Genomic DNA, 72,089 nt, shown 5'->3' on the forward strand with positions numbered 1-72,089 from the left:
CCTGTGAAGTTAGAATATTTTGTCCTATATTAATCACTTCAAACTCATATTGAATATTATCTGGCATTCTGTTGCCCCATCACTCTGTTTGAGGAGATGCTTTTGGATCTCTTCACTATTCTGAAATTTATCATCTGCAAATTTTGCGTGCTCTCTCTCTCTCTGTAGCTCAACTCCAGATTATTTATGAATGTGTTCAACAGTGCAACACACATCCTTGGGCGGACCCTATCACTTTCTTCCCTCCACTGTCAAAAAATAAAAAAATCATGTCCATTTATTCTTACCCCTTCCTTCCCCCCCCCACCCAATTACCCAGAGGAGGACCTGTCCACTTATTCTACAACCCTAAATTTCCTTAGTTTTTATCAAATTATTTATAAGGGTGAAGTTGGAATGTCTTCCAAATTAACTAGCTTTAGCATATCCCACTGGGGAATCCCTTCCTCAACCAACCCAGAAGGGAAGAGCCAATGCTCTGTTCTCCAGGTTGGTGAGAGTAAGGCATCCCACAGCTACTAATTTCGGTGGGAAGATCTTTCAAATTAACTGAAGCTATTGTGAAGCTATCTGCTGCAGTACCCTCCTACCAAAGGAGACATCTAGTGGTGCTTAAAGCAGCAAAGGTGGGTGCTGATGGAGCTGAGTGCTTTATAACACAGAGAGGTTTTGGGAAGCATGATGCCTCATATGCCAGAAATATGGATGCTTTCAACCATCTATCTAATGTGGATCTGGACATCTTTTTGCCCACAGCTATTAGGTGAAAGGATATGAATCAAGAATTGGGATGTCTAAAGGACTGGGTATGTTTAAGGTAGATTTTTTTACTGCCCTGCATACGTTCAATTTGTGCCAGTCCCTCTCCTGTGGGGAAGAGGATTAGGACAGATTGTAAGCCTATGTGGCAGGGCCTTGCTATGTACTGTTTTACTCTGTACAGCACCATGTACATTGATGGTGCTATATAAATAAATTAATAATAATAATAATAATAATAATAATAATAATAATAATAATAATAAGAGAAGGAGGGTAGGATCCACTCCTGAGACATGTGACAAAAGATGTTGACTTTTGGGATGAACATCAGATCCGTCCTGAGGATCAATGTGACTTTTTGAAAGTTGATGAGCCTTTTACTTACTGAAAGGGATATTTCTGATATTCTGCATGCAGCAGTAATGGCTACCAGGAATAACACTTTTTGAGACAATATGCTAAGCGGTAGAGATTTGGGTGGTTCAAAAAGAGCTTTTGTTAATGCTGAAAGGACATGTAGACTCCATGCTGGGAATCTGAAACATGAGACGGCTTATCAGAAACGTTACCCAGAGAAAGGTGAAAGTGTATAATTCATGAAGGGCATCTTGGCTTTGATTGAAGGGATTTGCCTGTACAAGGTGCTGGGTTTTAGGCCCAAGTCAAGGCCTACTTGGAAGAAGGTAAGTTCTCTGTTTGGGCACTGACTCCCCCCCCCCCTTCCTGCACCATCTAGAGAAACCCTTCCAAGTGGTCTTGTATATGTATGATGTGGATGGATTCTTTGCAGGATGCCAGCAGGCTATTTATGACTGTATCCAGAAAGCCTAGTTTAATAGATGAATCTTTTAATAGCCGTGGGGATAATCAAAGCCATCCTGGATCTGCTCTGGAATACAAGATCTGGTTTCTGAGGGAGGAATCATGGCCTTTGATGTGTATTCAGAATGGGGCTATCAAGAGGACTGTTGCCTGTTCCTGTCTGATCTCTGGTAGCATCCTTGCAAGGATCAGGATTGGTAGAAAGGCAGAGTGTCTCCTTGTGCCAACTGAAGTTCAGTGTGTCTATTCCTTCTGTTTTGTAAGACTGGAATCTTGAAAGAAACCATGGGGGTTTATGGTTGTGTTGTGAGGTGAATATGTCCACTGCGAGTAGGCTGAAGCTGTGTTAAATTTCCTAAAATACTGAAGGATGCAGGCACCATTCCCCTGGGTCCATCCGTCATCAACTTAGGTAGTCCACCATGTTGTTCCGTGTCCCTTTGATGTGCTGAGCTGAGATTTAGGCTAGATTCTATTCTGCCCACAGGGACTCTCCCACCCTGGAGGCCTTCAAGAGGCAGCTGGACAACCATCTGTCAGGGATGCTTTAGGGTGGATTCCTGCATTGAGCAGGGGGTTGGACTCGATGGCCTTGTAGGCCCCTTCCAACTCTGCTATTCTATGATTCTATGATTCTATGACTGGGCTTCTTTGTAAAATGAGTAAGAGTTGGATCCTTGGCGATCAATGTGGGCCTTTGTCATAGTATTGTCTGTCCTAATGAGAGCATGAGCATTGGATGTAGTGCAAGAGGTGTTTTGGGCTCAAGTGCATTGTTCTGAGTTGTAGCCAACTGATGCTGTGCTTCTTTTCCAGTGGCTGCCATTTCCCTTAGGTTATGTGATTGTTACAGTGAGGCCGGCATTTGTGTGGTCTTGCATGGTTCCTGGAGTGGTATGCCTATCTGAAAGTTTGGGAGCATTGCCACCAAAGAAGAGGAGCTCTGAGTTGGTGAGTAAGATGGATTACACACTGTTTCTCCTGGGTGACCTGGAGCTAGAAGGATAGTAGAAACCATTGTAAAGGACAATAATGCAATCTGGCCTGTGGTATGATGCCAAGGTAGGAAATCATGAGGCCCAGTAGGTTTGCCAGATCCATTAACTGTGCAATGTGCTGGTGTTGACATTTCCTTGAATTTGTGATTTGAAAGAGGATCAGGTACCCCTTTGGGGTGTCAAGTATGGCTCCAAGGTAGAATAGAGATGTGTTGGTGCAAGTTGGCTCTTCTTCCTGTTTATGATGAAACTGTGCTGAAGCAGGCAGACAAATGTTGGGGAAAGATCCATTGAAGCTTTGTAACTGGGAGGACTGGATGAGCAGATAGTCCAGGTATAGATATGCCACCTGTTTCTTCACAACAGTGAAGAAATTCTCTGTTGTGAAGGGATTCTCTGATAATCTGAAGAGTTTCCATGGAACAACTTCTGAATTTGACAAAATTGTTGCGGTATGGCCCACCCTACTCCGGAGAAGTTAGGGCTGGCAACTCTGCGATTTGCTGGAGCCTTAAAAAAATGCCTTCTGGAAAGCATGGTGATTCTTTATTATTAAGTACCAGGGCTATTGCAATTAAGACTCTTGTACAAGGGCGAAGTCTTTCCTGCATGAAAAGGCGCATGAGCTCTGACAAACCGGATGTAAATTTACAATAAAGCAGGCCAAGAAAGAAACCCAACAGCCCTTTGCTGAAGATGTAATGATAAAGATACACTGGAAGCTGGAAACCAGTGCAGAAAGACAATAGTGTACCAGGATCATATTTCAGATTCCTTTAAATACCTCCCTCGTTGTTCCCTTTTTGAAATTAAATATGACTGGGCAGTTTTCTACCTTGTGTGAAATCAATTTTGGCAAGCAGTACTCATGCAGCAGGTATCTGACACACTCCCAGTAAACCTGACTCTTTGCAGTTCTAAGCCTGATAACCCTGTCTTTCTCCTTGTCGGGAACATGGTGAGGAAAACACACACCCTGTTGTCAATTAAAACAGGAGATTTTATTAATTAACTTAACAAGCCATAACACAAGTATCTTGCACTAAAGCTGTGGGTTGCCAAAGGACTGACAGCCAGCCCATATTCAAGGGCTCAAAGTACCCAAACCAGAGCACCTTCAATGGTATAGACACACATACACACAGACACACAAACAAACATACACACATTTACACAAAGCAATCGTGCAATAGCAGACATTACCATTGGAAGGCCACCTAATAGGCCTGACTAATTCTCCTTTCCCGGTCAGTCAAAAGAACTCAAATGAGGGCCACAAGGACAATGCTGGGAAGAGTTTGTTAAGCCAATAACTAATCTGAGGACAAGCTGGAAATTGAAATCCCTAGAGCAACAAACCCCAACCTGTTGCCCTCTAGATGTTTTTGATTACAGCTCCAATCATCCCCAGCACATCCAGGTTAGAGAAGGCTGCTCTAGAGGGATTGAAAGGGTCCTGAGCAGGGATTTTTCTGCCCATTGGATAAAGTAGATGGAGTTCCCTTGACAGTTACTCCATTTATGAAGCATAAACTTAGGATTTCGAATAGGTTCACATATTCCATGATTAATATATGGGTTAGGAGGTCTGCAGTTCTTCACGCAGGGGCCTCACCATTGTTGACCCTTTGCTTTTATCCAGTCTTTCTGAAAGATGCAGACAAAGGTGGTTTTAAAGGATGGAGGGATAAACTGTTTTTTTCCGAAATATCACTCTTTCCTCACTCGAAATCAAACAAGTAGCTAACTCTGGTATTACATGGTTCCTGGGATATCGACTGCAGTCTTTCGATAGTCCTAAATGCTGGTGGGAGGCGAATGAAGGCACCTCTATTGGCGACAGTTTGGACTAACATGTGGGTGGGACCACCATTTAAATCTGTATCTGCTAACACAAGAGAAACGTCTCTGAAATTATTACAGGATTAGTATCGTATGTGCTGGCGGGGATACCAAGTGGTTGACATGTACCAGCATGTGGTGGGAATGTGCCGAGACTCAAAAATTCAGGACTGCAGTTTTCTGAGATTACCCAGATCATAAAAATTGAAGTACATATGGATTTGGAACTATGCGTATTGAACTTATTTGTCGAAGTAAATATGAATTTGCAGCTTAAGGAGCTAATCTCACATCTTTTGTTTGATGCCAGGACAGTAGTAGAATTGTGTTGGAAGGATTTCAAATTTAGACTTGAATGAGTGGTATACATTGACATGGAAGACCGCAATAATGGAAAAATGGTCATATAAATTACAGGTCATGAGAAGTCAATGAAAGTATGTGGCTGTTTGGTTACTGTTTACTGAATATACTAATATGGCAGAACATGGCCGGACGGTACCTGTACATTATAAATCATTATGGTGGTTGTAAACAATTTGATATTGTTTGTTTTCAAAATATGAATATGTTTCCTGAGGGATTCTGTATTTATGTACCTTCTAACTCGATCTAAAGGTGGAAGGAGAGGGTGGTATGATATTGTGTTTTGTAAAGCACAATAAAAAAACCCAAACGAACTGTAGGGCAGATCTTTGTACCCGAACTGGCATTTTAATTAAAGGAGTCTGGTAAACCAAGGCAAAAAAAAAAAAGATCAAATTACATACACAACACATGGGGGTTGTTCGCACAACCCAGTGGGTGCCATCCTGAATATTCAATCCCTGATCCTGGGTTGTCATGTCCTTTGAACCTGGCCTTATGCAAGGCTAAACAAGTTCCAGGGCTATATACCCCCCACCTGCTGGGTTCACACAACTCAACCCACGGTTGGGGCTTGAATATTGCTTGTGGGAACTGCTGTTCGGCATGGCTTAAATAAGCCACAACATGTAGTCTCAACCCAGTTACGCACACACCCCTTCAGTTACCGTTTTTGGGCCATACACTCACAGCTGCTTCTTTTATTGATCTGGGGCCTCAGCTCCATTTTCCCCTTCAAAAAACCAAAACACAAAACAAAACACAAATGCGTTTCCTCCGAAGGATCACGTGGATAGTGGGATGATGTCGTAACATTATGTTGCCAATCCCATTTGCCCACACTCCAAATGGGCAAACGTATTTCGCCCATTTTGCTGTCTCTCCCTAAACCAGCCTTCCTCAACCTGGGGCGCTCCAGATGTGTTGGACTACAACTCCCAGAATGCCCCAGCCAGCTGGCTGGGGCATTCTGGGAGATGCAGTCCAACACATCTGGAGCGCCCCAGGTTGAGGAAGGCTGCCCTAAACAATTGTGAAAGGGGGAGTGTGTCTTTGAGGGGCTTTTTTTGGGGGGGGGGAGGGATTTTTACAGGAAAAGCATCTTATCACCTACATTTGGGCTCCTCTCCACTTGCCAACACCCTACAGAGCTGAGCTTCTGAATAAAGAGGTCAGGAAAAGGGCTTTGCCTTGATGGAAGGGAACTACTGGAAGACATTCAAACTCCACTCAAGGCCAACGCATTTGACTTCCCTGCATGGCTCCCCACCCCTTTTTATGAAATGTCACGAGGCATTTGTCTCACTGCGCCCCCCCACCCCCCGGGGCAAAGAGGTCACAATACAAACTGTTCAACTGACAATCACAGGCTACTGTGATGTAGGTCTGGGTTCGGGTGACTTCACACACGCAGGCAATGATCATGGGCAAAAGCGAAAAATAGCAGCCTGCCCGTAATGACCCGGGAGGTAGTGTGCATCGGCCCTTAAGAGACAATCATGGATGCTTTCAGGCCTCCCCGCCAGATTGTCTCAGGGCACAATCAGACCACTCTTCCCGTTTCAGAGTTTTCTCATCTTGGTAGCCCAGCCAGACCTGCCAGTTGGTATCGCAACCTCCAGTCAGTGACGAGGGCTTCTCAGCTCACAGAAGCAGCCTCCCCTGGATGAGCAGTGGGGGTTGCCTCGGAGGAGAAAATCTGTGCCTGGCCTCCTTTAATTGCTCTTGCTCATGCACTACAACACTCGACTACGCTGGCACGAGGTTGTAGTCTGCGTATCACCTAGCAGGCAGCAAAAACAAGTTGTAGGGAAGAGGACAGAGGGTTTTTCATGATTTGTGCATGCAAGAATGAAGGATCCACTCTAACCTCTTCACACAGAGGCCGCTACTGCCCACAGAGCATGTTCAACAGCGCACAGAGCTGACCCCCCTCACACACGCTTCTGACCGGCTCTGCCCCACAGCTCACGCAAACGCTCATGCTTTTGGCCAAACAACCAATCTAGGTTGAACTGCCGTCGCCTCAGCTCGACCCCCCCAGTCCCGCCCCACATCAGAGGTTTGGGATTGCAGAAGGAAACGTCTTCGCCCTTCCTCACAAGCCTGGCCCGCTCCTTCTGCGCTGCCACGAGGACTTCTCCTTTCCTGCCCAAGGGTGACACGCCTTGAATAAAAACATGAAGCCTGCCAACGGAACACTTCTGTGTTCGGCCTTGGTGTCAGCTGAAAGCCTCTGCCCTCTTCCTCCTGGGGACGTGTTGGTTTCCTGGCTGGGGACGATGGTGTGCTTGGACCCCAGGTTACTGTTCCCAGCTTCTTCCCCCTCCCCTGCCTTGAGAAGCTAGGATATTAAAACTCCCCCTACGCATTTGAGGGCTAATCCTAGTGGGGGGGGGGGGACTTGGTCGTTCTGTCACTCCCAGTCCGTGGGAGGCCGGAGGATAAGGGGGGCAGCATTCTTGCGGCCAGCACGGATCCCTGGGTAGAAAAAAGGCCAAAGCTTCTCAGTGAAAGTGTCGGTAAAAGTGTAGATGTGGGAGCGGTCCGTCACATTGTAGAAGGAAAGCTTGCCGGCCTCGTAGTCCAGGAAGACGCCCACTCGCTTGGGCTTGGTGGCCACGGTGAGCGGGGTGAAGGGGGTGGTGGTGGCCGCGTACTTGTCCCCGTTAAACAGCCTCACCCGCCAATAGCCAGTCTCGGGCAGGGAGGTCGTCTCTCCCTTACGGCTGACGGAGTCATTGCAAACCCCCAGGGCCCAGTGGGTCTTCTCGCCCACTTCCACCTCCCAGTAGTGGCGGCCCGAAGTGAAGCCTTCCGTGGCCAAAACACAAGGGTAGATGGTGAAACGCCTCGGGCTGTCGGACAGGTCTCGCAAGCGCTGCTCCACAAACTTGACACTCTTGCGGTCCTCGGAGAGCACGAGGTTGGGGTGCGCCGTCTCGGGGTCAAGGGTCAAATCCCCTGCAAGGAAAGAGAGAGAGAGAGAGAGAGATTGGCCTGTGCTTTATTTCCATCATGGCTTGGCCACCGCCTCCGCTTCCCCACCTTCACATGGCTTAGTTTTGGCCAGGAGAGTCAGACTGTAACCACTGAACACAGCTCTCCCTTTCCCCCACCTCCGACCACCCCTCATACGTCCATAGCTGCATTGACTCACTGCATCTCTTTAACACAGTTACAGCAGTGTCTTCTAAAGCTCTGGAATTCTATTATCTACCGTGGCTGCCAGCGTCTTAGCTGTGGCTGTATGCATACGCAAAGAAGAAGCCATTACGCATGTACTCTTGTCCATCACACAGCCAAGACGTTAATGGACAAGGGTTTTCCTGCATCCTTGGTCACTCTCAGGGGGGAGACTAATTCAAATGGAAGGAGTGAAGCGAGGCGGTGGGGAAGCATAGAGTCCTCCAGCCAGTTTCAACTCAAGTCCTTCCTACCGCCTCAACCATTGTCCTGTTCTTCGCCACCACCTTCCTCCAACTAGGCCTTTACAACCCTTTAATCCAACACTCTGCCACATGGCTCCAATTACTCCATACCTCTGACACAGGGTCAGAGGTATGGACACAAGAAGGTAACACTAAGTCAGTTTAGCACGGCTGAATACAGTCCCTTTTTTTTTGTTTTAGGATGTTGAGAATCCTGTTTTCACTTGAAGCTCTACCAAACTTTCTAACCCTCTGAGTTATTGGCAATGCCAGAACTTGCTTAAGGGAGGCTAAACACCAGTCTGCTCCTGAATGGCTACAACTCCAAGGCTCCTTTCCCGCAGTATGTAGGAAGGAAGCTATATGTTCTTCTTCGTGGTCTTTGTGCATCACACATATGGGCTCTGCGCCTGCGCAGGGCCAGCTTCGGAAACTTCTCTAGCTGAAAGTCTTTTAGGCGGGAACCCCTCCCCCACCGTCCACTGAGCATGCTCAGGGGTTCCCGCCTAATCCCCTCAGTTCTCTTCAACCGCCTGTGGGTCAACAGCTTGTGGAGACTTCTTGTGTGTGGTATACTTTACCTCAGCTGAAAATATTCTATTTTCCTTCTTGTCTTTTCTCTCCAGTTTTCTAACCTTTTCTATTAGTTATTAAAAAAAAAAAAAGGATTCACTGTTGTTAGTTAGCCTTGTGGCTTATGGCACATCAAGGCCTCTTCAAGAAGTGCCCCGTTGCGGGCTGAAGATCACGCAAACCAACGGACACTCACTTTGTTTGCTCTGCTTGGGGGAAACACACATTGTGGAATCTTGTGTGTTTGTTTAAGTTCTCGAGACAAACGAGAAAGAACCGCTCAGACTGCCTTCGGGCGATACTCTGGGATAAGGCGTTGGAGGCAGTGGAGAAACCAAGACCATCTCAATGCTCCAAATCTCCTATCGTAATGGAGTCTATGCCCCAACTTCCTCCAGCACGGAGTGAGCCTTACCGGTTCCCCCCTCCCCCTCCTCCTCCTCTCAGTCCGCATCCGCAAGGGCGGCAAAAGATTTCTAAGAGAGAGAGAGAGAGTGTTCTGAGGCACACGACCCTCAGAGGAATAAGAGCAAAACTCAAGAATATAAATGTGAGGAAAAAGTCGTCAATACCGATTCGTCGATACCGAGGAGCCCGGTACTAAACACATCGGTACCGAGGCATGCGGCAGGGCATAGGAGCCCTATGTCGAGCCTTTCACTGCAAAGGTCTCCGCCGCTACCGATAAGCCCAATACCGAGGCTATCGCTTTCGCTACCAATAAGCCGATACCAAGGCTATCGCTTTCCCTACCTAAGCCTGGTACCGAGGCTATTGCTTCCGAGACCATAGTCGATACTGAGACGGGCGACTCCATCCTCGCACCGGTACTGAACCCTCTGCAGCAAACAGAGTGTATTGCTGACTCGCCAGCACCATCTCCATTACAGATCATCACGGTACCGGCTGACGACCCTACCATAAGGGCATTGGTCTCGGAAGGCGAAATTAGAGGTTCGGCCATGGTTAATACCTCGGCTGATCGGGGCCCTCTTTCCCCTCAATACCGAGAAGAGCCACAACCCAACGATACCAACGGATGTTGGTACTGATAAATGCCACAGCAACCGTCAGTCGATACCGAAGGTTATCGATACCGACACGCGTCGCCTTATGGTTAAGCCCGGGACCATTCACCGGCTTTAACTCATTCAGGTTGCCAGTATGCCACCCATGGCGAACGACCTATGTCCCCTCCAAGAATGCGGGACTATTATGCTGATTGGCAACCTCCCCAGTATCCTCCGTATTATTACGAGGATTGGAGACACAGAAGGCACTTAGATTACTATTATCAGTACCCACAACCACCCTCCGATGATCTCCCGCCCACCTCTCCCAGAGGATGTCATGGCCATGCCACCGCCGCCTCTACCATCGGTACCGAGGTGCGCTCCGCAACCGACACAAACCACAGTACCAACCGCTCGGTACCGTCGCAAGCATTGCAGACGTTGCCTACATCAGACATGGGACTGGATGTTCCATCGGAGGAGGATTACCAATCAGACTCCTCACTAGATACATCACCACCAGATGACCTCGTGGTCACTGCAGACGTGGTGTCCCCTTCAGAGGACTTAGCACACTTTACTGATCAGGTACAAAGAATGGCAACGTCTCTAGGGACTCAAATATCCCAACCTATAGAGAAATTTAATGACCCAGTTTACGATGATGTATACTGTGAATCATCAACCCCAGTGGCTATCCCATATTTGCCTGTGCTGCTGCGCACAGCGCAACAATCATGGAAGCTGCCCTCCTCTATGCCACAACGTCGAGGAGGCTAGACAACATATATTTATAAGATGCAGGACTAAATTGTCCCGTTCCTATTTACACATCCAAAACCTAACTCAATAATACTCAAATAATGCACCAGTGGACAAAGAAGGCCGTAGGTTGCACGGCCTGGGGAGAAGAGTATACTCTTCTACAGCTTTATCCCTTCGTGTGCATAATTACCAAGCCACAATGGCAAAATGTAAGCTCTTTTTATGGGGGAAGATTACATCTCTCTCTGGATTCTTGCCAGATGACCAAAGGGAACTGGCAGATGTTTTTGTACTGAGGCTATGAGACTTTCTCGACAATAGCTTAATACAGCACGCCATGCTACAGACTGCGCCTCAAAGCCATGGTAGTTTCAATTGCGCTACGAAGGCATGCGTAGCTGAGGTCCGCAGGGCTGTCCCAGCAGGCACGCACCCACATAGAGGACCTGCCGTTCGATGGAAGCCAGATCTAACCACTACTGTTAGAGTCCCCATGGCTGGCCTCCTTGGCAGCAATAATAACTAGGTTCTTTAGTACACTGAAACCCTCAATACCGAGACTTGCAACAATATTAACTAGCTTCTTCAGTGCTGAGCCTGAAACCTCTCGGTACCAAGACTGGCAACAATATAACTAGCTTCTTCGGTACCGAGAATGAATCCCTCAATGCCGAGACTGGCAACAATATAGCTTCTTCGGTACAGACTGGAACCCTCGATACCAAGAGTGGCAATTACATAACTAGCATCTTCAATACAGACGCTGGAATTCTTAATGCTGAGACTGGCAATAACATAACTGGCTTTTTTGGTACCAAGGTTGAAATTTTTGGTACTGAAAATGACAATAACATAACTGGTTTCTTCGGTACCAAGGCTGGAACCCTTGATACCGAGATTGGCAATAACATTAATAGCTCTTTGGTACAAACGCTGAGAGTCTTGATACCAAGAGGGCATTTCGCATGCAGCTTCAATGTCAGAGGGTGAGATGTAATATCTCTCCCCTCCAAAGCCAATGGACATCTGTCCACCACATCAGGCAGTGTATACCTTGCAAGCTAACCACCAATTTCAAGGTCCCCATTCCAGAGTCTCTAAGCTCTGAGTGCTTTGCTTTCAATGGAGAGCGTTTTATTACCATGATGTCTGATGTCATCATTCTTGGGGCTCCCCCCCTCCCTTGGAAGAGGAGGGCACACAATGTTAAATGGGCCATGTCTCCTGAGAATACCATACAAGCATGGATACTGGCTTTAGTACCGTGATGGGGATACGTACAACCGTGATCACTGTCATTGCGACCGATACACAGGGCTCAGCTGCTACAGCCACAATGCGTCAGCACAATTACTTAGCTCTTCCCCATTCCACCCCCATTCCATGGGACATCAGGAGATCAACTTGGGGAAGATGAGTTAGAGCATAAGAATAGACCTGATTCCCTTCAATCCTTTGAGGACTATCAGTGGGTCTCAACATTGCTCTCTTCTGCATCACCTACACAGGGCAGAACCTCCTTTGGAGGACTTATACCACTTCCCGGTCATTGAGGATGACCAGGCTTGGTATTGAGACACATAACTAGGAAAATAAAGTGCAGGATTTTGTATCTCATGCTGTATGTACTGAGAAGCCAACTCCAGTGTCGATATTTTTCCTCCCAGCACTGCTTCTGACAGTTAAAAATTCCTGGAAGGGTCCTTCTTTGATGGCTCTGACATTGGAAAGTGCAGAATCTTTACATAAGGTCCAGTAATGGACATGGGTTTTTTTCTTTATGCACCCGTGTTCCAATTCTATATTAGTTCAGTTAGCCCCAAAGGGAGTTTTCAGAACATATTCATCTGCTTTGGGCCCCAGAGTCATACACTATCTAGTTATGATGTCCAGATACAACTTTTCCTCTTGTCAGCAACTTAACATGACCCGTCACTTCACTGTGAGTTGAGAGCGATAGTGTGCGCTCTGGCGCTTCGCATGAATACCTATGATTAGCAGGTCTCACTCTGTGAACTAGATTGAGGACCTACCATCCGATAGTGAAGGATTGTTCAATCTCATTGCTCATCTCTTTTCCTGCATCAGAACCAGCAAATTACAGATGACACACTGTCCTTCATAATGCTGCTCCTCAAGAAGGGAGTAGGTTTTGCCCCAAACACATAAGTATGCATACTTCCATATAGCCATTCAGAACACTCGCCAGAGGTACCTTGGGTTTATCATAGGTACCGATATGTCCCAGTTTGAGTGCGTCTATTGGACCTAAGCATAGCCCACCGAACGTTTGCAAAATATATGGCAGTTCATTTGCCTACACAGGGTGAAAGTCTACCTATATTTAGACAACTGGCTTCTAGTAGCATCTTAGAAGAGGATGCTATCAAAGGCAGTGGGACTAATCCTCAATTTATTGAGCTCTCTGGACCTCATAGTAGAAACCACAATGTTAGACTGTCAATCCTTACCCCTGATATATGGGACAGAATTCTAGCAGCTAAGAAACTAGCGACTAGAAAGTCATATGCTACCAAATGGGAAGCTCACTCCTCCTTTGCACTAAGCAGGAATAAGAAACCCCTTTCAGAGCCTATTTCCACCATCCTCACTTTCCCTTTTTCCTTGTTAAAGGAGGCCTTAAGTTTCCTCACTTAGAGTTTATCTGGCAGCGATTCTGCCTCACATTTATGGATTCAGGGCTGTTCGGTCTTCACTCATCCACTGGTTAAGCGCTTTATGAAAGGGATGAAAGATACAGTTCCACCCCTTCGTTCCTTTGTTCCGCAATGGAGCCTTTCCGTGGTGCTCAAAGCACTGCCGGCCAAGCCTTTCGAACCGTTGGCAAAGACAGATTTGCGTTTACCGACTTTTAAGGTGGTATTCCTTGTTGCCATAACGTCTGCTAGACGTGCGTCAGAGTTAGCGGCATTCCGTATGGACTCACCTTATACGGGTTTTCATGCCGACAAAGTGGTCCTTAGACCGGACCCAGCTTTTTTCCAAAGGTTGTTTCTCCTTTCACCTTGGGCAGGATTTTACTCTGTCAAGCTTTTTCCTTGCGCCGACAACTCTTCTTGAGTCGACACTACATACGCTGGACAGAACAGTGACTCTCCGGAGATCCCTAAGATTTTTGTTTGTTATGGATCAAACAAAAGGGACTCCAAGCATCTCCGCAGAGAATATCTGCTTGGGTTTTTCAGTCTATTAAATTAGCCTATGAACTTGCTGGCCCCCCGCCGAAGGGGAAAGTGCGCTCTCACTCCACCAGAGGAAGGGCCACTGCTACAGCTTTTGAAAGAGGTATTGCCATACCGGACCTCTGCAAAGCGGATACCTGGTCGACACCTCTGACTTTTGCCAGTCACTACCGTCTGGACATCAGCGCGCGTAGAGACTGTGCCTTTGGGCGTGCCGTCTTATCGGCAATCCGTTGAATTTTCATCCATCACCTGACACCACCCACCTCCGGGTAGTCAGCTTGTTATTCGCCCATATGTGTGATGCACAGAGACCACGAAGAAGAAAGACAGGTTGCTTACCTGTAACTGTAGTTCTTCGAGTGGTCATCTGTGCAGTCACACAACCCTCACACCATCCCCACTATGGTGTCATTTTTTGATTACCTGGTGGTTCACCTCAGTGAGACTGTTTAGGCGGTTTCAAGAACTGAGGGGATTAGGCGGGAACCCCTGAGCATGCTCAGTGGACGGTGGGGGAGGGGTTCCCGCCTAAAAGACTTTCAGCTAGAGAAGTTTCCGAAGCTGGCCCTGCGCAGGCGCAGAGCCCATATGTGTGACTGCACAGATGACCACTCGAAGAACTACAGTTACAGGTAAGCAACCTGTCTTCACCACCTGGATCAATAGCTGGTCCCGGGCCCTACACTAGCAGTGGCAGCTTGCTGATTTCCAAGAGCGGATGCACAAGCACACCGGCTCTCTGGTAGAGTCCTTCAGAAGAGCATTTAGGCTAAACCCACTGGCCTGAATGTGCAACCACCAATCAGGACAATTGGAGGCTGCAGTGTCTCATGCAAACCCACCCATCGTGGGCTATTCGATTGTTAAACAACTACGACTAATCAACGGTTAGGTGAGAGCTATTTAACCCTCAAATAACCCACGATGGCCGGGTTCGCATGAGACACCGCAACCCCCAATTGGGGGCTGCATAGTTTTATTATTATTATTATTTCATTTAAGGATGAGGTTAGGATATATATTTCTTCCGTCCTCTTCATGCCTGAAATGCCCCTTATATTCTTAATTACCCTTCCACCTAAGTTACAACCTTGAATTCACAGAATTTGTTTTCCTTTCCCCCTTCTTAACCTAAAAACCATAAACGAATAAATCATTTTTCCTGTCTCTTTCAAATAATCTATCAATGGTTTCCATTCCAACATATACGTGGCTGTTGGCCTTTCTCTCATTATCGCTGTAAGTTTTGCCATTTCTGCCAGTTCTAACACCTTTAGCATTCACTCCTCCGCTGTCGGTATTACTGGGTCTTTCCAGTTCTGTGCAAAAAGTAGTCTTGCTGCCGTCACCACATATAAAAACAAAGTTCCCCCCTTCTCTTGTATTTGTTTATCCATTAATTCAAGTAAGAATGCTTCCGGTTTCATTTCTATATTTGTCTTCAATATTTTTTGGATTAACGAATGTATCTGAATCCAAAAAGCCTAGGCTTTTTTACAAGTCCACCAAAGATGATAAAAAGTTCCTTCATGGAGTCCAATCCCCTGCTCAGTGCAGGAATCCACCTTAAAGCACCCCTGACAGATGGCTGTCCAGCTGTCTCTTGAATGCCTCTAGTGTGGGAAAGCCCACAATCTCCCTGGGTCATTGGTTCCATTGTCGTACTGCTCTAACAGTCAGGAAGTTTTTCCTGATGTCCTGCAACTTGAGCCCATTAGTCCGTGTCTTGCACTCTGGGAGGATTGAGAAGAGATCCTGGCCCTCCTCTGTGTGACAACCTTTCAAGTATTTGAGAAGTGCTATCATGTCTCCCCTCAATCTTTTCTTGAACGTTCTTACTGCCAGTAACTAGGCCTCAGGAGAGGCATTTCAAGCTTTTAGAACAGGAAAAATCTGCACAAAAGCTGGGAAGTCACACATCGATGATGGGCAGGGGAAAGAGGGCCAAGACTGGGATCCAGGTAGACCAGATATGGCCCCTGGGCCTGAGGTGCTGCATCCCTACTTTAGGCAGTGCGGGACCCTGGGGAAGAGCCTTTAAAAATAACTGCAGTCCCAAGCAGGATGGTGCAGGAGTATGCAGCCCTTCGGGGGCCTGGGCCCCAAGCCATGAAGGGATTTAAAATGCAAGCAGTAAGTATCATGGAATCATAGAATAGCAGAGTTGGAAGGGGCCTACAAGGCCATTGAGTCCAACCCCCTGCTCAATGCAGGAATCCACCCTAAAGTATCCCTGACAGATGCTTGTCCAGCTGCCGCTTGAAGGCCTCTAGTGTGGGAGAGCCCACAACCTTCCTAGGTAACTGATTCCATTGTCGCACTGCTCTTACAGTCAGGAAGTTTTTCCTGATGTCCAGCTGGAATCTGGCTTCCTTTAACTTGAGTCCATTATTCCTTGTTCTGCACTCTGGGAGGATCGAGAAGAGATCCTGGCCCTCCTCTGTGTGACAGCCTTTTAAGTATTTGAAGAGTGCTATCCTGTCTCCCCTCAATCTTCTCTTCTCCAGGCTAAACATGCCCAGTTCTTTCAGTCTCTCTTCATAGGGCTTTGTTTCCAGACCCCTGATCATCCTGGTTGCCCTCCTCTGAACACGCTCCAGCTTGTCTGCATCCTTCTTGAATTGTGGAGCCCAGAACTGGACGCAATACTCTAGATGAGGCCTAAACAGGACCGAATAGAGAGGAACCAGTACCTCACATGATTTGGAAGCTATACTTCTATTAGTGCAGCCCAAAATAGTACTGCGACGTTGACTCAGAAACTAAATGGAAAGCAATGCATCTGTTTAAGCACCAGTGGAATATTTACCAAAAGACTGGTTCTATTGGTTGTGCTGAGCACTGACTGCAGTGTCTGAGCAGTCTTCAAAGGCAGCCCAAAGTAAAATGCAATGCAGTAGTCTAATCTAGAGGTTACCGAAGTGTGGATAAATGTAGCCAGGCTGTCTTTGCTCATGAGGGGCCACAATTAAGCTCTGCATAGTGAGAAAGGGTGCTTGGGAAAATCTGTGCCTACAGCTCAAGTCATCTCCACATCTCATTGAGTGAGTAAGCCTTCCCCAATGTGGTACCCTCCAGATGTCTGAAACTTCCACTCCTATCAGCCCCAGCCAGCATAGCCAATAGTCAGGAATCCTGGAAGTTGTAGTCCAAAACATCTGGAGGGCAACCAGGTTGGAGACGGCTGCTATAAGATCACCAGTTTCCCACTGCTGCAACACCGCCTGCGTACACTGGCAGTCGTACTCCTTTATCTCATATCCTAATATCTTACATCATATCATTTCTATCTAAGTCAGCTAAAGGCCCGGTACAAAGAACAAAACTATAAACTGGTGAAAAAAAGTTATGTTGCGATTGTGGAAACCACCTGGGAAGGTATAACTGAATCCACCAAGGGCCTGAGTTGCACATTTAAGTTACCCATGTAAACAGGTTCCAAACATCAGAATGGGGTACCCTGTGCAGAGCACAGTTTATGTATTAACTGACCCAGACAGAGTCAGGAGGAACAACTAAACAACTATCCCTAATATTATTCTTTATTACCATGCTTCTCTCTTATTGACATTAGTTACTATTAATAAGGCAGAGGACTCCTCTCGGCTTGAACTGGACCAGGACTGAATAAACTTGGCTTTGGAATCCTTACCCTGGTTTGACACACCTACACAGATAAAAGAGAAATCAGTGCTTTACTACGCTTTAGGGATGCAAGTTAATAACAACAGAAATCTAAGTGCAACTGTCTTGGCACAGAAAGCCACAATTTCAACAAAACAGCTTAAACAGAGCGGCAAATGCGGAAAGCTTTCCATTTTGGGAACATAGTTTTTCCATACATTTCAGGGTTTTTTTAACTTTAATTCTTTACAGGTTCATACAGGAAATTTGTGAAAACGTAGTTTTAACTTATTGATCACATTTATATTGACTCTTTCTTCAATTGAACTCAGCGGGGCGTACATAAGGGGTTCCCAAGACACCAGGAACTGACAGGACCCAGACCTGCTTCGCTTGAGCAAGATTGCTGCACTGTGTGCCTCCAGACCACAGCCCTGGCTCATGTGCTTAATGTGATACCAATTAATCATTCCCCTTCTTATCAATACCTCCACACTGACGCCTTTTTCCCCTTCAAATCGAGACACATCAAATTTTGAACTACCTATTTCAGAATAAAGTGTGTTTTCATTTGTGTGTGAGAAAGAGAAATGTATGAGATAGTGTGTGTGTGTGTGTGTGTCTGAGAGAGCGAGAGAGCGCATACAAGCACATTCTGAACACAGAGTTTTCTTAGCATTTTGGATGAACACCCTGACCTGTGAGCAAGAGTCTTTTTTTTCTCAAAATCCTCCCCACAAGGAAAAAATGCCCGGATGGAACATCATGTTTACTCACCCGTTAGCCTCTTAATGATTTTACGCAGGACATAGTACTGCCTGGGAAAGTTGCAGAAATTCTTTTCCAGCTCAATAGAGACCAAACTCGGTTCCTGGGCCTGTAGCTTTTCACATCTGTGAGGAAGGAATAAGCACAGGTTGAGTCAAGCCAAGTCATGTATTTATGAGTCCGCCATCAGCTTTCATTTCAACGTCAATATAAGCCCAGACCTCAATTACTTGAAAGTAGATAGGCAATGGTTTGTATCTAAAGGTCCTAAAAGATTTCTTCCATGAACTGAAGGATTTCCTATCCGGTCAAGGCTCCCACTGAGAGAATGTGGGAAGTGGGATTTTCGCTGATCCCACTCTGCCGTGTCCTACATCCTGTTCTGATGGGTCCCCTAAACCTCTGAAGCAGGTTTTCAGGGTGCCCAGGAGGCTCCAGAGGGAAGGGGAAATCAGCAAAAATCACCTTTCCCCTCCAGTTGGTGGGTGCCAGGACTGCTCTTTCTGTGAGCAGATCTACACTCATGGGATCATATGATCCAACTCTACGTCTGCTGAAAATGAGCCTGTTCAGAAGACACCTTAAACCACGGCTTTAGCCATGGTGGTTAAGCCAGAAAGCCAGGCCGTGTTCAGAAGACACCTTAAACTGTGGCTTTAACCACGGTGAATAAGGCTTTTTGCTTTATTCACTGTGGTTAAAGCTGTGGTTTAAGGTGTCTTCTGAATACAGCCTGACTTTCTGGCTTAACCACCATGGTTAAAGCCATGGTTTAAGGTGTCTTCTGAATGGGACCAATGACAGGTATCTGGTGAAGAAGGACAGGATTTTCCAAGTGTTGCAGCATAGCTCTCTGCCCCTAGATTTTTTTATTATCTAATTTTATGGTGAATAGGTGTAGGAGGACCTAATCAAACTAAATGGAACCTACATCTTCAGAATCAGTATGCCTCTGAGTAGCAAGTGCTGAGGACAAGCTGACCGCGGTCTTCCCAGAGGCTTCTAAAGAACCATCTGCTCCCATATATACCTGCTCAGTCCCTTGGGTCATCTTCAGAGGACCTCCTCTGGTGCCCTCACTGAAGAAAGTTAAGTGGCTACAAGAGAGAGGGCCTTCTCAGTTGTGGCACCCCATTTACGGAATGCTCTCTCCAAGAAGATTCACCCAAGAAGGTCCACATTGTTACCTTTTAGGTGCCAGGCCGACCCCTTCTTTTCTCCGTTATTTTAGTATGTGTGTTTTTTAAAAAAAGTTCTTATGGCTGTTTTAATATATCTTATTCCTGTGTCGTTTGTCGTTTTGACCTGTATTTTGTTCTTTTAAACTTTTGTGTTGTGTTTTACTCTTTTGCTTTTGTAATCTGCCCATATTTGTCATGTTACTACACTGTGTAACAAGTTCTAATGCCCTGTAATATGTCTGTAATCACCCGATACTCTGGCAGATGACTCTTGTCCAAGTTTGAATATATTGTTATCAGAATTCATACTGACTCATTAAAGGATTATTATCCTTTTAGTCTGCCTTATACAATTGTTTTCACGCAAGGAGCGTGCACATTTCGTATTGGGCAATTTTTGATACAGTCTTGTTAGCACTGATTTGATAGCACAGGCCCAGTGTCATCCGGCAGATCCACTCCTGTGTTTGTTCCTTTCGTGAGGGCTCCTCTCCTTACTCGTAGTATTTTCCACATTTGTTATTGGGCAGATTAAAAATCTAACACACAAACAGAATACTGGACTAGATAAACCTTGGTCTGATCCAGCAGAAATCTTCTTAGGCCTACATACGTGATCATTTCCTTAGGTCTCATAATTCATACTTAGCTTTTCTGCATGGTGATCTTGGTGAATCCTCATTTCCTTTTCCATCTTTAAGCTCAGTTACTTAGTTAATAGGAATCATAGAATAGCAGAGTTGGAAGGGGCCTACAAGGCTATCGAGTCCAACCCTCTGCTCAATGCAGGAATCCACCCTAAAGCATCCCCAACAGATGCTTGTCCAGCTGCCTCTTGAAGGCCTCTAGTGTGGGAGAGCCCACAACCTCCCTGGGTAACTGGTTCCATTATCGCACTGCTCTAACAGTCAGGAAGTTTTTCCTGATGTCCAGCTGGAATCTGGCTTCCTTTAACTTGAGCCCGTTATTCCGTGTCCTGCATTCTGGGAGGATTGAGAAGAGATCCTGGCCCTCCTCTGTGTGACAATCTTTCAAGTATTTGAAGAGTGCTATCCTGTCTCCCCTCAATCTTCTCTTCTCCAGGCTAAACATGCCCAGTTCTTTCAGTGTCTCTTCATAGGGCTTTGTTTCCAGACCCCTGATCATCCTGGTTGCCCTCCTCTGAATACGCTCCAGCTTGTCTGTGTCCTTCTTGAATTGTGGAGCCCAGAACTGGACAAAATACTCTAGAGGAGGCCTAACCAGGGCCGAATAGAGAGGAACCAGTACCTCACGTGATTTGGAAGCTATACTTCTATTAATGCAGCCCAAAATAGCATTTGCCTTTCTTGCAGCCATATCACACTGTTGGCTCATATTCAGCTTGTGATCTACAACAATTCCAAGATCCAAGCTCCAAGCTCCAAGAAGGAAGCTGTCTTATAACAGATTAGACGATCTGTCCTGGCATTACCGACTCTAGCTGGCAGTGGCTCTTTGCCGGCCACCTGATGCTTTTAAGTGGAAATGCGAAGGAAGGATCCTGGGGCCTTCTGTAATCAAAGCAGGTGTTCTACCTCTCTAGGTGGATCTACAAGCTTAACTGTTTCACAAATCCAATGGGCAGAATCCTGGGTTTATATCCCAGGTCAGGCCTGGACCCAACAGATTTGTCCATTCTCACTCCTCCTGTGAAGTCTAAACCTCAGCAGGATAATAATGCCAGAGGCCTTTAGGCATATCGCATACCATGGTGCCAAACCGTGTGCAAGTTACGCAAATTGCACCTGCAATTTAGGTAAATCTCACTTTAAGGGGGGAAAAACACATCTGAAAATCCATGAGCTGGCTTGACTCCATCTGCATCGAGCCAGGCCAGTTTGCGGGTAAGTGTGTTGAATTACAGGGGGTGGGGGAGTGGCTAAAAACTCAGCAAACTTTACTTTTCGGATGGATTCCTCTGACATCTCTAGTGTGAAAACACACATAGTCTGCAGGAGACCCAAAGTTGCCAAACCTTTTATGGTTAAAGCCAGTAATATACAAAGACAGGGGATGACAAGGCCTGCCCCACAGATAAGCATCCCCAGAATCCTGGGATGACCAAAGAGGGATTTGGTCCTTACCTTTCAAGAGTGTTCTTCACATCCTGCAAAAGGACAAGAAGAAAATTAGTTAAGAATCACCTGGTCATGGAGGAACCCACCCACCCAGTAAAAAACTGCCCATCCAGAAGGAGAAATGGGGAAGAACCCCTTACGCTATCTTTAACCAAAGCCTGTTCTTTTAGCTCATAAGCACAGGCAACAGTTCAAAATTCCACAAATTTGCCACAAGAGAAATGCTGGGCATTTTGTGCAAAGCAAATCTTCTACCAGCATGCCATTGTAACATCCAGAAATATTAGCTCTATGCAGCTGTGCAAGTCCTACACATGTGCAGGGACGGAGGATGTACTCAGGATCACACCAGCCTGTTCTTGTCGCTCTGTGGGATGCCCATCCTGATGTCTGCACATTGGACTTCATGCTTACATACAGGCTTGCCAGAAGTTGAGGCCAACGCATCTATTTCCTATCCATGAGGGGGATACAGACCACATCCATGGTGCCTATGCAAATAAGCTCTGGGGAGCTTGAAGTTACTGGGTCAATGAAACAGGCTGGTCTCAGCTAGAGTGCAAATGGCGCAAGTCTCAAAGCGAAGGTGGCTGAGCATGCTCTCTAGGGCACATAATCGTTGCCTATTGCTAAAACTTGTTAGTTCCAGCAGGCCTTTGGAGAGTAATTTGGTCCTCCATCTACGTTAATAACTTATAATTTTGTTGTGTATTTTAAACGGTTTTTTAAAAAAACATTTCTTTTCCTAGGTTTTACAATGTATGTTTTAAACTTTGTAAGACCTCCTTGAGGCCCAGTATTGGGGGAAAAGGTGGGATACAACAACAACAACAACAACAACAACAACAATAATATTGCATGGCGGTGTTAGCAGCAAAGCAGGCTTACTCTGCTGCCTCCATCGTGTCCTCAAATAGCCATCCAGCAGAGTTCTTTCGAGTGGTCCGATAGAAGTCAACACTCTCCCCAGCGAATGGGGCCCTGGTTCACTCAAGGTCCTGCTGTGACCTTTTTGCATCTCACTTTTGAGGACAAAATTGCTTGTCCCCACAGCAAAGCTGGTGCTGTGGTTAACACAGTTCCAGTTGAGGCGTCTGATTTTGTGGGATCAGTTTCACTTGCTGTGGCCTGATGATGTGGACAAGGTACTTGTAGAAATGCGACCGATTAGTGCTCTCTTGATCCTCGTCCTTCCTGGCTAATAAAAGCTAGCCAAGGAGGTTTGACTGGGTGGGTCCAGGGGGTGATGAATGCTTCTCTACAGGAAGGAGTGGACCCTGCTGTCCTTAAGGAGGCAGTAGCATGAGCACTCCTGAACAAACCCACTCTGGATTCAACGGTATTAGACAACTACCACCCAGTTCCGAATACCACTTTCTTAGGGAAGGTATTGGAGAGGGTTGTGGAGGAACAACTGCAGGCACTCTTGGGAGACACTGATTATCTAGACCCATTTTAATCTGGTTTTTGACCTGGTTACAGGACTGAATCAGCCTTGGTCACCCTGATGGATGACCTTTATCGAGAGAGGGACAGGGACAGTGCAACCCTCTTTATTATGTTCGGTCTCTCATTGGATTTTGATACCACTGACCTGGTATCACTCCTGGATCGACTCCATGGGATGGGCACTGGAGGCATTGTGTCCCAGTTGTCCCAGTCCTACCTGACCATTCCTTGGCCCCTTGGCAACTGGGCACCTTCTTAAACCCCAATGTTGTTTAACATCTCCATGAAGCCGTTGTGAGCGGTCATTAGGGGATTTGGAACAAAATGCCAGCAGTACAGCTCTATCTCCCTGCGACATCTGAAGCAGCAGAGACTGTGCAAGTCCTGGATCAGTGCACCTAAACGCACTAATGGGCTGGATGAGGGCCAATAAACTGAAACTGAATTCTGGCAAGAGGGAAGCCCTATGGGTGAGTGATTCCTGAGTTCGGGAGATAGCATCATTGCCTGTTCTGGATGAGATGGCTACTCCCTCTGAAAGATCAGGTTCGTAGTTTGGGGGTAATGCTTGATCCATCATTGTCGCTGGAGGCCCAAGTGGCCGGGGCAGCTCGGAAAGCCTTTTAACAGCTTTGGCTGGCTCCGCTAGCTGTGGCGTCTCCTGGACAGGGATAGCCTGGCCACGGTGGTGCAGGCATTAGTAACCTCAAGACTGGGTTACTGCAATGCGCTCTATGTGGGGCTGCCCTTAAGGCTGCTCCGGATGCAGCAGCTTGGCTGTCGTCAGGAGCTCCCCCTTTTCAGCATGTAACGCCTTTGCTGAGGGAACTGCATTGGCTGCCTATTGGCTACCAGGCCAGGTTTAAGGTTTTGGTACCAGTACAAGGCCCTAACAACGTAGGACCAGCATTCCTGAGAGACCACCTTCTCCCTTACTAACCTGCCCAGTCACTGAGGTCATTGGATGGGTGGTTCCACATAGACCTACGGCCTGACTGGAGTCCATCAGGAAGAGAGCCTTTAGTGTGGTGGCCGCTTCTCTTTGGAACTCCCTGCCCCTGGAGGTCAGACAGGCACCAACACTATGCTGCTCCTGGCGCCCCCTGAAAACTCTTTTCCAGGAAGCATTCCTCAACTGACTAGCTACCGGTCTTTATCGGCACTTCGTTTTAAATTGATCAATTTTAATTTGCCATTTTAAACTTTAAAAACACAAAACTTTTTTACTCTATTATTCCTATGCTCGCCACTCTGGAATCTATTGAGCGGTATATAAATATTGCAAATAAATAATAAGCAAGTTATTACTGCCAGTAACGAAGACTTGGGAAAAACATCTCAATCTTTTGGAAAGAGAGAAGACCTGCAAAAGCTGGAAAATCACCAAACCATCGGTGGTTGGGGAAAAGAGGTGGGCGCCATGGGGTGTGACCATCGGGAGAACCCCAGAGGGTGGGATCGGGCTCCCCAGGAGAGCTGGATTTGGCTTGCGAACCCAAGGCCCTGCAACCATAGTGTGCTGTAAATACTTCTCCTGCTCTCAGCAGCAGTCACTAGTAAGTGTCCCAGAGGGCTTTTCCCCTTAAAGTGCTGGAAATTCCACTGTTCTCTCATCACTTGGCTTCACAGAAATCCGATACACTGCACCCCCACCCCAGGAATTAAAAATTGGTACTTCTGCCCTGAGCCCTCCATGATCAACGATGGAACCAAAAAAGCATGACACCCTGAGTGTCCCCCTCTCATTCCCCTAATGACACCAGACCAAAGGTATCTTATCTGCAAGCACCTCGGTGAAGTAAATGACCTCTGGAAGTTCTTTTGATTCATCCAGTTCCGACAAGACTATCTAAGGAAATGGATGTGCCTCTTTAGAGGAAGCCCTCGAGAACAGGGGGGATGTTCCAAGCAGCCTTGGTTCACAGGAGGGGCGAGAGGTACGGGAGCTGGTTGTACACGCACCTTGAGCATCTCCATGCCTGACTGCAGGCACTTCTCTTCAATCTCAATGGTGAGGCTGTTGAGGGCGACCCGTTGCTCGGACAGCTCGGCCACGTTATCCTTTAGCTTCTGCAGGATCTCCTTCTCCTCATTCTCCAGGCGCCGCATAAGCACTTCCTGCTCCTCCGCCAGGAAGAGATGCAGCTCCTCAAACTCACTGATGATGAGCTGGCGGCGGTCCTCCACTTTCCGCTGTAGAGAGATGAGAAAAAGGCTTTGGACAAGGCTGTAACTCAAAGTCACCCAAAGAAATTGATCAGTAGCAGGTTCAGGGTTGACCAAGGGAGGAAAGCCTTCAAACACTAAACATAAGAAGAGCCCTGCTGGATCAGACCAAGGGTCCATCTAGTCCAGCACTCTGTTCACATAGTGGCCAACCAGCAGTCGGCCAGGGACCAACAAAGCAGGACATGGTGCAACAGCACCCTCCCACCCATGTTCCCCAGCAACTGGTGCACACAGGCTTACTGACTCGAATACTGGAGATAGCACACAACCATCAGGGCTAGTGGCCATTGATAGCCTTCGCCTCCAGGGATTTATCCAACCTTTAAAGCCATCCAAATTGGTGGCCATCACTACATCTTGTGGCAGTGAATTCCATAATTTAACTATGCACTGTGTGAAGAAGTACTTCCTTTTATTTGTCCTGAATTGCTTAATCGTGTTCTGGTGGTTAGAGAGAGTGCTGGGACATGAACTAGGGAGATCACAGTTCAAGTTTGTACCTCACTGGGTGATCTTGGGCCAGTCACTCCCATGCTCTCTCAGACTAATCTGTCCTCACTCTGCAGACAGAGTAGAACAACCTTCTGCAGCTTCCTCAATGCCATGTCCCTAAACATTTTATGCTCTGGTCTCAGGTACCCTGTATTCTAGGGATCAGGCTCTTATTTGCTGTCATCCTACTGAGATCTTGGTGATCTACTTTATATTTATTTTTACTGACCTGGTGGATCTATGTCCAGACCTAATCTGGCAAGAGTCTTTTCTTCTCTGCCATCATGAGCACCTCCCTCTGCTAAAGAAGCGGCAGGTCTCATCTCACACCTTAATCCAGGAAAACCCTCTGGGATTGATTACATCCCTGCTGAGCTAATTAAATTCAATCAACAGTGATGGATAACCCTCCTAGTGTCACACTTTACAGTAATTTAACAACCCTGGACTGATACTTTTTAGGACAACTGTTGCTGCTATCATAAAGAAAGCCCCAACAGATGATCCAGAAAACTATAGTCTTGCCTTCCCCAATCTGGTGCCCTCCAGATGTGCTGGACTACAACTCCTATCATTCCCAGACAGCATGTATAGATGAATTAGTCTGTTATGGGCTGGTAACAGTCACTACCAGCAGCCATTCCAGCAGGCTGTAACAAAGGGAGATGAGAGGGGGAAGCACAGCCATTCCATCAGCTCTGCTGAAAGGTTACAGCCCTATTCACATGATCATGGGGGGAGGAAAGGTAAAGTATCCACAGACCAGGGAGGAGTAGGAAAATCGTGATGTACGTAGCCATCACATGGCCGTTACCTCCACAGAGCACCATGGTTTACTTACCCCTCCCTGCTCGTGGATAATTTTGTATCCCAGTGGGTGCGATGGTGTAAATTAGGCTGCAGCAGCTGCCCTGGCCATCTGATGGCCGTCATGACTAGAGAAGAAGTCTGCACCTTCAAGAGCGGCACTGGAAGTGGTGGTCACTCTTACCAATGGACTCTATGGTCACCCCATGGAGTTCCCATCAGACGACATGGCAACCCCCATGGATGCCTGCTAACCATGCTGCAGCAGGAGGGTAGTGAATGTGGGTATTTCATCCACTATGGGGTGTGTGTGTGCATGTGTGTAAACACCCACCACATGACATGCTAACCCACTGTGGATGGCGTTTTTGAGCGTCCCACAGTGGGTCAGTGTGTCGTCTGAACAGGCCCTCCATCATTCCCCCCCACCCATCCCCTTTTCCTTGCATGTTGTATCTTTTTAGATGGCACACCTGTGGGCAGGGACCGTCTTGTTTAAACTGATAGTTTGCAAGCCGCTCCAGGAGTTTTTTTTGGCAGAAGTGTGGGATGAAAATGCTCTAAATAAATAAATAAATATAATCTAAGACTGAGTTTTGACAAGATCTCCCAGAGCCAAAGCCAAGCCTGTGTCTATTGCATCACTTGCTTTGGAAGGGGATTCCAGCTCCGGATGACAAGAGATGGAATGCAGAGCATTTCAACACCTGCCTTGAGCTCCCCAGGCTTCTTCTCCTCCTGGGATTTGCAGTGGGCGATCTCCTGCAGCTTCCGTTCCAGGGGCTCCAGGCACTTCTGCATCTTTTCCTGCATGAAAGAGGAGCCAGCATAAAGAAAGAGAGAGAGAGAGAGAGAGAGACAGACAGGGGCAGAGCGGTTAAGAGAATGAATTACAAATGTAAGAACCACCCTATGGGGAGAGACTGAAAGAGTTGGGCATGTTCAGCCTTAGAAGAGAAGACTGAGGGGAGACTTGATAGCACTCTTCAAGTACTTGAAAGTTTGTCACAGGGAGGAGGGCCAGGATCTCTTCTCGATCCTCCCAAAGTGCAGGATACGGAATAATGGACTCAAGTTACGGGAAGCCAGATTCCAGCTGGACATCAGGAAAAACTCCCTGACAATGGAACCAATTACCTAGGGAAGTTATGGGCTCTCCCATACTAGAGGCTTTCAAGAGGTAGCTGAACAGCCATCTGTCAGGTAGGCTTTGATGTGAATTCCTGCATTGAGTAGGGGGTTGGCCTTATAGGCCCCTTCCAACTCTACTATTCTATGATTCTAACCACCCTGCTGATCCAGTGACTGGATTCGCTTGATAATGGAGGGAAAATAACTCACTGTAGCTTATTTTCCCTCTCCCTGCATGTCCGTTATGAGTCACCTAATTAGCATAATTCCCTTCACTGGACGCAGGTTATGACATCTAAACTTGCCAAGGGTGGGTCATCAGGATGGTTTACAAATCACCCGGAAACCCATGTGGTTGGGCAGGGAGAAAAAAATAAGTTACCATGGTTTATTTTCTCTCTGTGATCATGTGAACTCACCCAACATCATCTCGCCTTTCACAGTTGCCCACAAAATGCCTCTGGAAAGCCCACAAAAACTTGCCATTCTCAGCCCTCTCCTGTGATTTCCCCCAGCAACTCCTCTGTACATGGAGATTCCATGAAGCCGTCGAGATTGATAGCCATTATCCTATCATTATGACTAATAGACCCATATCCTACAAACAGCTCTTAAGCAGTATACAAACACTGTAAAACAGTGGTGGGGAATGTGTGGTCCTCCAGATGACTGAGAGCCTGCAATTGAGTTTTTAGGAGGTATTCCCCACACAACATGTTCTAACTCCACTGTGGGCTACCGTGGAGTTGAGTAAAATCCATCGCAATTTTGATTGACAGTCACTCCACCCTCTCCCCTCCCACGGTCCTCTCAATGGCATCCCATCAGCCATTGCTGCAAAAAAACCCAATCCCGCTGGCTCTCCTAGAGCAGTAATCCCTTCTTTTCGCCAATCTCGCCAGGGAACTCTGTAGCCAGTGGTAAAAGTCAACAACACGATGGAAAACTCCATGTTGTGCCATTTTAATCTGCATATCTGCCTTGTATCTTCTGTCAAGAATTTGGTGTCCAATTTAAATTGGATGGTCTCTCTCCTGAACGATTCCCCTATGAGAGAATTTATCTGAGGAATATAGCAGTAGAACTCTTTGATTCAAGATAAATAAACCAGTAAGAATTACAGGGATAGTAATATCAACTTGAACACAGAGAAGACACATATTGATTTCATAATATTCCTTTTCAATTTTCACTTAAAGGAAAGTTATTAATGAACTGCTACTCTATTCATCTGCCAACTCTGTTAATGAAGAATTCATTACTGAACTCTGCCATTAAGTAACTAAAAAGTATTAACTGCACGTATTCATGTAAGCATTAATTAATTGCAACTTGTTAATTACCTAGCTGGTTTTGAAACAATTTTATCAAATCATTAATTGCATTTTAATATAGGGATTAATTTAAAGTCTTTGGGAGCTGCAGAAAGCCCACTAATTAAGTTCACTGAATAATTGTTTGATAATGTGGCCACAATGGTGAATTATCTGGTTAGTAAAAATAATATGATGTTGACTGACCTGATAAATTGAATAAGCTCCCACTGACCTGGTTTGTACGTAACAACAAATATTGGGTTAATTTACCCAGGGTTTGCTGTGCATGAGTAGGCATGCTGCTGCAGCATATGAGCCACTTCCACTTTTAATCAAGAGTCTACAGTTGGTTGGGTCATAGAATCATAGAATAGTAGAGTTGGAAGGGGCCTATAAGGCCATCGAGTCCAACCCCCTGCTCAATGCAGGAATCCACCCTAAAGCATCCCTGATTTGTTGACGGTGACATGCAAGTTCACAGTGCTGGTTCTTTGTTGGGTTAACAGCTGCGTTGTTTAGCCCCTAAACAATCCAGTGCTCCAGATACAAACATCACACTCACAACCTACAAGCCATCTGATCGTAGGTTATTGATTAAAAGCAGAAGTGAGGAGAATGGAGGAGAGCGTGGGAGGCAGTACGCACACTCCGACTCATGCGTGGCAAACCGTGGATTGATTTTCCCATGATTTGCCGTGACATGTAAATTGGCCCATTGCCTAGTTCACTGTTTTAATATTAGATAGACTGCAAAATCAATTCTGTTTATATTGTGTTAATCTGGTGCTAAAAGGGTTAAATTATGCTGCATGAAGAAGGCTACTTCAAGTGAAATATGGATGATTTGATCTGGAATGGTGGAATGGCTTGAGTGAGTGTTTGGGGGAGATTTCCAAGAAGACCCCCTAAAAGACCCCAGACTCATATCTGAAAGGCCCCCAAAAGTATATTCCAGATCCCTGAGCCATGGACATGAAGACTTTGAAATTTTATTCTATGCTAATTGATTTTATACCATTAACTAAGACTCTGGGTAAGACTTGCAGGACTGTCTTTGAAGAAAAGGGGGGGGGGAATCACAGTAGACTTTACAAGCGGTTTCTCAGAGCACGTTCAAGGCCACAGTGTGCCGGGAGAGTGTGTGAGCAAGCTGAACGAGAGAACTGAGCATGCTCGGACATCCACTAGGAGGGGAAAAACCTGTTTTGACATCTCGTGGTGTGCACCTGCTGATAAGAGAATGTCCTCACTTGAAGTTGGGCGGGGAAAGTTATATTACTAAGCAAATGTGACACTTGGGAGGTGGTGTTTGGGCGGATATGACCCAATATGTCTGAAGAGGAACGGGAGCTCAAAGAAGATGTGCTAGACATTAATACGCCAATCAAGATAAGACGCCCATATGACAGCCATGTTTTGTGGACCCCATGAGTATAACACGTGACGGGGATGGGGAGACACCTAACTTCTAATTGGTGGATGGGTGGTCTAATCACTTATTCATGCCATTAGTAATTGGGAGATGGTGGTCTCATCACTCATTGACCCCTACCTTTGGCCAGAACAAGTGTATAAAAGCACAGGTAGCAGATGTTGCAGGGCAGATTTTTTTTTTATTTTTCTCTTCAACTTCACCTCGGACTTGGGGATTGACGGACCCATGGAGTTGGGTAACTATGAATCTCTTTATGCTTTTAGTCTTTGGGACTTAAGAGTATTTCCCTGAAAGTTGGGACTTAGAATATTTCTAGACTTTAGGACTTGGGAGTTATTTTCTGAAGCTGGAACTTGAAATTATTTCCAAGTCTTAGATGTTCTCTAACTTCTGCTTTTATTCTTCACATGCCCAGAGGAACTTAGTAATGCTTCAGCATAGCTTTTAGATTCAAATATATTGCAGGAAGAAGAATTGGGAGGGTTAACTTCTATGTTTGAGTATAGTCGAAAGTGTTTTAGTTTAGCTTTAAACCACAAGTAGTAAACAGAAGCGGATAAGGAGGAAGCTCAAGCCGTTATCTTATTAGCAAAGAACTGCAATTCTTTTACTTAATCTTGTATTTGCATTTCTTTCTCTTTTCTTGTAACCACAGAGAGAGAGAGATTGTGTACTTATATAGCCACCGTGCCACTTGTTTAATTGTGCAATTTTTACAATAAATAGATCCTTATTTACAATCATGTCTGTGGTGATGCTTGTCAGCTGGGATTAAATGTTTGTCTGTTTGGATTAGCACTGGGGTGTTTCGGACCCATTTGGTGTAGGTTCTGAGGTTACAAAGGACCCAATTTACATATTGTTATTCACTATTCTCGCCTTCCTGCAAAAGCCATTGTGTTGCCCTTCTCTGCAGGTCTCGGCACTGGATTGCAGTTACCGTCCACATCAACTTTCAAGCTCCTGCTGCTTATTTTTAAGTCTTTCCATTCCATCAACTCTGACTGTCCCTCTAAGTAAACTCCATGCCTCTGTGCCAACAGAAACGGAGGCCAAATGGGCCACTGAGAAACAAAAGAAAGGTGTCAAGAGAACCTCAAAGGTTGCAGAAATACCACAAAAACAAACAAACAGAAAACTCAAAACGGCAGCCTCCCCATACCCTATTAAGAAAAGCCAGTGTGGTGTAGTTGCTAAAGTGTTGGACTGGGAGTGGGGAGAGCAGCCATGGAAGCTCACTGGGTGACTTTGGGCCAGTCACAGACTCTCAGCCCAACCTACCTCACAGGGTTGTTGTTGTGAGGATAAAATGGAGAGGAGGAAGATTTTGTGAGGATAAAATGGAGAGGAGGAAGATTATGTATGCAGCCTTGGGTTCCTTGGAGAAAAAAGGCGGGATATAAATGCAATAAATCGCCTAGAGAGCTTTGGCTATGGGGCGGTATATAAATGTAATAATATAATAATAATAAATAAATACAGCCCAATGAGGACCAAGCAATGCTTAGTGGCTTCCAGCACTCCTCGCCCTCGAAAATCAAGACAGGAGAGGACACTTACACTATTCTAGAGGAAGGCATGGTTGGCTGGAACTCCGAACAGGAGCGATCCTATTAGGGGATGTGGATTTGGCTTAAGGGCTATATTTTTTGCAGAAAGAGGGGACAGAGGCTTAATTTTTTAAAAAAACTGCTTATCTTTCGGGGCGCACGTGGCCCCTTTAAGACGCTGCAGGGCTTCCCTCGTCCCTACGCGTCGCCCCGCCTCCCTGTCGGCTTATCCCGGCAGGTCTAGCTCAGAGTCACCGGAAGAAGGAGGTTTACTTCAGAGCCGGTATGAGCATAATGAAGAACATTCTAAAGAAGAGTGTGCTGGGGTAAAACGATAGAAGAAAAGGTATTTCGATTGACTGGGCTCAAGTTGCATTTTGTAACGTAGCAAGGGAGGACGCAACAATGCACTTAAACAACGGTGTAATGAATAGTGTAGATCTTTTGATGGACTTCCTTATTCCCACTCAGGCTGTACACCCCTCTATGCAAGCTCATCTGGAAGTGTGCTGATAAGTGCCCCGCTGGACAGGTATACATCAAACATGTACAGCATCTTGCCGGTCATGTTGCTCTTTATGCCTCCCCGTTAAAAGCTTCAACCCAACCGTGCCCCACTGCGACTCTACCTTGTATTCCTGGGAGGCGTCATCCAGGGACACAACCGTGTGGGAGCGGTGTTCGTGGGAGATCTCGCACACTAAGCAAACAGCCTCCTGGTCCTCCTTGCAGAAGAGGCGGAGCACCTCGTTGTGCTTCTCACACAAGTTCTCGTCCCGCACCTTGCGCTTGTTTGTGACCTGCAGCTGTTTGGCTATCTCTACCATGTTGCCCAGCTGCCGGTTCGGCTTCAGAGTGCGGTGGCGGAAAGTCTTGCGGCAAACGGGGCAGGGGAAGTCCCGGTTCAAGTCCTCCCACCAACGGGTGATGCATACCCGGCAGAAGTTGTGACCACAGTCAATGATCACAGGGTCCTTCAGGTACTCCAGGCAGACGGAGCAGCTGGCTTCCACCTGGAGGTTCTCCAGAGGGTTTGTGGTGGCCATGGCTCCTGAAAAGCAGGGGAGGGAGGGGAAGACACTGCAGTCAGAACCATGCAAGCCTCAAGGTTGTTAAACATTTATGACATACATCTCACGACACAAAGTTAAAGGAGGCGGTACCTGATAAGATAATAGCAACCAATGAGTGCCGAGGGCACACAACTGCAATAATGTACACTATACTAAACAATATTAACAACGGGGGTGATAGAAATCTCAATAACGTTTTTTTGTTTTTTAATTTGCCATAAAATTCTTTCCACAGAATAACAAAATATCACAATGTTTTTTGAACTAACACAAATTTCTTTCAATAAGCTTTTTGAACATGTTCTTTCAATAGCCAGGAAAAATTTGATTAAACCTAGATCCTTGGAGGTGTCAATCACCCATTTTTCAATTTCAAATAACTGTTCAATTATTTGTTGTCCACCTTATTCAGTTATATAGTAACCATCATTAATTTTCAGATTACTCACTTCGTGGCTGGGAGGATTCTCCTTTTGTGCTAATAATGGGGAGCAGCTTGCTAGTTCTACCTGCTTTTCCATTAGGTCATCTAGGGAGATTTGCTGTTCTTGTGCACTTATTTGGGAGGTATTATCAACAAGGGGTAACTCACATGCCAAGTTCCTGCCATTATCATTTGAAATGTATCCCAAGATAGCACACCTGGGGTCTATAGACCAGCCTAATACAGAATTAGTTGTAGCCTCATTTCCAACTACTACTGCTGTTACTTCTTTTTTAGGAGAGAAGAATTGTGTAAATGCAGCCTGGGATTTAGGTTTCTGTTTTCTGCTGTCAATAGGGACTTCCACTGGAAGCCCTAGGGTTTTGTATCCTTGTCTGGTGAACACCATTTCATCAGTTAGGGATTACACACTCTAATTAACAATTATTCACCATAAAACTAGTTGCTAATAATTAAAATCAATGTTGACAAATTAAAATAAGTTTGAAAATTGAAATAGTAATATACGATCACAGATTACATAAACTACTGAAACAAGTAATATAAAAATATTAGGAGTGGTAAAAACAGTTAAAATCTAATTAAGAACATTAAAATAAAGTAAGACAACACCACATCAACCAAGATAGGTTATTGCGCTTAAAACACAACTATCTCCTACCAAAGGGTTCTGTAGCCCTTGAATAAAAGTATTCCTGCCAGGGTATATTTGCTGTTTGCAAGTACGGGTGCCTTATGTCCACCCACTCAACGCGTATACAGACTATATCAATAACTTTTTCAGTTTAGACTCTCATCCAGTTCTTTATTTCCAGGTGGCAGATCTTCTTAGTGGCTTCATGTCCATGGCCGAGAGCCCTTTGTCTCTCGCTGCAGGCTTGCCCCTCTAACACCCAGGAGCCTTTAGTACCTGCAAGGAGGGCGGGGCAGACAAACACTCAGCTTCTGCAGATCCCAACAGCAGCTAATCTGTGCATGCATGCAAAGGACCTGAAAAAAAGAATACTAAAAGAACATAATGCAAATCCATTTGCACAATTCAAAAGCACCCAAAAAGAAAAAGAATTGCATAAGAACATAAGAAGAGCCACGCTGGATAAGACCAAGGGTCCATCTAGTCCAGCACTCTGTTCACAAAGTGGCCAACCACAATTGCAAACGAACGAATTGCTCCAAGAAGATCACCAAAGGGAAGAGGGCAATAACTCCCAGTTGACAATGTCATCCTCTTGCTATTATGCCCTGAACTGACTCTTGTCAGTTTCTTCCCCTTCCGATGCAGCAGCTGAACTGAATAGAGCGAATGGAGCAAGTGGGTGTAATTACTACTGGCATGGGCACCCCACATCTCTGAACTTTTAGGTGTGTGCTCTTAACCCAGTTCCATGTGAAAAATGAGGAATCAAGGAATGCAACAATGATCTATTCTCTGAAACAAGGAGATTTAGATATACTCACTCTGTAGTCCGGATATTTTACAGGGATTCACATTAAAAAATCCGCTCCAAACATCCACACAGCTGGGGAGAAGATCCTACCAATAAGTTTAGCAGGGCATGTACATTCGTGCATGATTTGGGCGGCAAGCAGCTGAGAAAAGAACAGCAGGATAGTGCAGCCATTAATGTCAGTAAATATGAAGAAACAAGGATCATCTCAAGAATGATGCATAGGTCAACTCAGAGAACCTCCCCAGAACTAGACTTGAAAAGTTCAACTGAACAAAAATTTCATTTCCTCCCCTAGGGCAGGTTAATATATAACTGTTCAGAAATGGTGATTTGCCCAAGACAACTGAATGACCACTAGACTAAGAATCCATCCCCCATGTTCAAATCTAACAACCTATTCCCTAAATTACAGGTGGGAAGATTTCAGCCATGTTAGATCTACTTTATTTTTTACTACGACCCCAAGATTCATCAACCACAGCCAGGTGCAAAAGACATACCCTTAGCATTAAAGTGCATCCTAAGCTGAAGAATTTGTTTTCAGTACCAGGACTGAATTGAGCTCAAAACCCTTTTGCACAGAAGTCCACTCCTGTCACCCCAAGCTTTCTTCATTTCAGCAACCTAACTTTGGTGGGGAAAGTGATTTTGTTGCTGCTATTGTTAAACAACTGGGAGTCAGAAATCCTTGCTGATCTATTGCAAATCACCCAGCGATCTACTGGGAAATCCTGATCTACCTTCTGCCCACACTGCACAACATCATGGTAGCTCTCAACCAACCAATTAAAAAAAAAAGACCATTCTTAGCATTATAACAGTTTCAGTGTCCCAAAATATTTGTCAAGACATTGTCTAGAGATCTGAAAGGATCCATAGGTTGTACTGCTGGAAGGATGAAAGAGACCATCCAGTCCCACCTCCTGCCCTAGAACAGGATATCCCAACATTCCTAGCTAATGCCTTTTCAAAAATGCCTAAGAAAGATTTCCCAGCCTTATTTTGGTAGCTTGGGTGAACTAAATAATCTCCAACCAGCACAACAAAGCTGTATATCAGTTTCACCCCACCAACTGGGCTTCCAGCTTTGGCAGTAAAATCTGGGTGAAGTCTCAAGGCAGAGGAGTTTCCCCAGGATGTGCCTTGATTACTCTGTTTCAGCCCTGAAGTGAACACAGGCTGAGCATATCTTCTCACAGAATGCTGTGTGCATCATCTGTCCTTTTAAAAAAGGGGGTGGGGGGGGGCAGGCAGCAGCAAGGCCATTACACAGCAAGGCTATTACTACGCCTCAATCCATTAGAGGTGGGCAGAAGATACTGCCAGCTCCAAATCCAAAACCAACTACATTGATATAATCTGGATAAATGCTGCAGAGCCCTTTGGAGCAGGTAGTGCCAATCTACGTACCCATTGCTTGAGTCATCAGGAGCTGAGGAATCATAATGCACATCTTCTTCTCTGATCAGGGCTTTGGATAGCAAAAATTTATCCACAGGGATCTGGTAGGTAATCCAATGACACAAGAAAGAAGTTGAAAGATAGATGTTGGTCTCTTCTAGCTCTGTAATCCCAGGTATCTTGAAACATGCTCGCTTCCCCTTACACTTTGACATTCGGATTTTCCCTTGCCATGCTAAAAGGAAAAAAAAAACAAATTAGATTACAACAGTACATTTATATAATGTTCAAAACACCCAGTAACCTGTAAAATACCCTGTATAGTAAATTAGTATTATTACCCCAAGATTGCAGGTGAGGTGCTAAAACAGATAAAATACAGGTTGAATAAAGGAATTTATGTCTCAGGGACTTTCTGGCTCATGGCTCAACCTCTTCAATACTGTTACACCATCTCTGTAGAAATCCCGGACCAACTATTATGGTCTTTCTAGCCAATCACTTTACAATGTCACAAGTGCACAATCGTTGCTCAACTGTTGCACAAGATCACAATGCCTTCACCCAAGAAGTGCATTAGTTTAGGCGATATTACTCTGAAAATGCAATTCTTCCACCATTATAGCCATCTGGAACCAGTGATGTGGGATGGAAAATTTCCCAGTGCTTTTTCATTTTATAGGTTTATTAGAAAAAAATAAATATATGCAAATTGCAAATACAATATTAGGTAAACTTGGCAATTTCAACATTTGTTATTAATGTTTTAGGTGATTATCCATAGCAAGGATATGAGAGAATACATGCCTGTCACTGAAATACTTCTGTCTCAGAGTGAAATGGAACTAATAAATAGCGACAGAGAATCTGAAGGTGCCCCAACAACCTTATTTGAAAAGAACTGCTGAAATCGATGAGTGATTATCAATACATCACACACAGTTCTTCGTGTTGCTAAAATTAGTGTCAGCATTTTCAGTACCTTTGCTTCCCCTCCCTTCCTTAAATTTAAACAATGCAAGGGAAGTATATGTTACTGTCTTTACATTTTTGCTATTCCAATAAAAACACACCTTCATAATATAACATTTATATCACATTAAGTTTGGCTTAATTTTTTTCTCACCAACTTTTATTAGCTTTTTTTTTTACAAATACAAGTAACATAAACATGTTAAATTTGATCTTTCTACAGCATCAGAAAATTCTCAGATGCAAAATGAAAGTTTTCCTACGCAAATAACCCTAATTTGCATTGGGGGGAAAATCCAGAAAACCCACATCACTTCTTAGTGAATGCAGCTGTATGTGTGTCCTGGCCACCTTTGGAATAATGGCCATGATGTTCCCGATGATGACAAATGATAAACTACCGTTTCCCCATGTTGCAACCACAACATCAGTGGTCAGCCTAAAAAGTTCACCTGGGACTAGCCTCAGGGCACAATGTGAAGGCACTGCTCATCAGTTTCAATCTTTGCCTCAAGGTTACTTCAATTCTGTTTCTCATTTTTTAAAGGTTTCTGCTCCCCCATCCCCAGGTTGCATGGAAGTAACAACAAGGATGAGGTGGGGGCTGCACTGCCAACTGCTGGGAGAGGGGGCACAGTGAAGAAAGCAAGGAAGGCTCTGGAAGAACTTCTCCATCTCTGGAATTTCCTTGTTTTTTCCCTTAATAGACAGCAGTGGTTGCTATGCTAAACTGTGCCTTTAAGCGGGAAGGAAGACCCCACCTGCCCAGAGATCCCCACTCCCTAGAATTTCTACCCTAACCCCCATACACACGCCTTTTGGGGGGTTCCTTTGCCCCCTTTTTCTGCATGGCCACTTGTCTGTTTTAGGGGCCTGTCAATTTTAGGCCAGCAAGAGTTGCCTTCCAACCCCTTTTGCAGGCTTTATCCTTACATGCTTTGGCTTAGTCTTGTATGCCAAAGCACAAAACACCTAGCCTTTTGTTTATTTGATAAGTATAACCACAGCAAGCCTATTCTGCCTCAGCAAAGGGACCTCAAATCCATTGCGTGCAGCCTGACGATTGTGCTAGCGCCTCTGAACCAGTACCATGAAGGCTAAAACACTTTAAAACTGGCTGTGTAGATGAAGAGAAAAGAGGAGCCTCTTCCTGGCGAATGGTTAATGCCATCATTATTAACAACACATTTTACACAGGGCTTTTTCATAACATTCAAAGCACTTCGCAGTGTGCTCGACTCAATCCTCTTTACAACAGCCCTACACTGTAGGCTGATATTATCCTCATATTGCAGCCAGAAGCAGGGGCGGAGAGAGCAGCTAGCCTGAGATCACCCAGGGGCTTCCCAGCACAGCCTTGTAAGAGGCAATCACAGCAGCTCTACGAAAGGAGGAAGTGAAGTGGGTGGTGGTTGTGGGGACTAAGGCAGGCTTGGAACGAACCTGCGATCTAAAGCGTATTTGGAGAAGATGCTGAGGGGGCGCAGAGGGAAACTAGCAGCCACAACCAGGTCTACGCAGGGTCTCTAACTGGCTGCCTGGGATTAAGTCCCAGAGGGGTGGAGGGGAAGGGGAGGGGGGAGCTCCTTGAGACGTGGGGTGGGGGGACAAAGCCAGGTCTGCAGTACACTGGGGAGGAGGAGGAGTGTTTTGAAGGGCTTAGAGGGGCAATTACGGTAGGCCCTGCAAAGCCCGCAACTCTTTCAGGAAGCAGCACCAGCACCAGCAGTAGATCGGCAAAATGGCAAATATGTCAGGCTCTCTTCCTCTCGCACACCACTCACCTTCCTCCCCTCCCACCCTTTGCCCCGATCCGTAGCCCCGGAGACGGTGTGCGGGTGCCCACGCGCGGCCTGCTCCGGCTCCAGCCCCCCGAATCCCACTCCGCCCTCAACCAACGCCTCCACCGGCCTTCCGGTGACGCCTCCACTGGCGTCACCGGAAGTGGCCCTCCTTGCATCGCAGAGACCATCGAGTTCTGCAAACGCTCGCTTTTCGCCCCGCCCCTCTCTCTCCTTCGTGCAAGATCTAAGATAAGATAGAGAGATGTCGCTGATAGCCTTAGACTTGCAATAGGTAGACTCACAAGAAGCGCCAACTTCCGGGCTCATTTCGGGCGTCTTTGTTGCTGTTTTGTTCCGAAAATCCATATCCGCATAATACCTTTTGGTGTCCCCGGGGCGGAAGTGAGAAGTGACCCCAAGAAAACAATGGCGCAATTCGGCATCGCTGTGATTGGGCGGCGGCGGCTCCACTCAGAAACAGAAGAGAGCAGCAAACAGCGCAATTGCGGACGTGTCAACTCAGAAGGAAGCCCCGTGGAGTTCAGTGGGAAAGGGTGGATAGGGATTTGCTGCCAAAGACTGGAATTCCTCGGGCGCGCATGTCCATTTGTGTATGTGTGTGTGGTGCATATATCTGCATATGTATGTGTGTACATGTGTGTGTGGATATATCCATGTGTCAGGGGGCATGTACATATGTGTGTGTGCGCATGCACAGCTCCTAAGCCTTGGAGCCAGCATCACACATAACCTTCAGGCATAAAAGGTTGTGCACCCTGTTTTTTAGACAAATTCAATTAGGGAAAAGGCTATTGATGGCTACTATTCAGGACTGGCTATATGCTACCTCCAGAATCAAAGGCAGCATGCCTTTGAATGAAAGCAAGGAAGTTAAGGAAACAGGTTAAAAAAATGCAATTTTATAAACTAAAATATAATGTTAAGAGTAACATACACAGAGCATTTCACATGTACAATAATACAACAAAACAATCAAACTGCTAGACAGAAAATGCTCAGTAGACTTAATCAATTTGGCCAGACGCGTTTCGACTCATGGTCTTCCTCAATGGCCAGTGTGCTATGGAACAAATACAAACACTTATAAGAGCCAGGGTAAAGGCAAACACTTATTGCTGTATTTTTTTTTTTTTTTAAATAAAGTTAATTAGACCTACCCAAGCTGATTAGTACCATGGGCTAATTTTTCTCAGGACTGACTTAAAAGTTCCAAACAATATAGATAATCAGATGTCACTTCCCACAATATGCAGTATAATTCCTGCATAGTATTAGAAAAATAAAGAACTCTCTGAGATTGTTTCTTTATAGTTTTTTATATATAAAAAAGAAAATATCTTGGAATATTTACCAAATATTCAAAGGAAGCCCATAGAAGGTATTGTAAACAGCCACAGCTTGCAAGCACTTCACAGCTGTGCTTTTATTTTGCTGCTGAAGAATCAGCATACACCTGTGATTTAAAGTTAAAGGGCAAGGTCCTTTTTAAGGGTTGTTGTTGCCTTTACCCAAGAAAAGCCTTTAACAAGGAATATCAAATCTGATGAACAAGAAGAGATGGAGATGGTAAGCATGTCAAAGAACATATATACATTATACTGGTTGTTCCCCGCCTCGATCCAAGTGGAGAGGCGGGTAAGAAATAAATTATTATTATTATTATTATTATTATTATTATTATTATTATTATTATTATTATTATTATTATTATTATTATAAAATTGAAACCCAATTACAGTCCCCTAGGGATCATGCTTTGTAATGAGAATATCCAAAAGAGTCCCTCCTTTTTAACCTATTTTCTAAATCTTGGCCAGAGCCAATTTGCCTTTCTATGACCCAAAATTTGATGTCCTCAGAGTGGCCCAATTCAATAAAGTGCTTTGTAAGGGGTGCCTGTGTTCTATGCTTCCTGATACAGCTCTTGTGTTCCCAAATTCTAGCTTTTATCGTCCTTGTGGTCATGCCCACGTATAAGAGTTTACAAGGGCATTGAATGACATATATCAGACCTCTGAATTCACAGTTAAACATATCTCTGTGTATCGTCTATTATTTTGTGGGTTGATGAAATTTTTCAATTGTACGCTATTTACACAAACATTGCACCTATGGCACGGGAAATTACCCCTAGTTTTCTCATATGAGATGCAAGCTTGACTTTCTTCATTGCTTTTTCTCAGGGTGCTGTGTACCAAAAGGTATTTTAAATTCTTGGCACATTTATATACAAATACAGGTTTCTGCTCACAACCAGTTATACCTGCCAACAAATCCCAATGCTTAAAGATTGCAGTTTGAATGGAACTCCTATGGCTATTGTAGGTGATAGGTATAAACATCCTTGTGTCCTTTTGTTCCTCCCTCTTATTTTGGAATAGGTCATTCCGTTCCATTCTTCTGACTTTAAAAACTGCTTGTTTGAGCAGTCTTCTGGGGTACCCCCAGATTTGAAATTGTTTTGTCAGGATTTTGGCATTTTAGAGCAATTTCTTCTTATTCTAATCAGCTGTGGATAGGGTAAGTTTCTCCTAATGTGGGTAGGGTGGCAACTATCATATTTGAGGAAGGAATTTGCATTTGTTTTCTTTCTATATGTATCCCTGTAGATGGAGGTGCCTTCTTTAATAACCAGGACATCTAAGAAATTGATTGTAGAAGTGTCAAAATTAAGTTCGAATTTTATTGTCTGGTGCACACTATTGAGGTATGTTTTAAATCCCAGACGTTCTGCAGCAGTACCCTCCCAGATGAGAAAAATATCATCCAGGTATCTCCTATAGCTTTTAATTCGGGGGGGGGGGAAATGTTGGTCTGGTTCATAATATAGGTGCGTTTGAAATGATCCATAAAAAGATTAGCAAGCTGTGGCACAAATTTACAGCCCATGGCAGTGCCTGATATTTCCCAGTAAAACCGGTCCTGAAATAGGAAGAAGGGTTTTTTTAGTACTATCTCTGCTACTTCACAGATGAAGTTGGTAGGAGGGTGTTGCCAATCGGCTCTTCTATATAAGGTTGACTCTATAATCTCCATCGCTTCCTCATGGATTAAATTTGGCCACTGTGGTCTGGTTGGCCACTGTGGGAAACATTTGTTGCTCAGCCATTTCCCTTAATTTTCAGGCTTTGATCTGCAGCCCCATCTATTCACCCCACACATCTGAAATCAGCAGAATGTTCTGTTCTTGGACAGTAATGGAAGGCGTCGTTCTTGTTTAAAAATATTTCCATGTTGAGTAACATTTGCTTTGTAGAACTGATGTGTAAATGAGGGTGGGGAAGAAGATTCAGATGAAGAACATAAGATGAGCCATGCTGGATCAGACGAAGGGTCCATCTAGTCCAACACTCTGTTCACACTGGCTAACCAGCTGTTGAAAAAAGTCCACTAGCAAGACAAGGTGCAGCAATACCCTCCCACTCATGTTCCCCAGCAACTGGTGTATATAGGCTTATTGCCTCTGATCTTCAGGACTAGTAGCCATTGATAGCTTTATCCTGCAGGAATTTATCTAACCCCCTTTTAAAGTCATCTAAATTAATGGCCATCACTACATCTTGTGGCAGCAAATTCCATAGTTTAACTATGCTCTGTGTGAAGCACTTCCTTTTATCTGTACTGAATCCCCCTCCAGTCAGCTTCAAGGGATGACCCCATTGGGTTCTAGTATTATGGGAGAGGGGGAAAATGTCTCTCCATCCACATTCTCCACACCATGAAGGAGGGGAGCCAGACAGATAAGAACAGTCCTCCTGGATCAGACCAAAGGTCCATCTAAACAGCACCTGTTTCCCACTGTAGCCATCCAGGGGAAACCGATAAGCAAGTCAGGAAGGCAATAGCAAACCCATGCTCCCCCCTCGTGTACTGATATGCTGACTGAACATAGAGGTTCAATTCAGTAGTCATGGCTAATGATCACTGGTAAATGTTATTCTCCATGAATTTGTCTAATCCATCTTGCCCATTGCTGCAAGTTGCAGCCGTGAATTCTTGCAATAGCACAGTGCAGAGGATGATGACAGGGTGAGTGTGTATTCTTCTTCAGTTAACAGTTCATTCACTCCTTTCCTTGTTGTGGATGGCATTTTGTGAAAGTGAGAGCACTGGGGACTCAAGAAGAGCATTGGGACCTTATGATCTTGCTTCTGAATTTGAAATATATAGGCATGGACTGTGCCTGGTTATTGTTGATGCAAACACATTCTGTACATGCTCAAGATTCATTTCCTACATTGATCCTCATGGATGGTTTAATTGGTGGTCCTGCACACTGCAGAGGGTTGAACTAGATGATCCTTGTGGTCCCTTGCAACTCCACAATTTCATTGGTGTCAGGGGGGAGACTGGTTTTTCTGAGGGACACGATGCCAACCCAGCGACATGAAGGCGCCCCCCTGGTTCTCATTTGTACGCCTTGATTTTTCATGGTTTTATACTACAGATTACTCTCCCCTTTTCTTTTTTTCCCTTAAAAAAGAGAATTATTCAGAGTAGACATTCCATGAACACTGGGAATATCCACACTAGACATTTTTAGTTATATTCTGCCTTTCTTCCATGATGGAACTCAGAACTGCATATATAAGTTCCACACACTCAGAGCTTCTCTATACACAGGAAAAATACCACGCCTTACCACAGCTTTCATCCTTGCAGTATTCCCCTATCGCGATGCGTTCCTTCACGCACAACCCCATGATTCGTCCCTTCTCTGAAAGGCCCCATCGTGCTTCAATGAGACAGCGCCATTTTGTGGTGGAGAGATCCCATGATATCTGGATAATTCCACATTATCTCTGTTGTTGTTTTACATCAGTGGTTCCCAAAGTGGGCAGTACTGCCCCCTTGGGGGCGGTGGGATTGCTTAGGGGGTCTTTAAGAGGCAAGGGGGCGGCAGAGGGGCGCTCGAGGTGGTCTTTTCCGAGAAGCGCCTCTCCAGAAGGTCTTAAAACCCAGGGATATTTTTATGGGAGAAGGTAGTTTGGTCCCAAGCCATATAGGGGAAGAATGCACACATGTATTAATACCATTTAAGAAGAGTCTTTTTAACAGTGAATTTAAATGTTTCAATAGCACCAAAACGCTAATCATAGAATCATAGAATAGCAGAGTTGGAAGGGACCTACAAGGCCATTGAGTCCAACCCCCTGCTCAATGCAGGAATCCACCCTAAAGCATCCCCGACAGATGAAAAGACATACACTGCTTGGTGTGCCCTGCCCTGCCGGCTGCAAAACACATTACTAAAAGTGGTGATTTAAGACTCATGTTAAGTGACTTTAAACCAGACATTGGGAAACTGGTATCACTTCATCAAGCCCATCCATCACATTAAGAATTTACAGAATAGTGAGGTACTCTACTGCCCAGAGAGCTTCGGCTATGGGGTGGTATATAAATGCAATAAATCAAATTAAATCAAACCTACCCTAGTTACTAAATGTGATATCTAATATACTTGCTAAGTGACTATCAGAGTTTGAAAAGATGATATCACTGGATCATGTTCACCAATTAAGTTTAATTGAATAAACTAAAAAAATGTAATTGGATTTTGAATAAATATTCAATTAATTGTTACTGTTTTGAATTTTATTGTTATTATCTTCCTTAGTGGCTCGTTGAAAACTGCTATTCTGAATAATGACTTTTATAGTGTAGGGTAGGGGGCACTGGGCATGAGTTTGTGGAACCAAGGGGGCGGTGACCTGAAAAAGTTTGGGAACCACTGTTTTACATGCACAATTTCCAGGGGATAGTGCAGGAGACGTCCTAGCTGTTGACGATGTCGTGTAATGGGCTTGTAAACTTCTGTGAGTGGCCAATCATGAGCGTGCTATCAATCACTCATTTAGAGAAGTGCACAGGCCATTAAGGTGCTTAGACCTGTCTGGCTTCAGCAAGGTGATTGCATCATATGCTTTTAAACCATGCCCTGTTAACTTTAACTTAAGAGGACATGCATTGCCAAAAAAGAGGGCAAAGGGAGTCACAGTGTTGCACAAAAAATTGCATTCGCCAATTTATATGTTTGGATGCAAATTTAGAAACCATTGCAATAATTTAAATAGAACTACATCTCACCAAAGGGGGGAAGACTGTGACCAGTGCCTTCTCTGTCAGTCTGAGGACCAGATGCCAACTACGGATGGGTAACTTCAAGCTGTTTCCCCTGCTGCCGCCGGTCTCCCTTCTTTTGGTTTTCTCTGGTTCTTTATCCTTCAACCTGACTTGGACTGGACAACCCTTCAAATAGAGGACTGTCCTCTATAAAGCCGGACTACCTATCCACCCTATAGTTTTGCCCTCACACAAGTAGATTCCATGGTTGGAACCCATGTGATTGACTGCCGTGCCGAGTGAACCAGGGAAAGGCAGCTGCTGCCGTTAAGTGGTGCAGCAAGGTAATTTTACACCCTGGTCTTATTAGTCTTGCGGAGTGGGTGTGGCGCTTTGGCAGCCATGTTGTGAAGCACACAAATGACATTTCTGTTCTCCCCCCTCCCACCAGCATTCCATGCTTTAAACTGCTTCTGCATTCCTGATATGTTGGAACTGACAAAACTGTTTGCCAACCCTGATAATGAAAAATAATACTCGAAGGCTACATATTTTCACTTTATAAACTCACTTAAGCCAGGACTACAGGAATAAAGTGGTGGATTTTGCTTCTGTTGCTCTCATCACCTGCTGTTCTTTGGGCAGTCGTTTGTGTGTGGTGTGATGGGGGGACGGGACGTCTGGGCTGCAGGGCTTTGGACTTTGGCCCCAAGGTTCAGGCTTAGCTGCACCTCTGCTCCCACTTAACTTAGACCTCAAAGGGCCTTCTTTGGTGAAAAGGACAGAGAGCTGAGCAAGGAAGCCCGCAGGGGCTAGCAGTTTGGGGCACAGCTATAGAAAGGGAGGCAAGACTCGATCATGTCCACAAGCCATGTGAGGAGGCTGTGCCTATCACAGAAGTTTCAAGATCAGGGATGGGGGGGGGCATTTTAATATTTCAGCTGACATGTCAAACGGCCATCACTGATGACTTTGCCCATCAGCTTCTGTCTTTCTCCACTTCCCAAGAAAACGGGTTGATCTCTGGACCGTGGGTGTGTTTGAGGGGATAAAAAACCCAACCTGCCCACAGACAAGGAGTCGGTTTCTCTCTCTCTGTTCTAAAAGGCAATCCAAGGGGCACGGCTTCAGCTTGAGGACGCCAGCGGCTAGGCATGGCTCAGATGTGGCTACTTGCTTCCTTTGTTTTCCTCTGCCTCACAGCAGGAGGTAAGTCCCACCACTGGGAAATGTGATGTACCACCAGCCTGTGCCAATTATTCTCCTTCTCCACAACCATTTCCTCTTATAAACATGACAAATCCTCAAACTGTTTTTTTTGGGGTGTGTGTGTTCAGTTTTGTTACAATTTAAATCATAAATTAAATAAAATTATATTCCCGTTTTATTACAAACATAAATTCTGAAATCACAGTATCTATTGACAGGAGCAACCTTTTTAAAAAATATTTATTATTACATTTATATCCCACCTTTTTTTCCTCTTGCAAGAAACCCAAGGTGACTGACATGGTCCCCCTTCTTCTCCATGATATCCTTTCAGCCTAACCTGCTCTGTGAGGTAGGTTAGGCAGAAAGTCAGTGACTGTCCCAAAGTCACCCAGTGAATTCCATGGCAGTGTAGTAGGGTAACCATATGAAAAGGAGGATAGGGCTCCTGTATCTTTAACAGTTGTATTGAAAAGGGAATTTCAGCAGGTGTCATTTGTATAAATGGAAAACCTGGTGAAATTTCCTCTTCATCACAACAGGTGCCCTGCAGGTGCCCTGCCCTCTTTTAAATCTGGTCACTCTAGTATAGCTCCTGCACTTTAACTGTTGTGATGAAGAGGGAATTTCACCAGGTTCTCCATATATACAAATGACACCTGCTGAAATTCCCTTTTCTACGCAACTGTTAGATACAGGAGCCCTGTCCTCCTCTTCATATGGTCACCCTAATAGGGCCTAGGATGTAGATCTCCCGAGCCCTCCAAAACCAAAATCTGGAGTCAGAACTGGCAGAGACCCCCACCCCCACCCCATAACCTGGAGGATATTGTCAGTGTGGTAACCATTTTACTAAGAGAGGTGGGTATAAGGAGTTGGAATTGATAAAAGACTCCCTCTTTTAACATCAGATGCTGTGCTCTGCAGACAGTGTTCCTCCATGAGGCCATGGATAGAATGCTGGCCCGAAGGACTGGTGTGTGGTGCTATAACGAACGAAATGCTCTGCATGGCCCTGAAAGTCTATAAAGGTAAAAAGTGTCTGGAGTTGTTCTCTTAGTTTCAGCTGGGGCCCATGCCTCCCTCACCACCCTCAGCATTTTCTTTGCTAGCTTGCATGTGCTTTTTTTTTGCAGTTGGGGAAAGTAAACATACTTTGGCCCATCTAGAACCTTAATATAATTGCCATTGAACTCATTGCCATTGGATTCCTCAACTCACTAGGTGGCTTAGATAAGCTATGTCCCTCAGCCTCTGTCCTCCATCTGCAGTATGGAGATGATGGTACAATACGTAGGTCAGTAATGGAACACAGTAAGGGTGAGATGGAGAGAATTAGTGGGATACAGTTAATCTTGGATATTATTTTATTTATTTATTTATTTATTACATTTTTATACCGCCCAATAGCCGAAGCTCTCTGGGCGGTTCACAAAAATTAAAACCATCATAAAACAACCAACAGGTTAAAAACACAAATACAAAATACAATATAAAAAGCACAACCAGGATAAAACCACATAGCAAAATTGATATAAGGTTAAAATACAGAGTTAAAACAGTATAATTTAAATTTAAGTTAAAATTAAGTGTTAAAATACTGAGTGAATAAAAAGGTCTTCAGCTGGCGACGAAAGCAGTACAGTGTAGGTGCCAGGCGGACCTCTCTGGGGAGCTCATTCCACAACCGGGGTGCCACAGCGGAGAAGGCCCTGCTCCTGGTAGCCACTTGCCTCACTTCCTTTGGCAGGGGCTCACGGAGAAGGGCCCCTGTAGATCATCTTAAGGTCCGGGCAGGCACATGTGGGAGGAGGTGTTCCTTCAAATAACCTGGCCCCAAACCGTTTAGGGCTTTGAATGTCAATACCAGCACTTTGAATCGGGCCTGGACCTGGACTGGCAGCCAATGAAGTTGTAAAAGGACTGGCGTAATGTGATCTCGCCAGCCAGTCCCTGTTAGTAAACGGGCTGCCCTGTTTTGTACCAGCTGAAGCTTCCGGACTGTTTTCAAAGGCAGCCCCACGTATAACGCATTGCAGTAATCCAAACGAGAGGTTATCAGAGCATGGATAACTGTAGCTAGGCTATCACTGTCCAGATAAGGGCGCAGTTGGTATATCAGCCTAAGCTGATAAAAGGTGCTCTTTGCCACTGAGTTCACCTGTGCCTCAAGTGACAGTTCTGGATCGAAGAGCACCCCCAAACTACGGACCCGATCCTTTAGGGAGAGTGCAACCCCATCCAGGACAGGGCAAACATCACCTCGCCGGACTAATAATTAATATTATTAATTTATTTAATGATTACAATGATTTATGAATATTTATACAGTTATTTAAATGTGTTTATTTTGGCCTGTGGGTGCAGAGGGGTTGGTACCATGAAAGAGGTGGAGATAGGAAGACATGCTGATGAGTCAGATGGAGACTCCTCATAGGAGATTCCTCAAGCTTGCTTTTAATGATAGCTGAGATGGAGTGATCAGCTGGTTGGGGAAGAACATAATGCCCATGTTCAGACCACTGACATGCTACAGCCACATATATGTGAAAAAGAGAGCTCCAAGCACATCTCATACACTGCGAATCTCATCTAATGTGTCTGGATGCCCTCTAAAATTCTAAAAAGGGAGTTGCTAACATTCCATTTCCCCAGCTCAAAATGGTGTCCTAGCTCAAAAATGACAACATAAACCCAAGCATCTCTCCTTCCTGTTCTCTCCCACCCTAGATTTCAAGTTATGGCAAAAGGTCTTGAGCTGTACGACGACAGATGATGAGAGGTGTAATGACTGGTATTTCAACGATGAGGCTGGGAAATTGTTCACCTACAGCTGTTGTTTTGACACAGACTTTTGTAATGAAATCATCTAGATGATAAAGCCGTGTGGGTCTTCCCTTGGTATTGCAATGGGGTTGAGTCTCTGTTCTGTGACCTGTCATTGGAAGAAGGGTGGTAATGACCTAGATCTTTGGATTCCCTATAACCACTCTGAGGACCTTTCAAATTCCCTATGATACACGTTGGCCCTATCTCTGAGCTCACCTAGCCCAGTATTGTCGACATTGACTGTGAGTGGCTTCCCAAGGTTTCAGACTGTACCTGGAGATGCTGGGGATTGGGACATTTTGCATGCAAAGTATGTGCTCTTCCACTGAGCTATGGCCCACTCCTAGCCTACCATACTCACAATCAGGACAACTAAAGGGCGGATTTCTGCCACCCTTTCAGTGGAAGCTTATGGGGGAAAGAAGATTCAAATGTGCTTTAAGGATTGAGAGTATGGTACCAAGGATTACTAGGTATTGCAGATTAATTAACATAGTGTATTAGGACACAATCTTATGCATGTGGCGTCCGTTGGTCCCTAGCTTTCATATGCCTTCTTTTTTCTCTGTGTGCATGTGCCTACATGTGAATTCGGGCCCATACACTGACACATTCATCTGGGGCACAAACCTCCTGTCCCATCTGAAGCATGTGCATAACTCAGCGGTTGAAGTAAACAGGAATTACATTTGCTTAATGCTGGCAGGATTGTACCCATGTTCTTTTAAATGAAATACTCCATTACTGTTTGTAATCAGCCCAGAGAACATTAGTTATTTGGCAGATTAGAAATGTAATGAAGTAAATATACTAAGTAACTAATTAAATATGTTTGCTTGTGTACAGATCAGCATAAATAAAAACGAAAGCTCAGCACCGTTGTGTCATGTGTTCCTTACAAAACCTGATGCACATTTTCTCTCTGCAGGGAGTCTAGCATGTTTGCTCTAGAACTGACACGTGGTGGATTGCAATCAGGGCATATCACATTTTAGAGAAAAACATCTCTGTTAGGTGAAAACAGGGTGGAACATAGAGTGACCATATGGAATGGAGGACAGGGCTCCTGTATCTTTAACAGTTGCGTAGAAAAGGGAAGTTCAGCAGGTGCCATTTGCATGCATGCAGCACCTGGTGAAATTCCCTCTACATCACAACAGTTAAAACTGCAGGAGCCCTGCCCTCTTTTGCATCTGGTCACTCTAGTATAGCTAGAGTATAGCTACATGTGACAGGCTCCAGCCAATCAGTGCTGGATATAATCAGTTTTTGTTCCAAATATGCAGTTTCTAGAAAGGCAAATTTGCCTTTGTAAAGAGCTTTGTCTACTTATAAGATGGCTTAATTGTGACTCCAGAAGGGCTGGATTTAGCCTCTATTCCTGCAGTTCTACATCCCTGAAATAGATCCACCTTTCCTGTGCCTACATGCCCTTGATAATCTGGCTGTTGGCACTGCAACTTTGTCTTCTGATCTTTCCTAAATGTTCTGCTCTTTATGAGGCTTCCAGCCTTTTGAAAAGGTATGCAATGTACTCTCCCCCACGCACCTTTTGCTTTAACAGAAAATGCAATGTCGAGATGACTTACACTAGAGAAACAAAAGGAAAAGATGCTATTTTTAAAGACATACTGCCTTTCCAAACCCCAAATGAAGCCTCGTATAAGGTCCAGTGTGTTCTCATTGCTTTGGAGGGAACCCCGCTTCACCTTGAGAAGCACCAGAAGTGGACTGAAGGAGCCCATTGGCTCCAGCTGAGTTCAATGCACATCCCTACTAGTTAGGCGCTAGGAAGGACCACACCTCGAGCAGATCTACACAGAGTCATCGGGGCGCCCTGAAGGCGCTTGCGTGCACCTCCAGGTTGCCCCGAAACTCCTAGTGTAGATCCTGATCCTGGCCAGAAGAGGCGGCGGTGGCGGAGGCGGTCCCGCATTGCCCCTCACGGGGACGGGGTGAAAAGTTTCCAGGCTCTCCGGCCGCGTCCTTGCCGCCGCCGCCCACCTCCACCGTCGTAATGTATAGAGCCCGGGTGGCTCTTTCGCCGGGGGGGGGGCGCTGGGGGAGGCAAAGAAGAACAGAATTACAACGGTGGAGGTGGGCGGCGACGGCGGCAAGGACGCGGCCGGAGAGCCCGGAAACTTTTCGCCCCGTCCCTGCGAGGGGCGATGCGGGGCTGCCTCCGCCACCGCCTCCTCTTCTGGCCAGGATCAGGATCTACACCAGGAGTTTCGGGGCGCCCTGGAGGCACACGCAAGCACCTTCAGGGCGCCCCAACGACTCTGTGTAGATCTGCTCCTCCTTAATATCCCACAGTACTATAGTATTAAGTCCTTTTAGATCATCTATGAGGCCTTGAATTTGTTTTCACCTATACAGTGACAAATGACAAAATGACAAAAGAGGGATTCATTCCCCTGAGAGCGCGCCTTAGAATCATAGAATAGTGGGGCCTATAAGGCCATTGAGTCCAACCCCCTGCTCAATGCCTTACCAACCTGCCCAATCACTGAGGTCGTCACAGGACATGCTCCTGGTGGTTCTATGTGGACCAATTGGAATCCACCAGAAGAAGAGCCTTTAGTGTGGTGGCCCCTTCTCTGTGGAACTCTCTGCTCCTGGAGGTCAGGCAAGCGCCAGCACTAGGCTGCTTCCGGCGCCTCCTCAAAACAACCCTACTTCGAGAAGCTTTCCTCAACTGACTAGCCACTGTTTTTCTGGTTCCTTTGTTTTTAAATTGAACAATTTTAAATTGCTTTTTAAAATCTTTCTTTTACTGTTTATACCTATGTTCACCGCACTGGAATTTTTGTTAGATAATTGAGTGGTATATAAATATTGTAAACAAACAAACTAATAAATCTCCCCTCATCCACTGAAAGAATGTACTGTGTAGAGCCATCTCCATTATTGCTACATGTACCATGTCTCTCACTGATTCTTAATTTAATGGCCATGTGAAGGGATCCCACATGCATATAGATGTATGCATGCAGAGCCCCTTCACATGGCCACCAAACGTGGCTGGGCGGGGTGGCATAGTTGCAGCTTGCATCAGTAGAGAGGATAGGGCTACACAGTGCGATCCTATGACAACCCACTTCCATGCATTCTTTCAACTCTGGCCAACGTGATCATATTATGCCAGTACTTTCCCATCTGCACTGGCTGTTAGCGCTGGTACTAACATTCAAAGCCCTAAACGACTTGGGCCAGGTTATCATCTGAAGGAAACTATCCTCCCATATGTGCCTGCCCAGGTCAGGTCCTTCTGTGGGAGCCCCTGCCAAAGGAAGTGAGGCAGGTGACTAACAAGAACAGGGCCTTTTCTACTGCGGCACCCTGTTTGTAGAATAAGCTTCCCAGAGAGACTCACCTGGCGCCAATCACCTTCCGGTACTCTTTCCGGTACCAGATGAAGAACTTTTTTCCCCCTTTAGTCTTTTAGCTCTGTTGTTTTAAATCTGTTATTGTATTTAAAATCTCTGCATTGCTGCTAGGTTTTATTTTGGTTTGTACTTTTATATTATAGGTCTAAACATTTGAATTTTATATTGTATTTTATGATGCATTTTGTGGTTTTAGTTGATGTGAATCACCCAGAGAGCTTGAGCAATTGGGCATAATAGAAAGGTAATAAATAAATAAACAAACAAACAAACTTGAGAGGTCAAATGACACCCTCTAAAGTCTTTAAGCTTGTAAGTCAAGTGAAGTTCAGGCCTTCCGCGTGTTCTCTCACCATTCTGAAAGGCTGAATGCTTCTCCCAAGACCTAGTTCTTGGCAGCAAGTGCTTTAAGCTGAAATCTGCTGGTATTTCCACACAATGGAGAACAGGCTGGGTCCTGTCACCCACCCATCTCACTCTATAGAGGAGGTCTCTATTGGGTTCCAAAGCCCCCAGAGCAATTTGTGACATCTGAACTGGGTCTGCCAGTCCGCAAAGTGACAGAGTTTAGGGTGTGTGGATGTGTTAATATTTCACCTAGGATTCAACCACTCAAAAGGCCAAGAATGGCCTCATGGTCCATGGTCCGCATTGTTGCTCCACCTTCAGAAGTGTAGGCTGATCTCTCTAGATATGTTCTATGATTAAGATAAAAACAACAACAACAGACTATACACAGGTAAGAAGGCAATTTCACTCGCTCTGTGCCAAAGGCTTTCACGGCTTCTTCTAAGATATTCGGGGGCTAGGCATGGCTCAAATTTGGCTACTTGTGGCCTGTGTTTTCCTCTGCCTCACAGCAGGAGGTAAGTCCCACCAACAAGAAATATGCTGTGCCACAGTCAGTGTCCTATCCCTCTTCCCCCCCCACACACACCATTGCCTTATTTCCCAGCAACAAATGTATCCTCTTCCCTGTAAATCCACCATTCCTCAAAAGCAACCCATAGCCACTCTCCATGCAGTGCACTGAGCACCAGAGAGCCATGCTGTCTTTTCAGCCATCAGCTGGGCAGCAGGGAAAAGAACACGGTTCCCACAGCAGGGGGATCACAACCTCCATCAGGGTCTTGGGAGGGGGAAGATGTCTTGCCCCCAGTGATCCTAATGCAGCTACGGTAGCTCTTCAGTGAACAGCAATTTTGGCTGAAGTGGGAGTGTTGTGTGTGGGGAAGTCTTTAATCTTGCTCCCCCAGCGATCCCAAGCAGTCTGGGAACAGTGATTTTGGCTGTGTTGAGATCACTGGAGTGGGGAGGTTAAAGCCTCTCCCCAGTGATCCTGTGTGTGTGTGTGTGTGTGTGTGTGTGTGTGTGTGTGTGTGAGAGAGAGAGAGAGAGAGAGAGAGAGAGAGAGAGAGAGAGAGGGAGGGAAATATGTGTGAATGGGGGGGGAGAATGTGGGAAGGAAAGAATGTGAATGTATGTGTGAACAAGTGTGGGGGGCCGTTCACACAACACGCTAACCCACACTAAGTGGTTGAGTGTGGGTTGTTATTGAACCATGGTTTAGTGTGTTGTCTGAACCCAGGACATTTTTTGTAGGGTGCCTTGTTAAGCATGCGCTGTGGCTTGTTGACCACCCTGAACAACCCAACAACAAACCATGAATCCCCATGATGGCTTGTTTGAAAAAGTAAGCCCCACTGCATAGTTAACAAGTCACCATGTGGAAAATGGATTTAGACAACACGCTAACCCATGGTCCAATGACAACCCACACTGAACCACTGAGTGTGGGTTAGCGTGTTGTGAGAACCCATTCAATGTGTGTGTATGTACTTTTAAGTGGGAATAGGGAGCGCAAATCTGGCCCCGGCCCCACTGGAAGCACCACCTAAATCTGGCCTGTATTTCCAAAAGCCAGGAAATGACACCACTGCCCCTTTAAAGAGGATACCATTGTTGGGGTAGCCATTTTCAAAGGGTGAAGTGATACAAGTAGAAGGACTTGTTGCATTTTTTGAAAGAAAAAGAAAAAAGAGAGTGCCTGTCTCTTAATAGCAGATGCTGTCCTCTGCCGAAGGTGTTCCTCTATGAGGCCATGGATACCATGCTTACCCCTGAAGAGGGCATGCGCTGCCATTACGAACAAAATGGTCTGCATAGCCCTGAAAGTCTATAAAGGTAAGGAGACTGTCCTGAGTTCCTCTGTTGCTCCCTTAGCTTCAGTTGAAGGCCTCACCAGCCTCAGTTTTTTCCGTGTAGTGGCTTTTTAAGGAAGCTCATACAATTTGCAGACAAATTAAGGAATTCCTGAGGGTGGGGGGAACCTAGGGGAAGCACTCGAAAAGAAGCCGATCTTGATCCAACAAAGAATCTGGTAGCGGAAGCCCCGCTAAAGCTGCAGGATAAAAGCATGGGATGGAGAAGCTTGTGATGTCAGCATCGCTGCCAATCAAAAAGTGCCAGCGCTGCATCCCTGCGAGCTCCGGCCTCACTACGCCGTGACTCATGGGGGTAAGAGGATGGGTCTTATTGTGAAGTGAAGAACAGGAAGCAGACAACTGGTGTAACTGGACTGTTTCCCCAGTGGAATAAAGTAAACCTAGGGCTCCCCTGGGGATCTGTACTGGGACTGCCCCTGTTTAATGAAGTTTGCTGACAAAACCATATGTTTTCAGCATGGTGAAAAAATATACAGTGGTAGTAAAAAAGAGGGCGAGTGAGCAGTCAGAGGCATGGAACATAATACTAGCATCCAGTTTGCTGACGCTATAGCCGTACGCGCCTGGAAAAGAGAGCACAAAGCACATTGACAATGCTGTGAGCCTCTTTTCATGTACATCTGGATGCACCCTACATGTTTTCAAACAGCAGTTGCTGTCGTTCTAAGGTGCCCTAGTAGCTAGGGGTGGGTGAACACAAGGAAACACCCCTCAGTTGGGCTCAGGCCTTTCTAACCTCCCTTCCCCAGCCCCCACAAATCACAAGAAACTAGAACATTTCCTTGAGCCGAATCAAAGGATCGATGCCTTCAATATCCTGCCACCCACAAGTCATCTATTCCACCACACAAAAGCCCAGAAAGAACTGGTGGTAGGGTCAGGGGAAGGGCCATCTAGAGAATGCTTCAGGGCTGGATTGATTCGTGGGCCTGAGGTTTTGCCTCCCTGACCCCCGGCTTTAAATGATGAGAGGTGTAATGACTGGTATTTCAACAATGAAACTGGGGAATTGTACACGTACAGCTGTTGTTTTGACACAGACTTATGTAATGAAATCATGATAAAGCCGTGCGGGTCTTCCCTTGGTATCGCAATGGGGTTGAGTCTCTGTTCTGCTACCTGTCATTGGAAGAAGGGTGGTAATGACCTAGATCTTTGGATTCCCTATACCCACACTATAACCAACCTTCGAATTCCCTATGATACGTGTTGGCCCTATCTCTGAGCTCACCTAGCCCAGTATTGTCGACATAGACTAGGAGTGGCTTCCCAAGGTTTCAGACTGTACCTGGAGATGCTGGGGATTGGGACATTTTGCATGCAAAGTATGTGCTCTTCCACTATGCTATGGCCCACTCCTAGCCTACCATACTCGTTCTGACTCTATACTGTTTAGCTTCACCCTACCCAGTGCCTGTTTACACTTCCCTGTGCCTGTTTGCATTCTCTTTCCCTCCTTATTGTTTACTACAACTTTATTAGATTGTAAGCCTATGCGGCAGGGTCTTGCTATTTACTGTGTAATCTGTACAGCACCATGTACATTGATGGTGCTATATAAATAAATAAATAATAATAATAATAATAATCAGGACAATGAAAGGGTGGATTTCTGCCACCCTCTCAGGGGAAGCTTATGGGGAAAGAAGATTCAAATGTGCTTTAAGGATTGAGAGTATGGTACCAAGGATTACTAGGTATTGTAGATTAATTAACATAGTGTATTAGGACACAATCTTATGCATGTGGCGTCTGTTGGTCCCTAGCTTTCATATGCCTTCTTTTTTCTCTGTGTGCATGTGCCTGCATGTGAATTCGGGCCCATACACTGACACATTCATCTAGGGCACAAACCTCCTGTCCCATCTGAAGCATGTGCATAACTCAGCGGTTGAAGTAAACAGGAACTACAACTCCAGGAGTCCTATTGCCTTGTGTCAGGTCATCCAGCTAAGAGGGTAACGCTGTGGGCTTCTTTAAATTAGCATTTTATAGAACACTCATGACTGGCCACTCATGGAGGTTTGCAGGTCATTTTGATGATGTCATGAGCCTCCTGCATGTCTCCCGCTCCTTCCCCCAGTTATTCTGTTTAATAAATAAATCAATTGGATATCCCAATTGTTCTGAAATATGTCGGGATTTCCTGTCGCGTACAGCCAAAATTGTGCTACAAGACACTGACTAAAGGGCGCTGTCCCATTCAAGTATACGAGCAGGGAGGTTTTCCGTTACAGACCCCGGGGCTGTCTATATGTCACCAAAGCCCCGCGGTGGCTGTGAACCTGCATTGCATCAGTTATGACTCACCTGCAGATTTGCAGCCAACGCGGGGCCTTCCCACGAAGCTGCGCTTTGAAAAAGTCAAGGACTTACTCTGACTTTTTTGGTAGGAGTGAAGTCAGTATGGCTATTCTGCCATCACTCCAGGGCTGATCTGGGTGGTGGTCTTGGTGGAAGACGACTGGTGATTGGTCGGCGGAAACCAGGAAGAGGGCGGAGGGCAGCTCCAGTACCCGGATGACCGTGGGAAACCCTGCACTCACTCCTTGGAGTTGGGATTACCCAACACCACCCCAGGTAAGGAAAAACCCATGTTGGTCACCCCTCTCCTCCTGTGTAATTCAGCTCATTACAACTGCGGAAGAGAAGCAGGAAGCAAAACACCAGTAAGCAAACACGATTTCTTTTTTATCTAAAGAAGCCCTGTAATTCATTCTGTTTTGTACAAACTGGTTTTTGAGACTTCAGGTGAGGAAGATCAGGGGCTGGAAAGCTTGAGTCCCTTTTGAACTTGGGTCCTCTGCACTCCCAGGGTTTGATTCCAAGCAGGGCTGGGCAGAGGGGGGGGGCAGTGGGACCCATTGGCCCCCTGGGCAAAGTTGCTTGATTTTTCTGTTGTTGATGATGAATTTGCCCAAAGAAAAGCACGTAAAGCATTTCTCAATTTAAAGAAATGATGTCTTATATACATCTTGAATAAAAGTGCTTGCCATTACCTTTTGTATAAATTGTTCTAGTTCATACGTATTTAGAACTGATTAAAAATACTTAATCAGCAGTTTGAAATGGGGCCTACATTTCCTATCTGGCCCGGGCCTATTACCAGCTTTGCCCAACCCTGATTCCAAGCCAGGATCAGGCAACCACTTGCACCAACCCTAATCCTAGATCAAATTAGCCACTGGAACGGTGATAAAAACGATGAAAAACAACACTAACTTCTTTCCCTCCCCCAGATTTCAAGTTGTGGCAACAAGTCTTGAACTGTGCCGATATAGACGATGAGAGATGTGACCAGTGGTCGGAGGATGCAACAACTGGACTCCTGTACGCCTACAGCTGTTGTTCTGACAAAAACTATTGTAATGAGGACATGTAAATGATATGGCTTTGCTGGACCATGCTTTACCTTGCAGCCCAATTGTATCTCTTTTCATTTGCTGCAGCCTCCCCCAGTCTAGGCTCTCCAGATGTATTAGATTATAACTGCCCTCATTTCCAGCCAGGCAGCCAAGGCTCCAAGTTGGGGAAGGCTGTTTTATGAGCTCCTGTGTTAAACTCAGTGCCAGATTTATTTAAAGGAAGGAACTGAGCAAATTGGAACAGGGATCTTACTGGGGGTGAAAATGCAGAGTGGTGGAAATGACCTAGAACATTTAATTCCCCTATAACATGTCAGCCTTGTCTCTGAGCACATGCTGAGCACGGTTCCATTTAACCCTAGGGACATAGGAAGCTGCTTTAGAGTCAGACCATTGGTACACCAAGCCCAGTATTGTCAACACTGACTGGCAGCAGTGGCTCTCCAGGGTTTCAGGCAGGAGTCTTTCCTCACCCTACCTGGAGATGCACAGGTTGAACTTGGGACCTACAATTTGGGCAGGTAAGGGCTGGACTTCTGCCACCCTTTCAATGGAAGCTTATGGGGGAAAGGAGATTCAAATATACTTTAAAGATGGAGTGTATAGTAGGGGTGTGCTCTCCTCCACGGAATTATCTGGTAACTGTGAACATCTGTGGAGTATTCGATCTTCCAGAGTGGAGATTGGCTGCTTCCAAATCCATTGATTAATATCAGAGCGGAAATGTGCCCAATCAGAGCTTCTAATGTCTCCAAAATTATCCAACTGTTTTTCATGTGTGTGTGTGTATGTGTTTCAGTTGAATATCAGTTGAATATCTCCATATTTGGAAGATGCTGAGTGGGGTGAGGGGTAGCTTTGATATTGACATCTGTGGCTAACCAATTGGGAATTGCCACAGTGCTGTCCATTACCATGTTCTCCCCCAATCGCAGTGTTTTGGGGTTGTGGGAAACACTAACTGGCTGCTGATTCTGGCCGGGGGGAGGGGGAGAGGGAGTGTGTTTTTGCTTGGACTCATAGAAGTCAATAATTTACATTTCCGCAGTGTGGAAGTGCTGCTGGGCTGGCTGGCTGGCATCGTGAGTGAGAAAGCTTCTACACCTGAGTCAGGCACAAGCAGGTTCTTTATTTCAGTTAAACTATTACTCCTGTTGGCAGGCTGGGCTTCCAATGCAGGGGGTGGGTGGGATCTGCCCAATAGATCTGGAGAGCACCAAGTTGGAGAAAGCTGAAGTAGAAACTTCCACCACCAGCAGTGGAGCTCTGCATCAGCAAAGTAAAGGATAAAAGTTCCCTCCATAAATGCGCAGGGGTGGATTAACGTGTGTATGTGTGTGGGGGGGGGGGGGTAATGGTTTTTTGGGGGGGAATTCCTTTTTTTTTTTTAATAATTTTTATTCATTTTCAACACTATATAAACATAGATAAACATTTCCAAAGTATAACTGAAACAAACACAATAAGAAAAAAAAATACATCAAATATCTGCTGCATACATATTGAATAATTGTTGAGTACAAATATCAAAAACTATTACATATGCCTTATCACACTACAACATCTTCATTCTTAACATAAAAGTGCACCCCCCACCTCGGGATCATTCTTGAGTCCAAAATCTAATCATTTCTTCTGCTGGTGGTTTCCCACTTCCCTTAGTAAACACGAACACTAGGAACTGTTTCCAGATTCCTTCGAACTCATTTATTTTAGTTACGCCTTTTCTCCACTTAATATTGCATGTCAGTTTATCATTAATGGCTATGTCCCATACTACTTTATACCATTCCTCAATAGAATATTCCCCTTGGATCTTCCAGTTCCTAGCTATCATCAATCGTGCTGCAACCAACAAACTCGATATCAGCTCTATAGTTCCTTTTCCACACTTTATATCTTCAAATAGTGACAGCAATGCTATTTTTGGTGTTTGTTCTATTTTCACTCCCACTATTTCTTCAATTTCTGAAAACACCATCTTCCATAATCTTTGTACATATTTGCATTGCCACCACATATGTAAATACGTTCCTTTTTCCCCACATCCTCTCCAACAATTTGCTGAATGTTGATCACTTATCTTATTCAATCTAACCGGGGTTAGGTACCACCTCCATAAAATTTTAAAATAATTCTCCTTTATTCTTACTGATAAACTTCTCAACACTCTTTGTTTCCATAGTCCCTCCCAGCTCTGTCGCCCTATTTGTATCTTCAAATCTGATTCCCAAATCATTTTCTCTATATTCTCTCTAAACTCCTTCTCTAACAATATTTTATATATTTCACTCATTAATCCTTTTGAAACTATACTACCTCCTTTTCCTTTCTCCTTACTTACTACTAATTCTTCAAACCTCGTCATCTTTCTGCACATTCTATTATCTTTAATCCACTTTTTATTCCATTGTTCTAATTGACCATATTCTAGCCAAGATAGCTTCTTCTCCTTTAACAAATTTTCCATATCTTCTCTTGTTTTAATATCTCTTACCCAATCCTTTAATTTTATTTTATTTTTCTCTTTTAATATTTTACATAATCTGCCCTTTAGATCCTCTGGGAAATTCTTTAACATTATTATCGGTGCTAAGGGAGAGTTGCTCGGAAGCAGCTTCCCTTTAAATTTACTCCAAATTTCCCATTGAGTCCTCAGGAGTGGATTATCTATACTTCCAACCCACTTTCTTCCTCCATCTTTAAAAAAAACATTCTCCAGATTCATCTCTACCTTACTTATGATTTTTTCTTCCATCCAATATAAATCTCCTACTCCCATAATTGCTTCTACAACATGTCTTAATCTATTTGCTACGTAGTATAATTTTATGTTTGGGAGACCCATTCCCCCCTTTTTTTGGCTTAGGTACCAATTATTTTTATTCACTCTTGCTCTCTTTTCTCCATTACAATATTTATTAATAATATTTTGCCAACTTTTTATCTCGGTTTCTGATATTTTTATAGGTAGCATCCTAAATACAAAATTAATTTTAGCTAATATCTTCATTTTTATCAAAGCTATTCTCCCAAACCAAGATAAATTTAATCTTTTATATTTCTCCAATTTCTCTAGTACCTCCTTCTTTAACCTCGTTAAATTTTCCCTTTCTAAATTCTCTAGATTTTTTGTAATTTTAATTCCCAAATATTTAATCTCGTTCTTAACTTTCAATTCCATTCCCTTAAATTCCCAATCCTTTTCTTCCTTCTTAGTATAGTTAAACAACATCATCTCTGATTTAGACCAATTTATTTTTAACCCTGTAATTTCCTCAAATTCCCTCAACTGATATTTAATTCTTTCTAATTTTCTTAATGGATTCTTAATGGTCAATAAAGTATCATCCGCAAACATGTTTAGCTTTATTTCCCTTACCTCTCCAATTCCTTCTAATTCTTTATCCTCCCTTAGTGCCTTCACCAAAACTTCCATAACCATTACAAAAAGGACCGGCGAGAGCGGACATCCTTGTCTTGTTCCTCTGGCTAGTCGTATCTTTTCAGTAAGTCCGTCATTTACCACCACTACCGCCGTATTTTGGGAATATAGCTGTTCTATTACATTTTTAAATTTATTTCCAAATCCCAATTTATCTATAATACTCTTTAGTGCCTGCCAGCTCACACAATCAAAAGCTTTAAAAATATCTAATGCCATAATACCTGCCTTAATATTTGCTTTTTTTATTACATTTATTACATTTAAAACTCTACCCACTAAATTATGCATATGTCTTCCTACCACAAACCCACATTGATCTGCTCCTATATATTCTGCCAAAAATTTATTTAGTCGTTTGGCCATAATAGATGTAAAAATTTTAGCATCCTGATTTATTAAAGAAATAGGTCTATAAGAATCGGGATTAGTCAAATCTTTATCTGGTTTTGGGATCAGAATTATCACTGAATGTTCCCATGATTCAGGTATCTTCTCTCCTGATAATATCCTATTATAAAGTTCCATTAATTTTGGAACTAAACAATCTTTGAAGACCTTATAATATTCTGGACCCAAACCATCTGCTCCTGGTGATTTACCCACTTTTAACTTATCAATAACTTCTTCAACTTCTCTTTGAGTTATTACTGACTCCATTAACTCCTTATATTCTGATTTTATTTCCTTCTTTATAAACCTTCCAATATACTCCTCCACCTTTTCTTGTTGAATTTCTTTACCCTTGTACAATTCCTGATAAAATTCCTGAAAAATTTTTATTTTAGCTTTCATTGCATGACAATAATTCCCTCGGCTATCTTTCAACGTTTCTATCCCATTCCTCCCTTTTTCTTTTTGTGTGAGCTTGGCAAGCAACCTCGAGTTCTTATCACTATTTTCAAAATATTCCCTTTTCATATACATTAAATTCTTTTGAATCTCTTCTATATTTAAGTTTTCTAATTGTTTCTTCTTAGCTTGTATTTCCACTAATTTATATTTATCTTTACTTCGCCAATATCTTTCCTCCAAGTTTTTAATTTCTATCTCTAACTTTTCCTGTTCTGCACGTTGTTGTCTTTTTAAACTACATGTTTCTCTAATACAGATTCCTCTTGCTACAGCCTTCATGGTGTCCCAAATGACTGACCCAGCTGTTCCTCCTTTTTCATTAATTTCCCATGACTCCGACAGTTCCTTCCGAATTTTATCTACTATTTTATTGTATTTCAATATCTTTGTGTTCAACTTCCATCTATATGCCTCTTTATAATCTTTCTTAACTGTAAATTCTAAACTTAACAAGGCATGATCAGTTACTTTTATTACCCCCATTTCCATTTTACAAATCCTCGTTGCAAAGTCTTTTGAAACAAATATATAATCTATCCTGGAGTATGTATGATGAACTGGGGAAAAGTATGAAAATCCAGGCCTATTCCCGTTAAGTAAGCGCCACGAATCTAAATAATCATTTTCTTTTACTAATTTATTCAATATAGTCATATTATTCCTCTTTTCAGCATTAGTGGGATTTGACCTGTCCCTTTTATTATCCATAACCATATTAAAATCCCCAGCTAATATAGCATACCCCTCCTTAAATTCTTCTATTTCTTTAAACAGCTTTATAAAAAACTCTCTATGCCTCTCATTTGGGGCATAAACATTAATCAAAGTATAGACCTTTCCTTCAATTTTACCTTTTAACATAAGATATCTACCCTTATCATCCTTTTTTACCTCTTCTAATATAAACCCACTTTTTTTTGAAATCAAAGTGGCCACTCCATTTTTTTTTTGATGTCCCTAATGACTTTTCATAATAGGCTAACCACTTTAATTTTATCATATTCGAATTCTCGGAGCCTTGGTGTGTCTCTTGGATCATTATAATATCTGATCCCTCTTTATTAAGCATTTGTTCTATTCTCTTCCTTTTCACGACTGCCCCTAAACCTTTAACATTGAGTGTTGATACCTTTATCTTTTTATCCATAATCACCCTTTTGAAATCTCTTCCGATCCCTTGTGCTCAGCAATTCAAACTTGCTTACATAAAAACACAAACTCCATACATAAAACCCCCACCCTCCTTCCCCAATCCCTCCTCCCCTACCTTCCCCCCTCCCCACCCCCCCCACTCTAATCCCCCCCCATATCCCCGTGAGTCTAGTACTCCAGCCATCTACTTTAAAGGGGGAGGGGGGAGGCAGTGCTGTGCCTGGCCGGCAGGTTTCTATATTAGCATTTTTATTTGCAATTATCTCCAAACATAATTAACAATTCTCTTACTCTCCAGATGTCCCAGCCTCATTCCCTCCCCCACCCACTCCAGCCCCATCTGCTTCCCCATCCAGACCCAGCCTCTTCAGCAAATCTTTACCTTGATCCAATGAGGTTACTCTGTGTTCCCTCCTCCCATATGTAAATCTTAAAAAAACCGGGTAACCCCATGCATAAGGAATTTTATTCTTCATTAATGTTTCCGTTATTGATTTAAGACTACGTCTCCAATTTAATGTGCGTTGAGAAAGATCATTGTAAATTTGCACTGGTTTGCCTTTACACTGTATCTGAACCTTAGATCTCAATTCTTTCATAATTTGCTCTTTTTTGTAATAGTTACCAAATTTCACCAATATATCTCTAGTCCCTTTGTAGTTTTGCCCCCCCACACGGTGGACTCGGTCCAGATCCGATCCATCTATTGGTATGTCAGGCATCAGCTCCTTGAACCAGTTCACGATAATTTCTCTAAGATCTTCTCCTTGCGTCTCCTTCAGCTGCTTTATTCGAAGCGAAGATCTACGAGATTGGTCTTCCAAGGCAATCAAACGCAATTCCCATTCTTTAAATTGTATATTAATTGATTTTTCGAAAGCCTCTTGTTTCTTCTGGTCCAGATCCGCTTTAGCCTCTATCTCTTTGATCTTATCCGAATTTTCCATCGCTTTATCCGCAATAGTACGCATTTGTTTTCTGAATTCACTCATATGCTGATCCATTTTTTAAAAAATAATAATGTTATTTTCTGCTATAATAGCCTTGATTTCCATTAAAGAGGGAGGGTTACTACCACTTTCTTTTCCCCCTTCAGCCATGTTTTCTTCTTTATTTGGTATTGTATCCAAAGAGACTGGGTCTATATCTTCCTCTTCCTGTTCAACTCCAGGGGCTGTACTTTCCAGGAAGGAGAGGTAAGCCAAATTATGATTTGAAGGTTTCTTTTTTTGTATATTAAGCTTTTCCCAACTTTTGATCTTTTTTTTTAACGTTGGGCATGGGTCCCTTCTGGGTAGGGCATAAATCTTAGAGTCCAACTCTCTTCCTTAGCAACTTATGCTGGCTTCTCTATTATATAGCACTCACAGCTCCTTCTTCACGAGGAGGGGGGAAATATCCAGTTCACAACAGCATTCACTAGAGGGGATCAGATTTAATCATTCACAGTCTCTCAGCATCCCACATCTCCCTCACCGAATGCCAAATGCAGCTTTTTTCGCCCCTTCACCCCCCCTTCTCGCCACGCCAATAAATCCAATCCAATTGGGAATTCCTAAAAAATCAAGGCATGAATGGATCTGCTACAAAAGTGGCGTGCCTAAAGCCCTCCTTTAAGAGGTATCACTTTGCCAAGTTTCATCTCTTTATCTTTAAAAATGAGGGCGCTGTAAGCATTTGATTAATTTCCATTGACTAGAGCAGTTATCCCAAAATGGGCAGTTTTCCGATGGTTAATCCGATGGAGCAGAGTAAGGGGAGTTGCTCTGAAATCAGGGCAGAGAATCACCTCAACAGAGCTCTGGCTCGAATTTCAAGGCAGAGAAGACCCACTTTGCACACCTCTAGTGTATAGTACTAAAGGATCATTAGTTATTGCAGAACAATTAATTAATATAGTCTGTCAGTGCATATTATGTATGTGCCTCTATCAGTCCCTGCCTTTCATATGCCATCTTAGTTTCGTGTGTGCATGGGCCCATACACACCCATAGACACATACCATTGAAGCACAAACCTGCTAAGTTAAATCCCATCTGAAGCCTGTGCTTAACTCAGCTGTTGAAATAAAGGAAACTTTGAATTGTTTAATGTTGGCTGTAGTGTTGCCATCTTCTTTAAAATGATATAATCAATGTTTTTGTGAATGGAGCAGTGCGAATAAATAACAGAGCTCAGCCCCACTGTGTCAAGTGTTTCTTACAAGTACCTCTCTGCATGTACTCTAATGCATTGGCTCGTGAAGTGGTGTGTAGATTATCATTATGGCACATGGCATTTTACAGGAGAACTTAAGCAAAAAGAGCAATCTCTGCCCCAGGGGAGTTCAAAAAGCTTTTAGCAAAGTCCCTCACCCACATCTCCTGAGCGATCTTAGCAGTCATGGGATAAGAGAAGAGGTCCTCTTATGGACAGGGAGCTGGTTAAAGAACAAGAAGTCGTTCAACGAAGCTGGATGGTGGGTCATTCAGGACAACCATCCAGTACTTTTTCATAGCGCTCAGAGTTAAACTATGGAATCCACTGTCACAACATGTGGTGATGGTCACCAACCTATATTGGCTTTAAAAGTAGGGTGACCATATGAAAAGGAGGACAGGGCTCCTGTATCTTTGTGTAGAAAAGGGAATTTCAGCAGGTGCCATTTGTATGCAGGCAGCACCTGGTGGAATTCCCTCTTCATCCCAACAGTTAAAACTGCAGGAGCTATATTAGAGTGACCAGATACAAAAGAGGGCAGGGCTCCTGCAGCTTTAACTGTTGGGATGAAGAGGGAATTCCACCAGGTGCTGCCTGCATACAAATGGCACCTGCTGAAATTCCCTTTTCTATACAACTGTTAAAGATACAGGAGCCCTGTCCTCTTTCCCATATGGTCACCCTATTTAAAAGGGTATTAGACCAATTCATAGAGGATAAGGCCATGTCTATTAATGAGCATCATTAGATGAGCATTTTATTGCATGCTTGCTACTGCCCACTTACGGATGTGCGCATGTTCTTTAGACAATGGCATCCACATCCCTCTTGCCTCCTGCTTGTTTTTCCATCACAAGATAGACACCCCAAAATCTGACTTCTTTTATTTAAAAATTGAGTATGCCACGATCTCCTGCTGTGTGCAGGAAAAGCAGCACAATAAAAAAAACAGCCCCTGAATGGGCTTTGTTTACTTCCTCTTTTCCCAGCTGGGAAGAATAAAAAGTAATGAGGGAAAGAAACAAGGACGGAGAAGCGACTGTAAGGAAATGCAATTTCGGATGATGAAACATCATATAAGCTGATTGCACATGACCCATCATCTGAAATCCATTCACAAATCAAGACTGCTCTGTAAGAACGTATGACCGTAGCCTATCAGAATATCATTTTTTACTTAAGAAAAACCCTAGAATTCCCTTATTTTATATTTTACCAAAAATCCACAAAGGCATCATTCCACCCCTGGGTAGGCCCATTGTTTTGGGTAATGATTCCATTCTGGAACAATTATAATAATTTGTTGACTATTATCTAAAGCCCATCATTCTATCCATGCAGTTATATATTTGTGGCTGCACACATTTTTTTATTTTAGTTTTTACAAAGAATAGACTCCATCAAGACACAACCAGAGGACACATTGGTAACCTTGGATGACAAGTTATTATACACCAGTATACCACAGGACCAAACACTGGATATTGTATTTGGAATTTTGCAAAAACATGAAATACGGCATCAACCATCACATTGTTTAGTGGCTCTAGCAGATATAGCCTTATGAAAAATATATTTTTCATTTGATAATTTTTTGGAGGGGGCAGATTAAAAGAGTAGCAATGGGGTGCCCTATGGCACCAGAAATTGCTAATTTATATATGCAGGAGATCAAACAGCAAGGAACCGGGACAAACCGGGATGCCTGGCCACACATTCCACGCTCCAAGACCGTGGCAAAACTGGGCTCAAAGGGTAGGGCGAGATCCCGGGGCAAGGGAGGGATCATCCCTCCCTGATCCCAGGATCCCCTGTGCGTCATGTGAACGCACAGGGACGATCCCAGGGATTGCCACAGGATTTTGCCCCTTCTAGCTATGGCCTGTGTCTTGCATCCCCCAAAATGAGTGGTAAATAATCAAATCTCATGTATTTTGCCTTTCAATCCAGTCACCAAAAAATGACAAACACACATACATTGAAATTGGCATTTGCTTCAAGACTTGCCAGGTTTAACAACGAGGCCCGTGGTGACATCCAAGAGAACTAAAAATCTAAAAGATAAATACAGATCATACAACATATAGGAAACCACATCTCAGCCCACTGTGCTAAACTTACCCAGGCCCCAAGCACACCATCCAAGTTGCCGATGTGCATATTGTAAATTTACAAAAAAGGTTCATTCATTTGCTCATCCTAACAATGGAAAATCTATACAAATTGTAGCTTTTCTCAGTTGCAACACCACATGGGGTTATTTACATCATTACCTGTCCCTGCAACAAGATCTACATAGGAAAAACATCTAGACAGTTAAAAATAAGGATAGGTGAACATGGAGTGACCATATGAAAAGGAGGACCGGGCTCCTGTATCTTTAACAGTTGTATCGAAAAAGGAATTTTAGCAGGTATCATTTGTTTATATGGGGAGCCTGGTGAAATTTTCTCTTCATCACAACAGTTAAAGCTGCAGATGCCCTGCCCTCTTTTAAATCTGGTCACTCTAGTATATCTCCTGCAGCTTTAACTGTTGTGTAGAAGAGGGAATTTCACCAGGTTCTCCATATATACAAATGACACCTGCTGAAATTCCCTTTTCTATGCAACTGTTAAAGATACAGGAGCCCGGTCCTCTTTTTCATATGGTCACTCCATGTTCACCTAGATACAGGAGCATTTATTTTATAATGCAGATTTATTTTAAAAGAGAGGGGAGATGAAATGGTTAAATGGAAAAGATCAATTCATTGATTCAAAAGAAAAGAAGAGAAGAAGGTAAGCAAATTAGTAAACCTTATGTGTGTGGGCTTCTTCACATGAGCGAAATAAGGCACGCTTGTGACTGGCCACTCATGGAAGTTTCCGGGTCCTTTTGATGACATTGGCAATCTCCTGCACATCTCATGTGCTTTCCCTGAGTAATTCCATTAACAACAACAAAACCCTGTGATATCCTGATTCTGCTGAAATATCTCAAGATTTCCTACCATGTACTGGCAAAGTTGCACTACAAAAATCATCCATCAGAGTGCGCCGTACCATTCAGGGCTATGAGCAGCAAGAGGAGGGGAAGTTTTCCATTTCAGCCCCTCTCCAGCTGTGTAAACCAGCCCCATTATGATTGCGCAAGAGAAACAGGAAGCAAAGCCCCTGTAAGGAAACATGATTTCCCCTTAATCTAAAAGACCTCTGTGTGCTAATTGAGAATGTGGAACACAAATGTATTATGCCTGAATTACTTTTAAAAGGGTCCGTCATACAATCTGGGTGGTGAAAGGGCTGGATTTTTCTCCTTTTTGCCATAGGGCAGGGGTGGGGACACCTGTGGCTCTCCATCAGCCAATGGGACCTGGAGTCCAACAACATCTGGAGGGCACCAGGTGACCCACCCTTATTGTCAACGATGAGCACAGTCAGGCCACTCTCTGCAAGAGGGTGCCATGTTGAGTCCCACAATCAAGAAAGCAAGGAGAGATGCCAGTCCCAGATGAACCAAGATTTAGGGAGGGGGAGGTATTTTGAGGTTTCAGTTTGGGTTCCAGCATTCAAAAGACCAGGCATGATCTGATGGCTCATTAAGTCCGTTCTTGATCCACCTCCTTAAGAACAGGTTGATCTTTGGAATGTAGGTGTGTTTTGTTGATAAAAACCAGCCAAACCACGGAAGAACGGTCAGTTTCTTTCTTTCTCCTTGTGCCAAAAGTCTGCCACATGGGGTACATCATCTTCCTTGGGACTCAGGGGACAATGGCTTGGGCTTGGCTACTTTCCATCTATGTTTCTCTTTGTCTCAAACGAGCAGGTAAGTCCAATCTGTAAGGGGATAAACAGGGCCCTGCCAGGGTCCCGTGGTCATGCACTGCTGCCCCTATGCCGTTTCTTCTTAAAAAGTGACAAACAGCCAAACTGTTTTTTGAATGTAGAAGACTTGGAAGAGCAGTTTAAGGGTTCTGCTACTGTAGCTTCCTGAAAGGCCTGAGTGCATCTGAAGAGCAGATATGGAGCTTATCTCCATTAAAAAAAAATCCACTTTCTTTCTGGGATTTCAGTTGGCTCAATTACACTGGCGACCACGTGGTTTGAATGGAATACTTCCTCTCTCTGCATGCTCCATTAAGTCAGCGCAATCTAGTGGCGGGATTATTGTGCAACTCCAAGTTTACTAGGGTGACCAACTGTCAGGATTTCCCCGGATTTGTCCTGGTTTTTGTTCTTTCCATGGTGTCAGGGGGGATTTTCTATAATTTTCAATAATGTCCTGGAATGATACACCTTCCTCTTTAAGGCTGCCATTAGCATGGCAGGAGGGAGTGACATGCTTTCTTGAGGCACATCATTCCCCCACCCCGCGCTCCAATTGAGGTCTTAAAGGGGAAAGTGGGTCATTCGTGGACATTATAGAAAAGGCCCCAATTGGAGTGGATGGTGGTGGTGCAGAATGAAATCCTTTCCTCTCCTCCACTCCAATCGGGTTCTTTAAGGTGGCGGGGGAATAATGTACTTTCTGCAGGACTCAGAAAGCTGCTTCCCCCCCACACACACACACACACTAGGTGTCCTCTTTTTTGGTTTCCCAAATATGGTCACCCTAAAGTTTACACACTGGGAGAGCCCACTTTTTCAAGTTATTACCACATTATTTGTGGTTCTTTTAAAAGCAGGATTTCCAGAGGATACGGTGGGAAATGTCCTGTCACTGACAATATCAGGCAACAGACCTGCAAACTTCTATGAGTGGCCAATCACAAGCATGCAGTAAATTGCTCATTTAGAGGAGCCCACAGACAAATGCCACAGTGGGCGGTGCTGTCCACTGATATGATACTGTTGATTAACTTTCAATGTGCTTGCTGCTATGATGGCGAAGGAAAAGGGGCCTGTGGTTTGTGGGAGATTTGAGAGAGTACTGCCCATTGCTCTGTGCTCAGGGACGCATTGTAAAGGTCACAGTTGTGTGGAAGTCAAGGTTTTGCCCAACCCTAACAATTAGCCCAATATAATTGGCTTTATTTTATACAACTGGATGACTGCCGTTGAAATTATGATGTGCTTATTTGCAACATAGGAACCTTGGAAGGTGCCTTATCCTGAGTATTGGACCCTTGGTCCACCTAGCCCAATATTGTCAACACTGACTGGTAGCACCTCCCCAGGGTTTCAGGCAGGCATTTTTCTTGGGATCAAACCTGGGTCCTTCTGAATGTAAAGCACATGCCCCACTACTGAGCTATGGTCATACTACTAAAATATAAATATGGGGAAATAAATGGGAATAAAAACATAGGGGAAAATATAAAGCCTTGCTTTGGGGAACAGTGTTGTAGGATGGGGATGGGTCAGGAAATTCCCCGTAGGTTGGGATCACTAGTAATAACAGCAATCGTATTTTTAATAATATCTTTTCAAATCTTCATATCAAAGGCAAGGTGTGCCTCCACCCCACCGATAGCCCAAGAACGTTGTCGGTTTTGAGACTGCAATCCTGTAACCGCTTACCTGGGATTTAATGGGACTTTCTTCAGAGTAGACACATATAGGAGTGTAATGTAAAGAGGATACAATTGAAGCAATGAGCACTCCAGTAAGAGTGATGGATCCAGTTTGCTGTTAGAATAAATTCTGTCTCTTTAACAGCTGAGGCCTTGATCTGTCGACACTGCATCTCGACGTGGCCGTTGGCACCCTGCCTTCCACTGGAGACATTCTGCACAACCCAGGAAGGTTTCTGCTTCACCTTGGCAGTCTATGGGGGTAAGGAGCCTTCCTTGAGGACATGCATTCTCTTATGGCCAAAACAGATGTTGCTTTAAATTTGTATCAAGCAGCTACAAGTTTGGGGGGGGGGGAACAAAACACGTGCATGCCCCAAACATATACCCTGCCCCCCACATTCACACATAACCCATTCACACGTTGTTGTTGTTGTTGTTGTTGTTGTTATTTACATTTGTATACCGCCCCATAGCTGAGGTTCTCTGGGCAGTTCACATTGGATAAAAACACTTAAAAACAATATGCAAAAATTCAAAATCACAAAAACATACAATTTAAAACCACAAAAACATACAAAAACAAACCCAGGCTAATTACATATTGCTAAATGCCTGGGAGAAGAAAAAAGTCTTGATCTGGCTCTGAAAAGATAACAATGTCAGTGCCCGGTGGGCCTCGTCAGGGAGATTATTCCACAATTGGGGGGCTATGACCGAAAAGGCCCTGTCTCTTGTTGCCATCCTCTGAGCTTCCCTCAGAGTAGACACCTGGAGGAGGACCTTGGATGTTGAGCACAGTGTACGGGTAGGTTCATTCACATTCTCTTACACACACACACACATACACACTAC

At 44.5% G+C, this 72,089-nt stretch overlaps 1 protein-coding gene across 3 annotated transcripts; it reads right to left on the reverse strand.

Moving 5' to 3' along the window:
• Positions 1 to 3,561: 3,561 nt before the first annotated feature.
• Positions 3,562 to 39,001, reverse strand: LOC134395933 (E3 ubiquitin-protein ligase TRIM39-like). 3 transcript variants are annotated; one of them, XR_010025234.1, is made up of 9 exons: positions 36,239 to 36,515; positions 34,836 to 34,967; positions 32,489 to 32,910; positions 27,139 to 27,234; positions 24,862 to 25,092; positions 21,457 to 21,479; positions 18,180 to 18,295; positions 5,820 to 7,754; positions 3,562 to 5,695 (listed from the first exon to the last, which is right to left on the reverse strand). XR_010025234.1 is itself a non-coding variant. In XM_063122209.1 (9 exons), exons 4-9 carry the CDS (start codon positions 32,903 to 32,905, stop codon positions 7,207 to 7,209), a joined length of 1,431 nt encoding a protein of 476 aa, XP_062978279.1. In that variant the 5' UTR covers positions 32,906 to 32,910; positions 34,836 to 34,967; positions 36,239 to 36,464; positions 38,986 to 39,001; the 3' UTR covers positions 5,818 to 7,206. The 3 variants fall into 3 exon arrangements, 2 of the variants coding, with proteins under 2 accessions (XP_062978279.1, XP_062978278.1); XM_063122209.1 differs by lacking the exon at positions 3,562 to 5,695 and adding an exon at positions 38,986 to 39,001 and having other exon boundaries at positions 5,818 to 7,754; positions 36,239 to 36,464; XM_063122208.1 differs by lacking the exon at positions 3,562 to 5,695 and having other exon boundaries at positions 5,818 to 7,754.
• Between the last annotated feature and the right edge of the window lie 33,088 nt (positions 39,002 to 72,089).

This window comes from Elgaria multicarinata, chromosome 3 (assembly GCF_023053635.1).
Source record: "Elgaria multicarinata webbii isolate HBS135686 ecotype San Diego chromosome 3, rElgMul1.1.pri, whole genome shotgun sequence".
Taxonomy (NCBI): domain Eukaryota; kingdom Metazoa; phylum Chordata; class Lepidosauria; order Squamata; family Anguidae; genus Elgaria; species Elgaria multicarinata.

Coding starts and splice junctions, on each gene's coding strand:
- LOC134395933 (XM_063122209.1), bottom strand. CDS start 32,905: ATGGCCACCACAAACCCTCTGGAGAACCTCCAGGTGGAAGCCAGCTGC. Junction 27,235..32,488: donor ACGCCTCCCAGGAATACAAG/GTAGAGTCGCAG, acceptor TCTTTCATGCAG/GAAAAGATGCAGAAGTGCCT. Junction 21,480..24,861: donor CAGGCATGGAGATGCTCAAG/GTGCGTGTACAA, acceptor GTCCTTTTGCAG/GATGTGAAGAACACTCTTGA.